The sequence below is a fragment of the Centruroides vittatus genome, unplaced genomic scaffold (genome assembly GCF_030686945.1).
Source record: "Centruroides vittatus isolate TY-2023 unplaced genomic scaffold, ASM3068694v2 contig_1776, whole genome shotgun sequence".
In the NCBI taxonomy this organism is placed as follows: domain Eukaryota; kingdom Metazoa; phylum Arthropoda; class Arachnida; order Scorpiones; family Buthidae; genus Centruroides; species Centruroides vittatus.
Window position 1 is genome coordinate 1826123 of NW_027121087.1, and position 72089 is coordinate 1898211.

Consider the following 72089-nt stretch of genomic DNA (forward strand, 5'->3'; position numbering starts at 1 on the left):
GCTCCTGTCAGTGGCCGTTGTTCAGAAGTTTGACCGTACGTTGAAAAGAAATCTTTATACTATATAAATCTCTCAAAATATCTGTATTTAGTATCTTCAACTGTTATTTTGTTTAACAAGTGATGTCTTTAGTGATGTATATTCTTCCAGACTAAGTCATTAATTAACTCGAACAATAAAGAAAATAAACATATTAATAATTATTATTAGAATTTTCGATATATTGACATTTTAAATAAACTCTACCGAGAGGATATTAATTATTTTAATTAATATTTCGGAGAAATTTTTAACAATTTTTCACCATTGTTTAAGTATTTATTTAGTGGATACGCAAAGGTTATAGTTGAGTTGATACGATGCAGACCTTCTTCGACGTTTCGCATCTCTGCTTTTACTAAAATTAAATTTAACGGAGATACAAACTAACGTTTTTTTCGGGTTTAATACATTTCTTTCGAGACATTTCGTAGATTTCACCAATATTTTATCAGTTAAGATCGTTGTTTCGAGAACAAATTCGAACTCAATTTTTTTAATTTAATCTTTATAAATTTAAATGTTTTGTTCTTTATTTAAAAACGAATTAAAAATATTATTAATTTAAATTTTATTTTTTTTGTAACGAAAAATATTTATAAATAAATAGTTTAAATCCAGTACAAACAGAATTTTATCGCATTAGTTTCTAGGTTGTCGGCTTCTCCGTCGAACACGGAGTTATTCGCGAAAAACGACTTTACAGGGTAAATTCAATTTTTAATTAATATAATTAGTGCAATTCGGGATTGCATTGAAAAATTCTATAATTTTACATAGAAAATACTTTGGACATTTCGTAGGATTTAAAAGCTGCAGGGTATTTAACAATTACATTTATAAATTTCGTTTCTCTTCCATTAGAATTTCAATAGGATGAAAATTAATGTGAAGAAAGAATAAAGCTAGTTATATTTAAACGGTAGTAAACTTAATTTATTTAAAAATATTCCCGGAAAAGCTAAAAAGTATTGCTTAACGTTTCTTCCTCGAACATAGAAAAAGAATTTAAAATCTAGCGCATAAATCCGAGCGAAGAAACCAAAACTAGCATAAAAATTAGCCTGGTTTAAGTTAGAAGCAAGTTTAATTTTCGTCAATGATTTGCATGTTAGAAAACGGATCAATGCTGTTTTCATTTGTGAACGGCAAACATTTTTCTTTTTTGTAAAAGATTTGGTAGAATAAATTACCCTGACAACACAGAAAGGTATTTCATAAACACAGAATACAAAACTTACAAACAACTAATATTTCACAAACCCTCCGAGGAATAACCATCGATTGTCATTATTACTTTTCTGATAGAAGAGTTCAAATATTTTGTTTATAAGATTAGTTTTTCTTATTCTTTTTGGGGGAAATTATCATCATCTTATGGCTGGTCATCGTTATTTGTTTATCGATAGGTTCGGTTGAAGTTAAAGCAGCCTTTTCGGCCTTCCTTGGTCGTTACCTCTCTTTTTTTCCATTACCGTATTGTTATGAGTTCCATAAACATATTGAATCTATATACATTTCATAAATTACACATCTTTTATCAATATCTATCAAATGTAAATGTATTTTTCCATTTCTTTGTGGTTTACAGATGAAATTGATCATCGATTATTTTAAATAAATTTTCATTGATAAGCAAGGAATTCAAAAGAAACTAGAATTTATACGTTTACAATTTTTTCAAATTGCAGCCCAACGAGATAAGGAGAGTAATGACGTGTAAGCGGTAAATAATAAACTAATCAAACGACAAAGAAAACGTATTAGTGATGTATAAGAAAGTTTATAAATAAATTAAAATTATTTTATTTCCCAATTTTAAATATGAACCTCAGGCTCGACGTCCTTGTGCAAGTTTTCTTACACTCGATTTCAATTGGGCAGTAACAGTGGAAGATCTCTTGTGACGTCCAGACGTTCAACCGTGTGGAACAGAAAAGTAACGAGACATATTTCATCTATTTCCTGCAATTTAGGAAATCTCTTAGGAATTTTTGGGTAAAGTCCGATTTACGTTAAGCAAAATTTGCTTGTGCCACTGCGTTTGTTTCGTACCTTGCTCTCCTTCGGTTCTTTTGTAATCTGAAGATAGAATTAACTCATCTGTACCGTTATTTTTCTACCGGTTCACGTCGATAACTAAAACAATTTAATTTACTTTTCATAACAACTCCATACTCAAATTTTCCATCGGATACTTTCTGAGATTTCCGGAGATTGGTCATTGTGTGAAAGAAAACATTCCCTCAACGGGTCTAGATCGTGGTACAGACATGTTCTACTCTGTAAATACAGTTTTTATTAACGGATAGCGCCGTAATAGACTCATGCCTCGACTTTCCTCGGCAAAAAAATTTGAGATTACAATTTGTTCCTATTTTATTTGGACGATTTTTTGACGATTTATACCAGAATCTGAGTTGAAATCAAAAAATTCATCTTTTGTTTTAAAACTCGCTTACAGAAAATAATATAGCATATTATTATATAATAAGCAATTATTTACTGTGAATCGTCACAATGCCGGGCTGCAATTTTTCGTCACAATACTGTCGATTTTAATAATATCTTAGCCTCGTACATCGTGTTCGGTGTACGAGCACGGCACGTACTCGTACACGCACGGTGCTCGATGACGGCACGACTATTGTTAACGGGAAAATCCCGTTAACAATAGTCGTGCCGTCATCTATCTAATTCCGTTCTGGAGAAAATTTTTGAATTGAAAACACGTGACTTCCGTTCTATATCGGAAGTTCGTATACAGTTAATCGGAGCTTTCGGTCCGTAATCTTTTCATATCTGGTCTCGACTTTCCTCTATCTAACTCCGTTATCGAGATTAAGGAAGGGCGGACAGACGAACGTCCATGGGAATTTATAGGGCTGCAATTTGAAAATTGAAGCCCAATACGCATTATGTAGCCTAAAATTCAAGAGTTGTAGAACCTTAAGCACAATCGAAACCATTAAGAAATTCTTGGAAGTTTTGAAAATTTTCTTTCGAATTTTAAAAATTTCAATAAGAATAAAATATTTCAAAAAATATATTTGGAATAAAAAGAATTTCATTGTTAAAAAGCTAAAATTCTTAGCCTCTCGAATATGTTTAATATTCTGAAAAGTTGGAAAATCAATTTTTTATTTGCATTGTTAATCATTCCTATTCAGAAAAATATAATATAGCCTTATACTGTAGGTTGAATGTAAACCGAGATTCCTCGAAGTTTCCAAAATAAACAGAGGATAGACTTTTGTTGGATAAGGTATCTCCCCGGACATTCGAGAGCCGACTTTCTTTTCAAAAGGTCAAAATGACTATAACAGCTGTTGAATAGAATAATTCTATTCGCATCTAACAGGACAATATAATTTATCAGATTGATGGGAGAAAAAACCATTTATTCGTAGTTTCGTTTTTAAAAAGAAAACAAAAAACACGAATAAGTTGTTTATCCTATTCATTATGGTAATTATTTCTGTGATGATCCGAACGTACTACGATTTAAAATAAGTAAATATGACGACAAATCGCTCGCCGAATATTTATGTATTTTACACACAGTAAATCACGGGACTCAATTAATGTTCGTACTCATGCAGTAGACTCTCAACTCGTCATAGGCGACCAAACAATTTCCAAAGTAAAGATGTACACTGTTATGTGTACATCTTACCTTTCCATACTGCGGTGTGTACATTTTTAATTATACTTTTTAAATTAAATTTGCATTTAAAATGGTAAAAAAGCACTATGCGTCAACCGCCGCCGTGGCAGCTCGTCGGCCAATCGAAAACAAAACAAACTTTAAAGCAATACTTTTAAAATTAATTGTAATTATAATTGTCAAAAATAAACATCTTTTATACATAGAGTAGGCATATACGTTTTACAGTCTTATTTAAATATCCGGATCACGCTCGCCCACATTACTTCGTATATGGGAGAGTCTACTGTACTATATAAACATAAACACTACAAATAATATTTTTTTAGTCTGTGTCCGTTTACAACGTATGTTAAAAATCTTCCATATAATTTACATTCTTAACAATGTATAATAATATCTTATTACTTTTTTTTAACATTTATAATTATACTTGTTTTTCTGTATAAGGTAGGATATTAATATCTTTAATTTTTGTTTTATTGTGTAAAAATAGATACAAAAGAAATTGTATCTTTTTAATGTACAAAACTGAAAATACATAATATAAAATCAAAAATATAAAGTATCGTTTAAGTTTATTTCATCTTGTTAGGCTGCAATTTGAAAAAATTGTAGACCTATAAGTTTCCACTGTTGTCTGTCTGTCTGTCTTTCCTTAATCTCGTGAACGGAGTTAGGTAGATTAAAGATTAGGGGTATGAGGTCCCGATTAACTATATACGAACATCCGATCTAGAATGGAAGTCACGTGTTTTCAATTCAAAAATTCTCTCCCGTTAGATAGACGACCGGCACGACTCTATTGTTAAAGGAAAAGTATGATGTACAGGGGCAAGTCACTACTAATTTGAGGTGGAGAGCATATATTTTAAGTTAAATAAATGAAAATTATGATTGAAAATCGCAACCCGGCATTGTGAGCATGTTACAATATATAATTGCTTTTTATAAGTTTATTTTTTAAAATAAAAAAACATTTAGTGTTTTGTAATGGAAGGAAGTAAAATATCAATTATGTAAAATTCGAGAATATTGGCACAATAATTAAAATATTCTACAATTATTTAACCTTAATGATCGCAAAAAGAAACAGTTTTATTTTTAAATCTTGTTCCTAGGAGAATAAAAATTTAAAATAGCTTTAAGATCGTGTGATGTTACATGATTTATATAAGAGTGTTTTTATTTCCCGGCTGTTATATATAACAGAGGAAAAGTATGGCGATGAGTCAAAAATAACTCCCAAGATTTTTACATTTTTGGGACCGAGGGATCTTGAAACGTCGAGAAATGCATACAGAAAAAACCCCTAATTCTTTTTTTTTTGTGTGTGTGGATGTTAGTATCTGTGTGGGGGGCACGATTTTGTTCATCCTCTTTCAAACTTAATAACGCTGTGCTTTTAGTCGAAAATTTCTGAAATTTTTCAGGGAGGTTTGTGTATTAGGGGCATTGATACTATTAAGTTTTGATGGTTAAAGGTCGAGGGGTGGAGAGATAGTGGTAGTCACGTTATTATTAGCATTTACAGTTTTTTTAAAAAATAAAACTCACGTCTACCCTTAAAAATAAATTTTGTCATTTTATAATAACCAATAATATAGAAAACTTTTTAAACAAAACATCGTAACAGATAGCGCCACACGCAATTTTAAATGTTGAGGGGAAGTTACACAACCGGTTGCTGGATTTTTTTATTTTCTTCTCGATAGCAAGTGGACAAAGAAATTTCTATTCGAGACGTGGAACAATTCATAATCGCCAGTAAAAAGTCAAACTGTGTTGTTTAGAATGTAATATTATAATGAAATAAAGCTATATTAAAGAGAAAAATTTAGATGAGAAATTAAAGAAGACGTCTTGCGACAAGGAGATTAAAATCACTTTGAATGTATTTTATAATGTTATTCGATCAATGAGTGAAACGATAGTGTTTGTACAAGTATAATAAAGGCGAAGGAAGAAAAATCAAACGAGTTCGTGTCTTAGAGTGCATAAGAGTGTGATATATAATTCATGCCAAAAATACGAGATTGGATTACATTTGATAAAACTTACTTTTCGTGTGATAACGCATAACAATTCGTCAAGAGATTTAACGTGTCATTGTACGAAAAGCTAACGTTTGTCACATCTTATCGTATGTTTTCCATCTATATTCAGGTTAAGACTGTGCAATATAATTTACACGAAAAATGTTTTTCGTATATATTTATTTTAAAATAAATTTATTTAATTATAAATTTATAAAAATATAGACTTTGTAAATCGTAAGAAGAAAAGATTGAAGTTAATGAACTTGGTTAATGTTCTAGTTGAAGATATATAATACACAACAAGCAAATATTTATGCAATTTTTAACCAAATGATTAATTAGATTCTAATTGTTGGACTGCAATTTGAAAAAAAAACTGTAGACCTGTAAATTTCCACTGTCTTTCCTTAATCTCGAGACGGAGTTAGATAGAAGAAAGACAAGACCAGATATGGAAATATTAGGGGTATGGGGTCTCTATTAACTGTATACGAACTTCCGATACAAACCAGAAGTCACGTTATTTCAATTCAAAAATTTTCTCCTCTGATAGATGACTGCATGACTCTGTTGCTAACAGGAAAAGTATGAGGTACAGGTACAAGGGCAACATACTACTAATTTGAGGTGGAGAGCATATATTTTATATTAAATAAATTAAAAATATGATTAACAATTGCAGCCCGGCATTGTGACGATGTCACAATAAACAGTTGCTCGTTCGTATTTTTCTTTTCCTGATTAACTTTTTTTTCCTTCTTACCACGTTTTGGCCACTTTTATCGGCTGTTCTAAGACTTCTGCTAAAAGTTCTAACATGTTTTCATGTCCAAATATCACACATTCACCTTTCGAGAATTTTTGTTTATTTGAATACTCTTTAGGAACTTGCATATACTTGCATTGTGCATGTAAATATAACACATACTTTCCAAAAGTCTGTGTTATATTTAGTTGGAGAGACATAATTATCACGATCGTAGTTAGGATGAAGAAACTTAAACTTGGAAAAATGAGCGCTTCTTATTTGCTGAGACAAACTCATTGAGTCACTCCATCAAACACAATTTATCATACAGGTTTTGATGGACACGAAGTATATCTTAGTCAGTTCAGACCACTTCGGCCATTGTCGCCTCAGAAATTGCAGTTACTTGAATTGGATCAATGGATTTGAACATTCTTTAAACATCTGAAGAGAAATGATTCCACCCGTGAGTATACTTCGTAATTAGTTTGCCGAAACCGAAATGTTATACATTCAACAGCCAGGTCAATTATTTCAAAATAGCATCGCCTGAAGTGTTTTTTCGGATAGTAATTGAATCATAATCGTTGCTATTAGCAACGTGATAGAGTTTCTTTGAAATTTTTCTATGCCTTTTTATCATAGACTTCGTCCTTCATTTGTGACAGAAAGGTCCAGAATGCAGTAAACGCAGTATCTGTTTTGATCTTCCTAAACATTTCTACAGTGAACTTACCATTTTTTGTCCCTCCGCTGCAGAAGTTGATCCTGCTTGTATTGTATTGTGCTAAAGTTGTCAGAAATCCGTAAATTCCTTCAGCTAAAACCAGCCGAACGGGAATGTGAATGTGTTTTCGTGATAGGTTTGATGTTGATACGAGCACGTATTCCCGATCCTTCAATTGTCTAGATCATTATGCCATAGCATTTGCAAAATGCTGTAATTGGTTATGATTCTTATTAACGATTCTATCCAACTTGACGAGTACAATACTCTGGTTCCTGTATTACCGGAAACTAATGAGGTTTCCAGTGTTTCAAACTGTGACTCCCGCGTTGGAGAGTATAAGCTTAATTACCTCAGCTGTGGAATCGAGTGCATTACTCATGATTTTGGAATTTGTGATGACGTCATGAATGATTGGATTCACGAATAGCCATAACGATATGCGGAAAGAGCTGGCGGCTCTAATTGCTTTTGTGTTGCAACACCTATTTGACTTCTTTTCATAATTGAATCCCGTTCTCAACACCGTTTAATAACCAGATTTAAACGTAGCAGAACATCTTGAATAGCGCTAGTACCGTAGTGAGCGCACTACGGTCGTCGCATGCAAGTACTTCTCGGCATGCAAACCAAATACTTCATGAATTTGAAAATTTGAAACCATCTAACGAAAACAAAGAATTTCTGTTTCGAAGAATTTCTGTTTCATCTACCATTTTTGTCTTTTCTATGCTGTTACCTATTTCACGCAAAATGGCCCGAGACATGATTATCATATGTTCATTCTATATATCTGGACATGAATATTTGTAATAGCACATGCCGTTCACGTTACCAGATTCGTCTTGCAAAACTTTCAGTATCTGTACGAAATTGCTGTTTTAAATGAATTTTTGTTTTATCATCCCGTGTCCTCTTAGGAAAATAACTTGTCTGTCTAGACTCAGTATAACGCGTGCAACTCGCAAATCACGTTTTCGATTTTCTTGTAATTTATTGCATGGACAGATAACAGCATCTCCCCAACGTCAGGTACAATCTTTGGAAGTGTTACAGTAATTATCACAGCATATATTAATACATTATTATCTAAATGGGTTTAAAATAGGCTAATACAACCAAACCTCTGAATAATGGCCACTGAAGAGAATATAAAAATGGCCGTTACTGGAAGATGGTCGTTATTGGAAGTCCTATTATATATCGGATTCTGCGTCACGCTAAGTAAGTAAAATTAAAAATAATTGTATTATTTAATAATATGAATTGCTAAATTGATTTATTTGGAATCAAAGAAGGAAGAAAATCAAAACAAATGTATAGAAAAAATAAAATTTAAAATTAAAATACGCAAAAAAAAAATTATTCTGCAATATTAAACTTTATGGAATTTTATAACTATTTTTCCTAGAAATACGTAAAATTTGTTGTTAGATTAGATAATTCAGTAAGAAAATACGTGTAAGTGCTTTCTTACTGAAAGCCATTACAGGGTTAAATAACATTAGAAACTTAATATCAGAATTTTATTCTTAGTTTATAAGAGATGACAGAGAATTAAAAAAATAGTAACTTATTTTCTATTTTTTTTATTTTTTCCAGTATTAGAACTAAAAGAAAAACTTAAACTTCAACAAGTTCACTGTTATAAAATGGAGAAAATTTCACTGTAAACTTCTAGATATGGCATAGATGTTAGTTTTATATATAATGTATGACAAAGATATTAGTTAATAATGAAAATTTGAACATCTTGGACGCTCGAGAGTTAGACTATTTTTTTATTTAGAATGTTAAAGTTATCATATATGATAGATAGGAAAATCTATTGAAAAATTAAGGATACACGAATCAACATTAATCTATTTGGTCTCATTAAATAAAAGGAAAGATTGACCGAAATATGGTTATGTAATTAAATATATAATACAAGATGCAAATACAATATAAATAATAATAAGAATAATACACATTTTTCAATGTGCAAAGTAAACATCAAGAAGCTATCGATGGAAACTTGCAAAAATTTACTACTAAAGATAGAAAAGGGAACAGTTGAAATGCAATAAAATGAAGTTGTAATAAGTAGAAAAGAACCCAAAAATTATTAGTCGTGTCCTTTTCTTCTGCTTTCTAACAGGAATATAAAACAGCTACTAAAAGTGTTCAAGAACTATTTGTATATAAAAGGATTTGTTAGTTTTCAGGATTTCATTTCTTGATTTCCTTGTCAAAACCGCAGAATATAAGGTATTGTACGTGTAATTATTTTTTCTTTCTATAACGATTATAGAAATTATAATTATAAAATATTTAAGTATATTTTTGTAGTAAACGTCCAGCATTCAAAAATAAATAAATAAATATGTATGGAATGTTTCAAATTACATAAGGTGGACATTTTTCAAGATTATTTAAAACTAGTTATAAAGAACGTATTAAATAATCTCCAGAAATGTGTGTATTTCAAGAAAAAAGAGTTGATTTTCTATAATAATATTTAATATCGTCAGAAGAAAGAAAGAAATGTAAAAGAAGCCAACAGTTTATAGTGTAGAATATGGCAAAAAAGATGGAGAGGAGATGACAGGAATTAAATCTGAATTAGTAGAGCAGTTAATTGAAAGAGGTGATGTAAAAGACAATAGAAGCGATCATCCGACGCGAGATACCCAGTGGAATTTACTGAGAATCTTTGTTTTTCGTGTTTAAGATTAATTCGTAAACAATAATTTAATATATAAATTCTGTGAACCCAGCCAAGAATATTTAATAAATTTCTTGTAATTACTGGTCGATTCTACATTGTTGTAAATGTATTAACAAATATTCCGTGACGTTTTGTCACTTATCATTAAACGTAAATTAAGTTGGTTTCCACACTATCAGTTTGAATCTGACATAAAATTGTAAACATTATTTGTTATCTTAGAATAAAATTCATAAAAGATTCTTATACAAAACGAGGAATTACTTATTTGACATCGTCACAATGCCGGACTGCAATTTCACTTTCCCAACTGTTATGTATACGTAACAAGGCAAAGTATTGGAATTGGGTCATATTTTGGCCCACCGAGTTTTTTTGCAAATTTTCACTCGTTTTGAGACCCCGAACCCAAAAAATTAAAATAAAAATTAAAAAATTTCGTGGATTTGTGTGTGTGTATGCGGGTGTTTATTTCGCTTAATATCTTAGGATGGGGTAAAGACTAAGAAAGGAAATTTGGCACGGTGACTTGTGTACAAGTGACATTAACGCTATTAAATATCGGTGGTTAAAGGACAAGAGGGTGGGGAGATAAAGTGGATCATGTGTTATGTCTCGAGACTGATCGGACTTAATGAAAACTCGTTATTAACATTTACAAGTTTTTATAAAACTCATCACTACCCTCAAAACTAAGCTCTGTGCCATTTTATAGTAATTAATATTATTAAAATCTTTTTATAACAAAATCTCGAAACAGATGGCGCAACACAATTTTATTTATTGTGATTAATAATATAAAAGTTATTTTTTAAATAAAATCTCATAACCGGGAAAGTTACATAACTCGTTGCTGGATTTTTTAATCATATTTTAATTTAAATGTAAGCTTTTTCTATCTGGTCTCGATTTTCATCTAACTAACTCTGTTCTCGAAATTAAGGACGGACAACGGTGGGAATCTATAGGTTTGCTATTTGAAAATTGCAGCGGAATAAAAAGGATTATAGAATTATATTCATAAATTTCCGCTTATATACACATATAAGAAGATTCTTGCAAATTTTATATGAATCCATTTTTATTAATTTGTAATTTAATAGGTAAATTTATTGATTTTTATACTATTTAAGAATGTATAATAATAGCATAATGGATTTCATGCCTTAAGTAAGGATCACTTGATCAAATAGAATATTTATTAATTAATTAGATATTAATTTATCTTCTGTTTCATAATCTATAACAACACAGATGCTACCTTTAATAATAATAGACAGTGTCAAATTAACAGAGATTTTACATGTAAGTATGCATGTAGTAATAGAAAAATCTGAAATGCTAATGGAAGGATTAAAGGATAAAATTTAAAATACAGTATTTTTCATAGTAATCAGCTTTTATATTCGACAAATTTCATCTAAAAAATTAAATTTTAAAATAAAATTACAAGTCATCTGTACTAAAAAATGGATGCACGTTTAAGTTGTCATCATTCTGACTAGAAAACGACGATGAGACGTCATACATCAATGTCATTAAACGTCACACAATATGGCTACTTTCAATACTATCCAGGGTTTTAGGATTCAAGTCATAACAGGCCTATAAAATTGATACCAATAGAAGAGTTTGTAACAAATGATTTTATTTTAAACTGACTTATCGCGAATTTATTACTGAAAACCATTGGTCTAAGTACAGTTTCGCATTCTTTAAATTTTTCTACGCTCATTAATTATCATTTATTTGTTAAAAGTTATTTTTAATGTATGTTGCTAATGAATATTGTTAAAATGATTAAACATAAAATCTTTCGTCATGCATGAAGCTATGAAGGGAAATCAATTTATTACATTACTTACGATCGCTAAATTCGTTAATTTTTGAAGGACCTTGAGCAAAAATTAACAAAATGTCGATTTTTTAAAATATTTAAGAATTTATCAAATATTTATTTTCTATAAATAGTTTTTAAAAATTAAAAAAAATGATGCAAAAAGTAAGATATTCTCATATTTTATAATCATTTTATACAGAGTTTAGATTTTACTTTGTGAAACGACTGTTATACAGTAAAACCTGTTAAAACGGAAACCTGCCTGGGAAGAATTCTTCGAAATTCAGTGATTTTCTGTGTTAAAAACCTATTTAAAACGAAAACTTGCCAAATCAGAAAAAATATGCGATATCGTGCGAGCCGGTTTACACAGGTTTTACTGTATTTCAGTTGTCAAGATTCTTCTTTTAATCTATCATTATTTTATTTTCGAGCTTTCTGAGGATGTTTCCTCTGTTTCTATATCTCGTTATGATGTAACAGGAATTGATATGATCTAAAGACATGCTTACACGAATGCACGCACCGTATCACGTATATCGATTTGCATTACAATTTATTATAATAAGACTAATATATATTAATTATAACACTACAAATGTAATAATACCTTTACGTATTCTTTCACGTGTCACCCTGCTCGCTTTCAACCGCGTTATAAATATGGAAACCGCAAATCGTCGTCGTTGTTTTACTGCTAGACCAACGAATCAACATTAAAATGATCGATTTGGTCGTAACGTATGATAAAAATTGATGTTTACAACCTGATCCAAAAAGAGAATAAGTGTTGAATGGAGATCATCAGACACACTGTAAAATCTGAATGATGACGATAACGTTTTTTGACAATAAAGAATCTGTTCCGTCGAGTCAGGTAGTGAATAATGAATACTCTAAATAAGCTTAGGGTTGTTTCGGTTTTGCATGTTTTTTATGTCATTTTCTACCGCGTGATTATATTCTAAAACAAGAACAAAGCTTTTGACAAAGCAAGAATTATAAACTGAATCATATACCATAAACAATGATGGGATGGACTCTTGTATAAGTAATATATCTTATCCGTAATTCGTGGACTGTGTTTTTTTCCTAATGGAATACAATAGATTTCCATTTCAGTTGATCTGATCAATAATGGTTTCAACCATCATACGTAGACGAGAAACAATATCCTTATTTTATTCCGAATAATTTGTGAAGTATGAAAAAAAACAAATTGAATTCCAATTTGATCCGGATCCTCATAAAAAAAGATTGATATCAACTTTGGCCATCCGGTTGATTTCTTATCCCAAAATTCGATTGTTACAAAGATGATGATGATGTGGTAATATAGATGTTATCAAACTTAATATAATGACGGAATTAATGATAAATGTAAATGAAGTTAAGAATTTTTTCAAGAGCGAGTACAAAAGTATGTATTGCAGGCTCTCGGTGAAATTACAGTGAAACTTGCATAAGGTGATCACCTGTGTAAGACGACCACTTTGAGACTGTCTCTTCAGTGGTCACATTAGCAAGTTTCACCGTACTTTTCAATCGATTACAAGCTTTCCATTTAAATTCACATGGTCGTAAAACATAATTGCCAAATCATACATTTATAAAGGCAACAGTAATGGCTATACAACTTTTACTGTTGCCGTAATACGAAGATCCGAACTTGGATATCAGGTAAGATTCTAAACATTCTATGTAAAAGAATATAGACTCTAATTAGTGTGTTATAATATTTGTATAAGTATATCCAGAAAATGGGATTTAAGTACTTAAGTCTTTTTAAATACTATTCATGAAAAAGGTTAAGCAAAACCTTTTTCATGAATAGTATTTATATTCTTTTATTCTAGTATATTCTTATTAGTCTATATTCTTTTACATAGAATGTTTAGAATCTTACCTGATATCCAAGTTCGGATCTTCGTATTATGGCAACAGTAAAAGTTGTATAGCCATTACTGTTGCCTTTATAAATATATGATTTGGTAATTATGTTTTACGACCATGTGAATTTAAATGCTCACGTTAAAAACTGCTTAAAATACGATAAAGTGAAATAAAAATAGGTATTACTATTGTAAAAATAATTGCCAAGCACCTGAGTATTACCAAGAATGACAAATTTAAGTAGTACAGTAGTTGGAACAAATAGAAGTAAACACGATACAGAAAACATATAACAAAAGATAAGTGGTCCAATTATAATGCATTCAGATCTGATTTCACGAAAGGATAAATTCTAAAATCTTTAAAAATAAAGGGTTATTTGGAAAAAAATGCATTACAGACTGTTTATATAAAAGTTATATTTGTAAAAAATCCCGTAGAAGTCAAAAGACTTCTAGGTAATGCCTGGTAAAATTTCACGATTTTCTTAAATTGTTACGTGTTAAAACGTTGTAAAGTTGACATTAGAACTTTAAATAAAATTGATTTAATGTAATAAAGTTAAAAAATTTGTAATTTATGATGATTTTACATAACTTTCTTAGTTTTTCTCTCTTTCCGCCAAGTGGGCATTCTAAGAGAACTTTTTTCTAATCACGCCAACGGTGGGTTCGGCCGAGTATTCAGGGACGGGGCCAGACATGTCCAGGATAAAACCCCCAAAAATTCCTGTGGTTCCCAAAGCGGTAAGCTGACACCTTAACCGTCTCGGTCATCCCGCTTACTTCGAATTTTCGTATATTTCTTCATTCAAAAGGTTAATATGAACTTAAGGATCTTTCAGAAACTGTTGTCAAGACAGAAATGCCAAAATTTTATTCAAATTTTTTTATCAAATTAATAAAATCTCATTAGCATTGATTCAGAATTTGGAATGCATTAACATGAACTTCTTAAATAAAATTTAGTAATATTATTTGAATATTTTAAAATAAATTTTCTTTTTTCATTCCTTAATTTCATTATTTAATCATTTCGGTGACAATACATTCTTTATGAATACATTTAACTTATTATTATTATTTATTTATTTTTTTTAAATTAAATTTAAATTTATTCATAAAGGACGTATAGTCATTGTAATTTTAAATTTATGTAGGGTTATATACATATATTATATTATTTTTGTCCGCGGGTGTTCGCAATTTTTAGTAAACATTAGCAAACTGTAGGCCTAGTAATTATAGTTTTATACATTAAAAGCGATAAAATGAAGATAAACATTGAATAAATTATTTCATTTATAACAACTTCTGTGCCCATTTTAACTTTATTTGGTACTTTTATCTAACAATTAAACAAGAGTATAAATTCGGGCGCTTGACAGTTTACCGAACTTGATAATCTTGAGAAACGAAGCAAGGTAAGATCATCAAAACGTTATGCAAAGTTTTAAAAGATTAGAAAATAATGATTTTAGATATTTATAGATCGTATTAAATCAACGGCCTTTAAATCACGTGGGTAGTATAGTCCTAGCAACGACGACATGTTTACATATAATCGATTTCTATTGGTTATCCGTCGACCAATAAACGATCGAAAATATAAATTCAAATCATATTGATTATTTTCCAGTGTTTTGCACTAGAAGAAAGTCGTGTTGTAATGAAATTGGAAGAAGGTATGTTAGAAAATATTACATTTTTGTTTTTTTTTTTAACGAAAATGTTATACACGACAAACTTTTAAATTAAACAATTCAAAACATTTCATATATATATTTTTTAACAATATATTTTTAAATTTAAGAACAAAAACTGTAAAAAAATCTCCTCTCTTTGCTAATCAGAAACTATACCATTATAATAAGTCCTATTAATAAACAAGATTCCAGTAGACAATATATACACGGAAATACAAAAATTTATTGTACCCTGTATTTGATTATCTACTCTAAAACGATTACGGTTTATGTTACATATATTAAGGCAAAAACCTTAAAAATATTTAGTAATAATTTATTTATAAGGTAATATTGTCGGAGACTCATCGGTGGCCAAGTTAATAAAGTTTGCGCCTAGCCAACCGGATGGGCCACGTGGAGTTTTCCAAGTTTTCTTCACGTTATTAACACAAAAATAGGAACCAGTTTCTCATAAAAGACCTCCCGCGAGGTATGCCCGCTCGGCAGATCGCGTTGCCGTATACGAATAAAATCAAACCAATTGGATTGTTAAATTACTTGTGAATAAAACTTACCGCCTTCTGGCTGGAGAGTCCTGATTCGAATCTGGCTCGGAAATCTTACAAATTATTCGGGAGCGGTTCGCTCCTAATATGTCGAGCATTCAACCGCTCCGAACTTCGTGATGGATATGACTAAAAAAAAGGCCCTGTATGATGCTTACGCTTTAAAGGCTCTTTTTTGCCGTTGTAAGATATTTTACAGCAGCAAATAGAGGTTAGAATTGTTGTTAAGTCAAACAGGGTCACAGAAAGAATGAGCAGTAATGCTCACAATACGTGACTTTTTACACGTGAGCTGCAAGTGTACAGTTGACAAGATCATTATTTTAGTTAGGAAAATGGTAGAAGCTGTTCGGATTACAAGGGATCGGACGACCAAGGATTCGGATTAGAGCGACCCCATTATATTTTTAAAATCAGGATTTGACAACACAGTTTAGAAATTAGAACTTTAATTACGTATAAAAAATTTTTTTAATTATAGTATGGTTCCCTTCTTTTCTTATATTTTTTTTAGCTGTATTCAATAGGGTGTGGCAACATTTTCTCTGTACATTTACTTATTAATTAATAACTTTTTATTGATTTCTTAACGGAGTCAATACACAAATGGTATCCTATTAATGCATAAAGTGATTAAAAATGATTAACTCCCCGTTGTCATAATCTCTTTAAATGCATTTCCTCGGGGTCTTTCATTTAACCGTTAGCAATTTTAACTAACACTAATGAAAATATTTATTTTAATTATTTAGATTTTTATTGAAAGTTTTCATATTTTTCCTCCAAATAACAATGATAATGCTGACGGGCTTTCTTTAATACACACTTTTAATAGATAATATAATGCATCAAAGTAATTTTCTGATGCCAGAAATTGTCTTAAAGCTTCCATTAACTTTAATTTTAGAAAAGTATCCGCGTTAAAAAAGTAGAAAGACTTCAAATGTTTCTTAGACCTTGATGGCTACTGACACGTAATGTTTTACATCAGTAAATGGAAGGTAGATAACTTAAGTACATGGATATAATGGATAAATATAAAAAAAATAAAATTTCTGTTTATATTTTTATTAAATGAGCCTGCCAAACAATATTGTATGGAAATATCTCGGTCCTGTATAAAACAAGACCGAGGATATTAAGCAATTTACAAAATGACCCCATGCTATCGCTAGTTTATAATATAGGTTACGTTTACAAATTGAATGATTTATCTAATAATAAAAATTAAGTATATACTGTACATTACATAATTTTACATCTGGAACAGCTACATAATTATATTTTATGCCCAAATTTTCCAGTTTTTAGCAGAATGGTTACGGCGAATACCATTAATTTGCACAATATAATATGCACCATTACGTTGTTACGCACTTTATATTTAGAGCACGTATAATGTTACGCGTTCATTTATCTTTCATTTGCACAATTTTTGCACATTTGCATATGAATGAATCATGTGCATAAAATTATTTAAATTCTGAATAACTCATATCATTACATTATACACATATATAATTTTTTAATTATGCTTTTAAATGAAGGCAAAGCATTATTAACTTTAATTAATAAATTGATAAAAATAAAATATTAATGCTTTTGAAAAATGCAGTAATTTTCTAGAAATTAAAACTCTTAATTAGTATAAAAATTTGTGTTTTTTTTTAAATTAAATTTTAGTTTGTTTTATATAGTTTTTAATGCGGGTATTATTGTCAAAATGGGAGATGGAAATCAATTGTCTACGGACATTTCCTTAATTGTACAATAAACAAATAAGTAAAAATGCATTTAAGTAAGCTGTAAAGTATAATTACGCATTAATAAAAGTTTAGAATATTTATTTTTATTCATTATTTGAAAGGAGAAAAACACGATGATGATCATACTTATAAATTAATCTCTTGAATATCTTTTAAATAAAATGAAAAATATATTATTAAGTTTATATAATAATAATAATAATTACAGTGAAAAATAAGAGAAAAATTAAATAAAAAAATTTAATTAATCCAACATGTTGGACTAAATCTCCACGAAATAAAAGAAGCAAGTTAATTCAGTATTTACGAAGATTTAAATAATGTTTGTTAGATATTAATTAAAATCGAATTCAAAACATAATAATGAGTTCATTAATTTTGCTTTTACAAAATTAATAATAATATATTTTTATTATCGTAATTTTATATATTAAAGAGACAAACTTAAGACGAAAACATAATTTTATTGTACCTTTTTTTTTCAAATTATAATTTCATTTTGATGACAAACAGAACAGAAAAAATATTTAAAAGAAATTGAATAAATCTCTCTTATCGATTAAACTCTAATTAAATTTACTACTACATTTTTTAATCACGTTATTTTGAATTATTTTAATCGATTAATAAATAAATTCCGCAATAAAATTCCATATATTATATATAGGCACGCGTTTAAGTATATATAGCCTAACGTTTTCTCTCGTTATTATTTTAGAAAATTATTTAGCGATATTTTAAATTAATTTTTATTTTTAATATTAAGGAAGATAATTTCTTATTTTTAAATATATTTCTTTTCAAAATATATATTATATGTATATATATATTAATTTCTAACTACAGTACTTTTTAAACGTGAAGAGAATTAAAAGGCGATTTGTGCATCGATTCAACCTTAGTTTTTTGTTATTTTGTTACACCTTTTTTTTAGATTTTCCCTTAGAATAATATATATAATTTTATTTATTCAAAGAAAAAATCTACATTTTTATTTATAGGCTATATATCTTTATTACTTTTGCTTAAAAATGCCATTTTATAAATTATATCATTTAAATATAATAATATATATATATAATTTTTTCCCACTTGTGCGAGCTGATGATGAACTTTATTCAATATTAATTTTTTGAAAATTCAGATATTTTTCTTAACTTTACATATCAGTGCTTAACTATAATAAAATTATATATATTTCTTTAAAATGTTTATAATATTCATATTAATCTAAACAGCAATAATTTAGTATTTTAACAGTTTCTATCCAATTAAAAATAAATGCTACAACAAAATTAACATGCTAAATATATATATATTTTTTTCCCAACAACAATTTTTTAAATATACATATAATATATATATAATATTTATAATCTAAATATAATAAATAAACAAATTATAAAAGTTAAAATTCCCACGTATGATATTTTTTGATCATTAATGGGAATTTTTTTCTTTTTCAAACGATAGATTCTCACAGATTATACATTTTAATAAATTATATTTATTACGTAAATAAAAGGAAATTAAATAAATAAATAAATTTGGGCCTAATGGCTGTTTTCCCTTTTGTAATCCGCGAGGTTTGGTTTCTTTTTATGTTACTTTTGAGTAACCTCTTACAATTACTGGATTACAATCCGCGGATAAACCCATAAAAAAAAGGAACAAAATATCTCATTTTCGAAAGGTTTACGAAGAAACATTTCGTAAAAATTTCGAAATTCCGATTCTGATATCTGTTCTCTTTTATTGTATGTATGTATATATATATTTATATAATATCTTCCCCCCTGAAAGAAAAGAAATAAATAATAAATCTCTAACAAGATGACCACCGATGAGAAGAGACATTAGGCTGAACGCCTCGCTGCCTCGTGAGCCTTTTTAACAATGGCTAACTTAGAGTTTTCGTCTTTAACGGGTAAGTCGTGATAGGGTGGATCACGTGTCCCGTGGATCATCAAAGCCCATTCTTTTAAATAACCAGACTGTTGAAGTTGGCTATCGAACTTTACTTCCAGGCTCCAAACCCCAACGGGATTTTCGCCCCACGTGTGTGTCGTCATAAAGGGCCATTTTGTAAATCCATCGTATTTATCGTCGTCGTTTGGTCTTCTACTCAATATCATCGATCTGAAATATTGATCATCGATTAATTAGTATCTTTCGTCTTTTATCTTTTATTATTTTCTTTTAAAACTTTATTACCTTGTTCCCATTGGCGAAATAAGAAAAATTGTCACATCTCCCCTTCTTGTAGCATTTAAGGTAATTACGGCCTGAACGTGTTCAATGTAATTAATTTCCGTGTCCGTGTTTCTACACGCATTTGTTTCGATGCGAAGAATCAGGCTGTGGTTGCTTGGTATAGAGCTATAAATGTATATATATATCATTAAATTTCTATATCAGAAGTTTTATTTACTAAAAAAGTTTCTTATCTAGGTATAAAATAGCGACTAAATTCGTTTACAGGGAGGAAAACCTTTAAAAGTTTCGGGTTTAGAGAACATTTACGATAACGTCTGGAGTCATTCCTGTCTGATGTTTCAATTTACAGATTGAAGGATTTAGAACTTTCGAAACGTTTGAGTGCATGCACCTTTGAAGTTTTCTGTACGTTATAAAAACAGAAATCTCTTAATGGACGTGATTAATATTGTTTTGACAGTCGTCCACAGAACACTTTTAATCAGCAATAATAAATTGACACATTTACATAAAAAGTAGACAAATATAAACGAGAAATGGAAGTTGTTAAAATTATTTTTCTCATTTTAATGGAAGTAATTAGCCATCATTTTTCTTAAAATAGATAAATTATAAACATTATCAATTCGTACAAAAATTTCCATGAAAGTTAATTAGACTTATTTTAATAGACGTCATCTATGACGTCAAGGTAAGAGTAGAAAGGGGATGCTGAATGCAAATTATATTTTTAGCAATTGATTTAAATATAATTAATATTACATATAGCTATAATTTTACGCTTTTTCGTACTTTAAAACTAAAAGTTATTAAATATAAACATTAATTTAAAAAAAATCTATTACGAATTGAATGTATTTAATATTAAAATCACCTTGAATGCATTTTATAATGATGGATCGACTCATTTTACTAGAGGAGAGGGAGCATAACAAGGAGAAGTATTTATCGAATGAAGAACGACGTCAATTCAGAAAAAAATAAAACGTATAAAAGTCATTAAGATCTACGTACTTGCAGCATTATTTATACCATACTTTATAAACGTATCAAATACTTACTGGAGATTGCTGATGGTACCCGCTTCGCAATGGTATCGAGCTGGTACGGTTTTCCAAATACTAGCCAAAGCTACGATGGCTCCACCATCTAACACCCCAAATCCGAAAAGATGATTGAACTCTAATCCAACACCATTCATATTCCAGTGAAATCTTCCTTTACTATCGTATAAAGAATTCCTCTTTGACGTCAGAACTGTCAAATGTTGTATGTCTCTCCACGTCAAACTCGGGCTAGTGAACGTTTTTTTTAAAAATACATATATATAAATTCAATACGAATGTAAATTTATAAGGCAGAGTAGCGGAATAAGGAAAAATAATTAGATTTACTTCGCCTCTAGAGCTAATGCAAATATTCCAGCAGCTTCTGGTGCAGCAGCCGATGTTCCCGAATGTGTTCGGGTACATTTTCCATAAGGTCGGTAGTAGCCTGGAACGATGCATAATTTAAAATATTAAAATCTAGATCTTTAGACCCCCCCGATCTTTCCAGAAAATTGTCACTCACCACACCGGTATGAGGATCTTTGGCTCCATTACTAAAAGTCGAAGCTAAGGGTGGAAGAACACGACTCGTCGTAATGAGCATTTTCTCCATTGTTGATCGCCGAATTAATCGATATGGTCCACATACTAGCGGCGTAACCGTCGCAATTGCAATCGTCGTCTTCTCCGCCATCACCCGATGCCCACACGTAAATGTTACCCAAACCTTTCCTACCCTGTAACCAAGCGAGGTTATCTATATTATCGGGTGACGTTAATTAATAATATTAATTAATTACTTAACGCGTAACTACCTCGTTCACTCCACGAACTATGGCTCTCATTGTAGCATTCCTGGGACCGTCTACGGTTTTTCCATCGTCTGTAGGTCCCCAACTAGCGCTGTATATGTCTATCAAATTTGGTTCGTGTCCCATAGAATTTGCTTCAATTAAATCTGTCATGTAAGGTTGATCTAGCATTCTTATACCTGAAACATTGTAGAAATCAAAGCAAGATCAATTTCTCTGATAATGCACTTCAAAATAGGCCAGATGTTAGATCGTACCGGCAACTTTAGAATCGTAAGCAACCCCAACTCCGCAAACGTCGTTATTTTTTCGAGCTGCCACTTCACCCGCACATCTGGTACCGTGACTATTAAATAAATAAGTACAATCTAACTCCAGTATTTTAATATATATTAAAGAAATTATAGACTTGAATATTTCAAATGGTTTCCACTGACCTATTAAACCAATCGTCGGTATATCTGGGATATGGAAAAGGATCATTGCTACTAAAATCGTAACTAGCTTTGGCATTCTGCAATGTTAAAAAATGCATTATTTATCTCATGTTATGGATGATAAATCATATTTTAAGATTAATTCATCGTAGGCCTACACAGTTTAATGATGATAATTTAGCCTTATAGTTATTTATAGAGTTAACGATTTATAAACCAGTTAAAGCTTAAACCGGTTTATAAATCGTTAGAGAACCCGATTTTAATAATTTTAACACGAAATTAAAACATTTAAATGATTAATTAAACAGTAAATAAATAAATTAGATTAGTAGACCTTTATATATTCCTAACGAAGGATGAGTTACAGAATGTAAATTGATAAATTCTCATTCCCAAAGGTTTCTGAGGTTATGCAAACAAGCTTAATCCGAATAAATTATTATGGATGTTATACACATAATTATATTTACTTAAATTTTATCAATAAATCGTTTAATTTATTATGTATAGAACTATATAAAACATATTCTACGTATAGAGATTGTTAAAATAAATTATTATAGAGACTTTCCCTCTTCTAAATTAGCTCGACATAAGTATTTTCTTGGTGACATGTCGGAGGTTGTTCGTCTTTTTTTTGGAACACGATCGCTATTTATTATTTCTAATGTTCCTTTAGATTCTAACGTCATTTTTAGTGCAGCAATCTCCTTTCTTCATCATTACGCCTACACGTTTATGGTAGAATCAGACCAATTTGGTTTGATTATCAAGTTCCTTGCTGGGGAAATTTATCACAGTATATATATATATATATATATAAACTTTCATAATATATGTAATTATTTTCTCGTGTATAAAATCGAGAAAATAATTATTAGCGTAGGTTTGTTAATTTTTTCTTTTTTATTGCGAATAATTTTCTTTTTAATAAAGAAAAAAAATGAGCGTAGAAGTAATTTATTTATTTATAAATTCATATTTGAACGAAATAAATGATTTAAAATTCCATTTCTGGCAACATCTGTAAGTAACAACGAACGATGCTAGGACGAAAACAGGAAATTAACGATATTTGATACGTAAATTGTATTGATAAAATTCGATATAATTAATTATAACATTAATAAACACCAGAGAGAGAAAGTTTATAAATTAATTTCCAGATTCATTTTCGTATACTTAAATAGTACACCAAATGAATTTTCAATCGAATAATTCCGAAAATTTTCAGAATTAGTTAAATTTTAATCAGTAAAGCGACTCAAACTTAATTGGGTTTTGTAAAATATTCGAGTTGTTAAGAAAATGCATTATTCATAAACGAAACAATACCAGAAAATACAGGAAAGTAACTAAAAACAGATAAGAAAAGTAAAGTTGTTCAATCAAACTGCATCCAAGAAAAAAATTCTAAAGACACCGAAAAGTAGAAAAAGAAAGAAAAGAAAAGGAACAGGAAAAAAAAACAAAGTCATTATATGAATTTGAATTAGTCAATATCGAATTTCAGGCTATCTAAGTTAAGTCTTTCACAAACGGTGTTTTCTATCAGTTGATTTTTTCCTGTTTTTCTTTTTTCTTTCCTAAGTTAACGACCAGACAACAGTTGTAATTTCTGGAAGCATTTACCAGAAAATTAGAACTCTGTCTGTTGGAGATTAGTTATCGAAAGACGAACGAGTTGGTATGAACCAGAGGAAATGAGATTAACGTCCTCGGCTTGACGTCTGAGCAGAAACAAGATTAGTGATAAATCCTCTGCACAACCTTATTTGAATACCAATAGCACGAAAACATTGCTGCGCCAGTTTCTTTTGTATAACTTATCGAAAGCCGATATAAAGAACAGTTTGCCTATATATAAATAAGTATATTTATATAGGTGTAAAACCAACGAATTTTATTTATTTTCCACGTCACTCGGTTTGGAAAAAATTCTCTGAAGATTACGGGAGACTCCTGAAAAATCTATATGTCTTGTCAATGGAACTTAATGAAGGAAAGAGCCTCTGGTAATCTTGTGGATAATCTCATCACTTGTTGTCATTTAGTGCAATCAATTTGAAGCCTGGGTCAATAAAAATGCCACATACAAGAAAAAGGTAGAAATAACTTATAATTTGATTAGAAAGGTCACCTTCTGGTCGTTTTTTCTTCTCGAATTAAACAAATATTTACCAATAGAAAAGGCGTTGCCATCGTACAATTAAACGAAAATATCGATTTCCACTCTTATGTGTCCTTATTGCCGACACATTGCCATTTTCTCATAAGACTATTTGTTATTTCGCGACTCTCCGGATTATGTTTTATTGTTTGGCTTTGATATGATAGTGGCATGTTCTCACATTCGTCTAAGTGCTAAACTTAGCTAATTTGTACAATTTTTATAATAATAATAATAATAATAATAAATATAACCAAAACTTACGTAATTTTCTCTTAAATCGGGATGCATATAATCGACACCTAAATAAATATAAAATTATTTTTTTAATAAAAAACAACCTCCAGATTCAATCTGCATTTTAATGATGATAAAAATATACTTTGGTGGTAAATAATTTAATCTAAATTAGTCATTTTTTTTAATAATGCGTACCGTCATCCATAATAGCTGTTGTGACATTCTTCCCTGTGTATCCTTGAGCCCAAGCAGCTTCCACATTCAGATCTAATTTAGGTTTACCTCCATTTTGTCCGACATTTTTCTAATAAAATCGAAGGGAAAGCAAGAAATAATCTAGATTTATAACAAGGAAACAATATAAAATTCGAAAAAAAATTGTATTTATGTATTGAAATTTACATCAGATCACAGTAACATATTTCTTCTATTCATGAAAAAAAACGATGAATTTATTTATCCTTCTTCGCAAAAATGCATTATTTATAACTATATGCAATCTGGACGTTTGATATATTATTTGATATATTATATTGCAATTCACTTACCGTTATACTAGAGGATAATATTATTATAATATATTTGAAGTTTAAAGTGTTATAATCGTTTGTATCTGGAGTTCTTTAAATACTTTAAAGCGTGATTAACAACAAACAAACTGAAGAAAGTTAAATATTTTTATGAAAGATTCATTTTTTTTTCCTTCTTTCTTTCCCTTTCAAAGCGGATACTCCTCAATTTACTTACTCGGGACATTTACTGAAAAGTCGCTAGGAAAGCACTTTTAGTCAATATTCCAACCTCGGTTGTCATGACAACGGTGACCTGTCCCTCACTGGTGGCACAGTATATTGTAAAAGATCGATGAAACGAAGCAATAAAGCTTTAGATATGTTCAAACACCATCAGAAAATCGAAATAATATTCCATTATAGAATAATACGGAATTGTTTCTAGCTTAGAATATTGAAGACGTACAATAATATAATGCGTATAAGTTATACATTAATCGAAGGAGGATGGAGAGCAATAACTGAAGTAATAAATTATAACAGGTTACTAAGAAATTCTATAAGAAGAATTGTCTTCCTTTGATATATATATTTTTTTTAATTAAATTTTTATAAATCAGCTTTGCCAGAATAAATTAAATATTCTCTCCAATTTGTAATACTGTATTACGTGTTGAATTAGTACAGAAATTAGATTAGGATTTATTCTTTCAGTTTTTCGGATGAAAATTAGATTTTCCTTGTTGCAAATGGATTTTCATGATTTTGACTGTCTTCTAATCAAAATAGCTTATTATATTAAGGTATAATAATTACTATTTTTTAATACTTATTATTTTCTTGTCACTTATTCGAATATTTCATTTAAATTTAATAAAAAAATTCATATTTTATTTTAAAAAAACACTTTTTTAAAATTTTATTAACAGTTATAAAATGGCAAAATCTTAAGGTTAGAGACGAGTTTTATAAAAAATTGTAAATGATGATAACGAGTAAAAATCTTCATTAAGTCCGACCCCACTCGAGATACGACAAGCGACCTCCCTCTATCCCCCTCCCTATTCACCTTTAACCACGAAAATTTCGTAGCATCCATTACCCTAATATCCATAAATTTCCCTGAAAAATTTCAGAAATTTTCGACAAAAGGCGCACGAGTTATTAAGCTTGAAGTGGGTGAACAAAAATCGTACTCCAGACAAACGAATATCCCTACATACAGAAAAAAATCCCCAAATTTTTTTTTTGTTTTTGAATTTTCCGACGTTTCAATGTCTCCGAATCCGAAAATGTAAAAACCTTGGGGAGGGGGGTGGTCATTTTTTGAGCGATCGCCATACTTCCCCTCTGTTATACATTACAGAAATAGCGAATTTCTGGATGAATTTGACTTAAAAAATGATAAATTTTGAAATGTTCATTTTCCCTAAACTCAATATTTACTTTTAATAATCTCACTCGGAATTTATTTTTGCAAGTTGATTAAAAACTAAAATTAATTTCCATATAAATTTAATTTGTTTTAATTAATCAAATACATTTTTTTAAGCTAGAGAATAATTTTAAACTATTAATAATAGTTAATTATTTAAAGTATTTATAAATATATAACTATAAAAGCGTGCTTTATATGTAAAAAAATTCAATATATTTATAAATTAATTTAAATAGTAAATATTTAATTGACATACAAAATTACTTTATTCTTTAATTTAAAAATAAATCTGTTTATTATACATATATTTTAATTAAATCGGTAAAAAATGAGATTTATATAAACGTAATTAAATTGTTTTTATACATAAAATTTTATTAAAATCGTTAAATGAATTAATTTTATACTTAAAAGTTTATTTAATTAATTTCTATATGCACGAATTTTAATTATTCTCAGAAGAATGATTTTTATAAGGTAAAACTTTTATCATAATTTATTTATTTGATAATTAATTATAACGATAAACTTTATATTTAATTATAGGACTTATCGTTTTATATTTTAATAGAATTATAATAATATATTGTTATCTGTTAAAGACGATATTACTGTTATGGCAACGGTTTAAAGTATTTTTCTCTCGTTTTAAGCGCAGTAAATTCAGTTTATAAACTATATAATCGATTCTTTTAGATCAGAAAACTTATTTTAAAATTATTTCTAAAATTTATTTTGTAAATAAAATGCTTAAAAACAATTTAAAACACTTTAAAAACCATTAGGGACTTCGACGAGAGACTATCAATTTTAATAATTAGTAATTATAAAATAGAATTTTTATTAAATATTTAAAAAATAGTTTTTTAAAATATTATTTTGATATTTAAAAATATACAATTTTTCCCACCTATTTTAATAATTACAATATTGTATTTTTTAAGTGACATATATATTATAATAAAATATAAAATTATGGATATTAAATTAGATTTATTAAAGATTTAACATTATTTTAATATCCAAGATTTGATAAAATTGACTTTAACGAGAAAAATTTTAATGTCCTGCTGTGATACGATTGTAATATAACAGAAAAGCTAGCAACGAGTTGCTTAACTTTCCCGGCAACATTTAGTTGCGTCATCTGTTATGATATTTTATTTTAAAAACTTTTTATATTTTTAAAAATTATAAAATGGGAAAAGGATTAATTTTGAGACAGGGATGGGTTTTATAAACAATTGTAAATGTTAATAACAAGTAAAATCGTCATTAAGTTCGACCCTACTGGAGATACACACGACCCTATTTATTTACCCACCCCCTCGACCTTTAACCACCAAAATTTAATAGCATCAATTCCCCTAATACACAAACCTTCCTGCCAAATTTCAGAAATTTTCGACAAAAAGCACAGGAGTTACCTATTAAACTTCAAAGAGGGTGAACAAAATCGTGTCCCTCCAACACACTAACATCCATACGTACAGAAATTACCGCCGTTTTTTTTTTTTTTTTTTTTTTTTGCATTTCTTCTCGACGTTTCAAGCTGTCCTGAGTCCAAAAATGTTAAAATCTTGGCTGCCATTTTTTTGACCCATTGTCATGTTATATATAACAGCCGGGAAAGTAATAATATGACAATATTTAAAGTATCTAACACATGCTATTAATACTCAATATAATAATTTCGTTATTTAATTTATAAAACCCATTTATTAGAGACAAGTCGAAGCATAAACGAGATAGGGCCACATTATGGTTCAATAAGTTTGGACTGTAATGAGGGGGCGTGATGGGCCCACCTACCTTACATTTAAATTATAAGACGTGTATAAAGCTCCAGAATCAATGTATAGATAAATATAATTGTAAGAGATTAGAATTATGGTGTTTTTTAGATAAAGGACAAGCGCTGAAGAATGTCGACAAGATAATTTTGGAGGACAACTCTATTCTGCGATTACACAACTGAAAGAACTTTGCTATAAAACTGTTGTGTGTGTATATATATATCTAGGAAGCAATAATATTCTTTCAGCCATACTAAGTATCATTTCGAGAGAAGAGATAAGGAAAACCGTGAAGCTTCCATTTCTCCATAAGAAAATGGTGAAAAAAAAACATTAGTTGTAAGCTTCTCGAGCTAAGTGGAGAGAGATCTGATGCTTCTAGAAAGAATTCTCTGAAGCCACTTGCAAACTATCGATTGAAATAAACCTGAACAATTTAAAAAAAAAATTCTTTTCAGAGTTGCTAAAAGTTTGTTTTAGTGTTTAATTAAATTCATTAAAATTCTCCCTAATTCACTAATTCACAAATGAAGTTTTGTTTTTATTTTGTAATTAGTATATTTTATACTTTAAATTTTTTTTTGTATTACAGACTGCTTAAAAATATTATTTTCAAATTAAAAAAAAGTAATTAACTGATTTAAGAATTAAATTTATTCTTTTAACTAAGTAAAAACCTGTCCAGAACGGAAAATTCTTCGAAACGAAGCGAATTTCTACGTTAAAAAAAAAAACACTTATTCAAAACGGAAACCTGCCAAACCGGAAAAATATTGGGTACCGTGCGATTCCGGTTTATGCAGGTTTTACCGTGTTTTAAATTAACGCGAAAAGAAATGTTTTTCTTCTACAGTCGAACCTCCAATAACGGCCATCTGTAAATGGAGACCGTTTTCTCGAGTAACGTGTAAAATAACCTGCAAACGGCGGCCACCGACGGGAACGTAATAAGTGACCGTTGTTCAGAAGTTTGAATGTAGTTATATTTTTTTAAAAATGCTGTAATGCAGCTATATTTAAGCACAATTTCGAAAGCGAATGATACGAAAAAATTAAATGCGCAACAATAAAATCCAAAAAGTATTATATAATAACTAAAGATTATAAAATCATTATTTAATAAAGTAAATGTTTCTGACAGTTAAACATTAAAGGATAAATCTTTCGTTTACTTTGAATTATTATCATTCTCCATAACAAAATTTGTTTTTCTTTTCAAGCTTGCTTCCATTATGTATTGTACTGTACATAATTGAAATCTGCTAAATGCATTTTTATTATTTATAAATGAAATATTACAAAATTCACACACATTAAAAAATGGTGGAAAGGTTAAAAGAGTTTTTAAAATCTCAATAATTAAGTTTTATAAAACGTACAAAACGCCGAAAATATTCAAATTAAGGAAGAAGACGAATGCACTTTTGCCTTGTAATGCAGGAAAATAAAAGGTTCACTATTAAAAAAAAGAAAAAAAAAGATTAAATTATAATTTTAAAAAGTTTTAAATATAAAAATATTATACAAATAATTACAAATAAACCTTGGTTTAATATATAAAGATTGCAGGAGCAGATATTTGCATTTTTTAAAAATAAATTTTCTATAAAAAAGAATTCAGCAACGAGTTGAGTAACTTTCCCGGCAAAAACATTTAAAATTGCCTGTAGCGTCATCCGTTATGATATTTTATTTTAAAACTTTTTATATTATTAATTATTATAAAATGGCAAAAAGCTCGATTTTAAGGGCAGAGACGAGTTTTATATAAAAAAAAAGTTGTAAATGCTAATAATAGTAAAATATCCATTAAATCCGATTTTATCCGCGATACGACGACACGTTACCACCTCTATCTTCTTACCTCTCGACCTTTAATCACCGAAATTTTATAGGATCGATGACCCTACTGCCTAAATTTCCCTGCAAAATTTCACAAATTTTCGACAAAAAACACGAGTTATTGATTAAGCTTGAAAGTGAGTGAACAAAATCGTGCACCCCCCCCCAATACACATCCAGAAATACAGGGAAAACACCTAATTTTTTGCATTTCTCGACATTTTAGGGTCAAAAAAGTCAAAGTCAAAAAAGTCAAAGAGTCAAAAAAAAACTTAGGGGAGGGGGGTCATTTTTGACCGATCGCTATATACAAGTTTCCTGTGTTATCCCTGTGCTATATACAACATGAGGGAAAACTTTTACTGTTTTAACAAATTATATATTCACGCATACTTAGATTAATATATAATTCATCAGCATTTTTACAGAATTATGAATTTTGTCAACCATTTTTACATAAATTCATATCAAAATATAAAAACAAAGGTTAATAATATATATTGTATACATATGTAAATGAATAAATAATGCTTTAAAGTATAAATTATTATGAATTTTTGACTAGTTTGTTGGAGGAATTTTATCAAGATAAATTCCAATTATTTTGATAAAAGTTTGTATAAATTCGAAGAATATTTAAGATTATCCTTCAAGAAAACGAAAAGTTATTTTTAAAAAGCACGTAAACAGCGAAACAATTGAAGAAAAAACTAAATAAAAATTCCGAATAATTGGATAAATGTAAACGTATTTAAAAGCCAACTTGGCTCTTATTATCTTTAAATAATTAGTTTAGCTTAAAATTGGTTCGAAAGATAATTTGATATTTTAAAACTAAATTAAGTTTTATTGTCTAGTAAGCATGTAAAGCACTAATATAAATCAATGATAAGGGCATTAGCATAATTAAAATTTTATTTAATTTAGTTTAAAATTCTAGAATTTTATCAATTAACTACATTATAAAATGAGAAAATTTCATTTAAATATGTTATTCGAAATTATTTTTGCAGATTTGCGCTCATATCTAACACGTAATATCGATCTCTTAAATGTAATTCTGTGTTCATTTTATTTTAACTAAATGATTTTTAGATTTATTCTATAAAAAATAGAATAAAAATTCAAATATTTTACTTAAATTAAAAAGTGTAGATTTATGTTAAAAATTCTTTTGAACAGAATTAACTTAATTATAATTAGTTAAAATTTGACATAAAATAAATATTTTTGTTGTTTTCTTTGTGTTTTAGATATGTCATGAACATTTAAAACTTGTTTATTTTATTTCACATTATTCATTAAATTAAATAATTAAATAAATACAGTAAAACTTGTCTGAAACGGAACCTTAATAAAAGGAAAACCTGCCTGAACGGGTAAAATTCTTCGGAACGGAGCGATTTTCCGTGTTAAAAAAAACCTATTCAAAATAGAAACCTGCCAAACCGGATAAAATATTCGATATCGTGCCAGTCCGGTTTACACAGATTTCACTGTACATTATAACCTGTGTAAACCGGACTGGCACGGTATCGAATATTTTATCCGGTTTAGCAGGTTTCTTTTTTAAAAAAAAAAAAAAAAAAAAAATCGCTGTGTTCCGAAGAATTAAACCCGTTAAGGCAGATTTCCGTTTTATTAAGGTTTAGTTTTGGACAGGTTTTACTGTATATAAATTTTAGAAAAAGAATCCTTGATATTTTAAAGTTCAATCACTGTAATGATCCTACTATTTTACCTTTTCTTTATTTCTTATAAACAAGTAGGACTATAATATTCATTCGTATATATAAATTAATAAAATAATATTGTCCTTCTTAACAGTTTCACGAATTTAATGAATCGATTTATCACTAATCTAGACTTAATTACATTTATTATTATTATTATTATTACTTTTTTTCATTTGCTACTTTAAAGCTAAAAAGAAAAATGTTCAAAGAAGCAACTAATAAATTAAGATAATTATTTTTAAATTCCGTTTTATAATTTTATTCACGAAATTTAATTAAAGATTTTAAGGATAATTAAAAATTTTAAAGTTTAAAAGTAAGGCGATTTATATATATATTTTTTTTAATTAAAAAAATACTACTATCTTAGGAATCGATTCACAATCTGAGGTTAACAGAAAAAGGTTAATTGGATAATTTGAATAAAAAAATCGTAAAATGAGACTGGGGATTATTCAAAAAATCATTATAAAATTAGATGTTTAATTTATATAGAATCTTCGGTTGTATTAATGTTAGAATTTTGAAAAACATGTTTTTGAGTTTCAATACATACACACACACACACACACACAACACTCGCGAGTGTATTGTATGCTGTATATTTTACATTGTATGCTGTATATTTTACATTGTGTATTGTAAGTTCTGTATTGTATATGGTAAGGCGATTGCATAATCATATGTCCTTTATTAGGCTGCATTTTGATAAAGATTGTAAACCTATAAATTCCCGCTTTTCTGTAATCTCGAGAACGAAGTTATATAAATGAAAATTGAGACTAGATATGGAAAGCTTAGGGGCAGGAGGCCTCGATTAACTAACTATACATAAACTTCCGGTTTAATTCAAAATTTTACCCCGAAAGGAGTTAGTTAGACGACCGGCACGACTCCGCTGCTAACAGGAAAAGTATGATGTACAGGGGCAAGCCACTACTAATTTGAGGTGGAGAGCATATATTTTAAATTAAATAAATGAAAAATATGTTTAAAAATTGCTGCCCGGCATTGTGACATTAAGTTTGTAAAAATTTATTTAGCTCCTTTCCGAAAATTTATACAGATTTAAGATTTAATAGATAAAATATAGAAATAAGAACTAAAGGAAATAAACTGAAACACAGTCAAACTTCTGAATAACGGCTACTGACTGGAACATAAAAGATGTCCGCCGTTTACAGGTGGCCGTTATTGAAGGTATGACGGTATACTAGTCAATACTTTCGTGCAGATCTATGGTTTATTTGTATTTCTTCAGCCGTGCAGAAGCTGATCAACAGTGTCATATTAAAGCATCAACATCTGAATTGAAATGTCGATTGGCTACTATAATTTAAATTGCTGTTATAGCAGCTACTGGAAACCCGTCGTAAAGCGAGCCGTACTAGTACTATTAAACTTAAGTGTTATTAATTGAGATTATATTTCTGGAAATAGCCATTTCTATTTGGTATTATGTAGTTAAAACTAACAAAAACTACTGTACTTAAATACGGAACTTCGTACAGTCGTAACTTAAAATTCATAAAAATAATGTAAACGAGCGTTGTAAAGAGTGTGGTCATAAAGCAAGATCTAGTAGTACATTTTTCTTTCTTAATGAGCAAAAATTAACGGACTGCAATTTTTAATAATAATATTTTTAATTTATTTAATTTAAAATATATGCTCTCCACCTCAAATTAGTGGCTTGCTTCTGTATATCATGCTTTTCCTCCTAGCAAGAGAGTCTTGCCGGTCATTATCTAACTCCTTTTGGGGTAAAATTTTTTGAATTGAATTCACGTGATTTCCGGTTTTCATCGGAAGTTCACATATAGTTAATTAGGGTCTACTTCCGCTAAGATTTTCATATTTGGTCTCATCCTTTTATCTATCTAACTTCGTTCTCGAGATTAAGGAAAGACAGACGGTCAGAGTCAGACAGACAGAGACGACAGTGGGAATTTATAGGTCTACAATATTTTAAAATTGCAGTCCAATAAATACTAGAAAAAATATGAAGCTGGCTTCAATTATATGATTTTATAAGTTAAAAAAGAAAATCAAAAAGTTAGAGAGATTTCAGATAAATCTTTCTTTGTTTAACTCAAATAAAACATCAATTGAACATATAAAAGCTACTATATGAGCTATTAAAAACTATAAAAAAGACTATTTTTAGCTTTATTTTCTATAATAATTGTATAGAATTCTACAGGCTTACATCTCGGTAATTTGCGAAGGTAGACAAATCTTTCTTAAAGGATTTTTTTCAACTTTTTATCAAGTAATAATTTTAAAAGGTTTATAAATAAGTATATCATTAATATTTTAATATATAAAGTATAAAATTTCTTACAATGTTTTTACTATATTAAACATTTTTTTAAACAATTTTATCAAAAAATCTTAAACTGGATTCAAATACACTCGAACCTTCAATAACGGCCACCTGTAAATGGCGGTCATTATTTTTCAGTAAGTTTTCTTTTTTTTAGATAAAAATGTGTACAAAATAACCTCCAAACAACGGCCATGTTTAAACGTTGTTCAGAGATTTCACAGCATTGAATTTCTTGTGGAAAGTATAAATATTTCAGGAAAATTCTGTGATTTTAAGTATCACGAAGATAGAAAAACATATTTATATATGTTTACAGTTTTTTTATGTATATATTAAAAATTGTTTTCTGAAACTGAATGTATTTTTAGTATAAAAATGGAACGAGAAAAACTATTTATTTATTTTATATTTTTTTGGCATTGTTTTCTCTGTACTAAAACCTTGACCCTTATAAGTTTATACCCAAACAATGTCTCGACATCATTAAATCTGCTTTAGAACTACATAAATATTACTTATAAACGAAGAGAATTTAAATGAAGATGTAAAATATCAATAAATATTAATTTAAAATAAATATTTAATATAATTTTTGGTTAATGTTACCTATGGTTCCAAAATGGCGGCTCGTCTCTGATTCCAGCAAATAGAAGAAAGGAAACAGTGGGGACGCACGTTCTAACCTAACCTATTCTAATAATTTTGTTGGTAATAATTATGGTAATTTATTAGAATAGGTTAGGTTAGAACGTGCGTCCCCACTGTTTCCTTTCTTCTATTTGCTGGAATCAGAGACGAGCCGCCATTTTGGAACCATAGGTAACATTAATCATTTTTAAAAATCTATTTTTAAATTACCCACGAGCTCCATCACATTAGCAATATTCGTTTTACTTTTCTGGTGTTATAACACAAGGGAAAGTATTGTAATCGTGTCGAATTTGATTATACAGGTGTTTTGCAAATCTCCACGTTTTGAGATTCCCCTGAACTCAAAAAATTAAAAAAAAGGGGTGAAACCCTCTGGATAATCTGTTTCGTTTAATATCTGAGGGCAGAGTAAAGATTAAGGAACGAAATTTGACACGGTAACTTGTACATAAGAGGCTATGATGCTGTTAAATTTTGGAATACGGGACTCAAGAAGGTGGGGAGATAGAAGGGGTCATGTGCAGTATCTCGTGTGGGATCGGACTTAATGAAAATTTTATAAATTATTGGTATTTAGAATATATTTTTAGAAAACCGTTAATTAAATATTTAATTATCTATTCGATTTCTTTTCAAATTTTAAATAAATAAATTTTATATTAAAATGTCTTTCGAGTATTTATCGGCTTTTAATAGTTTTAATCAAATAAATATAAATTTAAACGTTATTTTACACGTTCTAACAGCGTAAATATAAGAAGTAAATAAAATTAATATATTTATTTAAGTCTAAAACAGTTTTTTTTCGTTTTCTTGGGTATAATATAGGGTTGATGACCGAATTGTAAAGGTTGCTTCATGATAATAAAACACGATGTGGGCTGTGACAGATGTCAGCATATCACTTATAACACAATACACTTAACCACCCACAACACACTCCTGAATAAATCAACTAAGCGATTTAAAAGAGATATAACTTTTCATATTCTGAACACGAAAGTCTCTTTATTGATAAAAGCATGAAAATATTAATGCATTATTGTGGCTTTGAGAAGAGAAGAAACCACGACGTTACGCGACTCTTTCTTTAAAAAAAAATAAGTTATAGTTTTATATAAAATTCTTTTAAAATCTTCATTTTTAAATTATCTTTGGCAAAAATAAATAGAAAAAGATGTGACAAGTAAACAATTCTGCTTCAGTTTCCTTTATTCTGTTGAAATGCTTCCTTAAGCAAGAACATAACATTCACAAACACTTGTAAATATTACAAATAAATTAATTATAAATATTTCATTTTAAAATATTTTAAAAAAACAATACCTCAATGGATAAATCAACAACAGAGCTCTAACCTTTAACCTTTAGCTAATTATCATTATGTTGTTTTCATCATTAAGAAACTATAATCTACCTACCATAATAATTAATAAATATTTTAGGCAGTAATTAAATATACTCTATAAAATATTACTTCATTAGAGATTAGGAGATTATACGCCATTAATTATTTTTACATAAAATTTTATTTTCTTAGATATTTTTAAATGTATACTCACCAAATACCATTGATAAGGAAAATAAGGATCTGTAGGTTCCTGTGACAATTTCCTGTTCTCGACACCTAATCTTAACTGCTTATATCCTCTTTTAACTCTTTTAAAACCTCTTTGTTGAAGTGCTAGTTCCACCTGAAAGAAAAATCAAAATAACAAAACACATGGTTTTTTTCCCCACTATGAAATACTGAAGCTTTCTAACAGTACATTAATATTTCATGATTGAAGAGTACATTTCCTTTCAAATGTAAATAATAATATGTGAATTGTTTGTCAGGTCGATTTGACACACATTTACAATTTCAAATTTTAAAATAACTTACTCTTTAAATGAATTTCCTTTGTATGATTTTTGACATTTGAAACTGGCACTTACCTGTATACAGTTTTTTTCATTTATTCAAAATCAATATACGATTTTATTTAAAATTCATTTTATATGAAATAAATCAGAAAGAAATTAAATTTACTCTAAAACAACCTTTCATATACAAAAGTTTTTTTTTATTTAAGTTTAAATGAAATAAATTAAATTTCATGGATAAATTAATTTATTTGTAATTTTAAAATCTTTTTAAGCATTTTAAATTATCGTAAAAGGTAAAAATAACTTTTTGTCAACTTTTTTGTACTTTTAATCACTTTCAATCTTTTAAGTAATTTGATTTAATTGAAATCTTATAAAATTATTCAATTATCATTAATTGATGCGGATAGAAGTTTATTTATTTATTAGCAAATTATCTTTAAAAGCCATTTTTCCAGTTTTATTACTAATCATTTGGATGTAGTACAAGCAATTATTTACTAATTAGTTAAATTCCATGCTTAAATTATACTTTAAAAAATTTTAATTTTTTAATCGGAGGCAATTTATTTACTTCTAACTGAAAATTTATTTCACTATAAATTTTTATGATTAAAAAAACAGGGAAAAACATATATTTTTAAATAATTTTTATGACTTAAATGTTTACATTTTTCTCATTAGATAAATTTAATTTTGAATTTAAATTTTAATATGATTTTAATCAAACAATAAATCCGCGAAGAAATGACATATATTTATTTTAATCTAATTTTAAAAAAATAAATTAGGGAAATAAAACAAATGAATAAAAATGGGATAAAGAAAACATCATAAAAATTTTTATGGAATAACAAGATAAAAATTTGACTAGGATATTATCAAGTTAATGTAAGAAAACATTAAAGGTTTTAAAAAGTGAAGTAAACTGCATTACAAATATAATAATATTCTAAAATTAGACATTCTACATTGAAAACAATTTACTTTTTATTTTTTATTTGCTCTCTATTAACACAAATAATGACTTTTCTCTTTACTTGAAAGCTTTAACGTATATAAATTAGAAACTTCATTTGTTACATAACAGAATTTTGTTATAATGGATATACAGGATTTAAAAACTAATAAATAATACCATTAAATTAAACTGTACATAAAATTTTTTTAGTGAAACCAAAATGCTGTGACTAAACAAGCAACTCAATATATTTTATTATATCAACATAGTGCTTATTACTGTATAAACACCATAAAAAAAGAACATACTGTGTTTCAATTCATTGTGTTCACAAATAAAACTAGGGAGAAGACCATTCCATCATCTAAAACCAAATTCTAGTCCCCTTTGAATTCTTTTATTAGATTCAATTCCACTTCTTGTCCTATTATTCCAATAATGCCTTGGGAGATGTGTTTTTAGTTCATTTTGATTTCTGAAGTGCAGTCTGTTGATATTGGACAAGATCTTCAATATGTTCTCTTTCATAATGGAATATTTCCATTTTGTGTGTAAGAATTTAAAATTCAATATTTGTACTTTAAGAGCCTCACTTTCTTTTCACACATCTATTTATTATAATATTGATTATAGAATTAAAACAAAAATAAAGTAATAATTTATATGAAACCATGCATAAAATTATAAAATTGAATTTTACAAAATATATTTTTAATAATTTTTTAAAACTAATTTAACCTGATATATATTTAATTTATTTTTTTACTGTAAGCAAAACAAAATAGATTTGTAAATTAATTAAAATAAAAAAGATTTAATTAATTTAAAATCTGGAAACATTTTATTAGTTTTTTATATTAATGTCTTGTCTTCTAATGTTATAAGATAAACTGTAATTAATTTACAGTTGCTGTAAGAATAATATATATATATTTTTTTCTTTTGGAGTTTCAATTATCCAGGCTCCTTACACCCTGTAAATCCCTCTTCTCCTCCCAACACCTCGATTCAAGAGGGAAAAACACCAAACTTATTTTAACATCCGGCTTATTTTAAAGGCTTACTCCATTCCATTAGAAACAAAAACACTCCATTAAAAGATCAACAACTTATTAATACCATTCCTTAAGAAAATAGAAATTTATACCTAAAATCTTATTAAAAGTTGAAGAATTTTTAATTAGAAGAACTAAAGATTTCTTTTATTTTGATATAAAAACAATTTCCAATTTGTTTCCAAGTACATATAAAAAATACAGTAATTCATTTGAATAAATAATATACCTTACTAAATTCGTGTGTAACATAAGAGAAAAAATCAAGTCGATTTAACGTAAACAAGTTACAGTAAAATGTACAATTGTAAAAAAATAAAATATTCGAAATATCGCCGATTTTATTAGAAAATTGGAAAAAGATTTCACGTTTCTTGTACATTTAAAAAATTTCCCTTTTCGCATTTATTCTTGTAACGTTCTAATCTAACAGACGTAGTAACAGTAATTCATTTTGAATAATGGATATTTTATCAAACATGGATAAAACACGCTAGATTCAAAGGTCGAAAGCTCAACGGAGAGAAAGATAAGATTTATTTTTAGTACTGGTTTATCTTTTATTAAATCAAATTTATAATTACCCTTGTCTTAACCAAGATAAAAGATGAATTTTTTTATAATTAAAATAAATAAACGGTACTTTAAATTCCATATATTAACTTTACGCTAGTTTTACTTTGTGGAGAAGTAACAATCTATTACTATTATTCCTGTAAAAAGTTTTTACGTGAATATTTAAAGAATATTTCTGATTATTTTTAAACTTAAAGGAGAAATAAAATAACAAAAAAATCATAAATTGATATATATATATTGTGACAGGAATAACGATCGATACTTTAGGAAAGGTTGACGTTTCTCAAATTGACTAGTACATATATAAAATGCGATTATCTTCCATATTTTATCTCCGAGTGCTTAAAATACGATAACATGTTGTAAAATTCGGATATAACGTTTTAATTATCGTTTTACTGGGGGTTCTATTTTGTTAGGTGAAATCATCAAAGATAAAATAATTAATAATTAAAACGAATTTTTATTAAATTAAGAACTGTATACGTAGAGAGAAATATCAAAAATTTACTGTTATTTTACATTTAAATCAATAATTTTTGCAGATGTTAATGTATAAACATCAAAGAAACTCACGCGATAACATCAACAGTTATATAAAGTCTTTAATTTTTCATGCGTAAATTTTAAAGTAAATGTATTTAATTTTATATCAAATAACATTTTATTGTATCAAAAATAATTTTTCTTGCGTAATTTCTTATTTTAATTGAAATTATATAATTTTTTATTGTCTTGTTGCCTTTAGGCAGAGGCTTTAACTAATGAAAGATAATGAGAATTAATTTCTAGGTAAGTTTTACTTTTATATTTTAGTTAATAACTAGACTCGAGGTGATTTTATTTATACCATAATTACGTAGATAAGTTATAAAACAAATATATTACTCCTTTTATTATAAATAATGATTACTAATACCTGCAAAAATATGAATATTTGATGGAATAATTCTCTAAAGCATCTATCATATCGATTATTCATGTAATTTATCTTATTAAATTCAAATATTTAGAATATTTTTAATTGTTAAAAATTTATTTTCTTAAATGAAATCCTTTTAAAAAAAGATTTTACAGTGGAATAGCTTTAAAAATATTTCACTTCAGAAGAATATTTTGTATGAGATTTTTACTTCACCGAGTAAATATTTTAAATTTATTAATCTCTCTCTTATGTTATAAAATTTAATATAATGTATATTTATTAAATTTTTATCACAATATTTATTTTTTTTTATTATATAATAATAATTCATGAAGTAATAATGCCACGAAGAAAGTAAAGTGTTGTTGTTCGTGTCAACGATAATGAATGAAACAATGAAATAATTTTTGGAATAACCACAAAAAATAAATGAGAAAATGCGATAAATTTTTATAGCGATAAAATGCGACTAACATTTCTTAAAATTACAATAATTCCAGGCGGAAATAATGCAAATATTTACATCAAAATGCTTACATGCATGGAATTTATTTCTGTTAATTAAAGTATTTGCATTATGAAATGTTTACTAAGATCGAAATCATTGTTATATTTGTAATACAAATGAGACATTATTTAAATAATAATAATTGTTACACTACAAATAAAATGTACAGTAGATATTTAAATACATTTATAACTGAATAAAGCGATATAATGATTCATCTATATCCTCTCAAAATGTGACTTTTCTAGCTTCTTTCCTGTTTTTAACTTCAGTACAATAATATTTAAAAATTACGATTTATGATTTTCCTCGGTTTCAGGTCAGCATCCTCCAACTAGTAGATCGCGAACGACCTGATAGTCGGAAGATGTTGCACGAGATTGCCTGCAATCATCTTTAATCGTTAATTGAGAATTTATAACGTAAATATAGCGTATATAATTGTGAATTTTAGTTTAATATTGATATTAAAATGAATAAAACCCAATTAGAAACTAATTTTTTTCATATCAGATATGAAAAGTGCGGTTTTTCAGATGTTTAGTATTACATTTGAAGGCATATAACTAGCCTAAAGGTTTAAAGTATATAAGAAACTTGGAAGATTGAATCAGAAATCGGATAAATTACAGTAACTATTGAATCATTGGGGAATTTGCAAATTAGAATAACAAACAATTCTTAAAGGGTACGACTAATCTATGTAAATGACTTCATCTCGTGTATAGCATATAAGCCTATATGCATAATGAATCATTTAAATAAAATTTCATTACATAATGGAAGAATAAAATTAATTTTGTGAAGATTTTTCTAAACCTTTTCTCCTCTTATCTGAAACTTATATAACGGAAAATTGCTCCTTAATTACCAATAATTAATTTTAAATTAAATTCTAAAACGTTTTGCATTAATTTAAATTAATTAAACTTCATCGAACTATGTATTATATATATATTAATTTAATAAGATTCTCCTATTACTTTTTAACTGATGATCTAATAAATTTACATTTTCATTATTTCTAAAATCTTTATAAAAATAAGTTAAGGTTGTTTAATATTAAACATTTAATTATATAAAAGTTTTATATTCTGTTTATTTGTGTGTAGTTCAAGTAAGGATTGTATTTTACTTGTCACATTTATAAAAAAAATATCCAGTAACTAGTTACGTAACTTTCCCGGCAAAACAGTTAAAATTGTTTGCGGCGCCATCTTTACAAGATTTTATTAAAAACACTTTTTATATATTATTAATTATTATAAAATGGCAAAATCTTAAGGTTAGAGACGAATTTTATAAAAAATTGTAGATGATGATAACGAGTAAAATCTTCATTAAGTCCGACCCTTTTCGAGATACGACACGCGACCCTCTCTATCTCTTTACCCTCTCGACCTTTAACCACCAAAATTTCACAGCATCAATGACTCTAATATCCAAATCTCTCTGCAAAATTTCAGAAATTTTCGACAAAAGACAGAGGAGTTATTAAGGTGCAAAGTGGGTAAACAAAATCGTGCCTCCCACACAACACACTAGCATGCATTCATACAGGAAAAACAATCCAACAATTTTTTTGCATTTCTGAATGTTTCAAGATGTCCCGAGTCCAAAAATGTAAACATCTTGTGGGTCATTTTTCGACCGATTGCCATACTTTCCCTCTGTTATTTATAACAGCCGGGGAAAGTAAATGGTAAAATATTAATACGAAGAAAGAAACTTTAATAATTTTTATTTTTTAAATTTAATTTGTTAGATATTTTATTTAAAAAATATCAAAACGAAAAAGATTTGCAGAAAAACCGAGTTGGAAAAAAATCAAAGATAAAAATAGCATTTGAAACCCTTTATTAAACTCGGTGGAGAGAGATTTATCAAAACTTTATTTTACAGTTTTAATTTAATTAAAATTTAAATCTTTTTAAATAGGATTAAAGTATTTAAAATTAGAAACATTGTTTTCTTTAAATTAAATGCCAACCACTTCTAACAGTTGTAATAATATATTCTATTAGGTGTCAAATTATTATATTCTCGTATATTTTCCCTTTAAAATAAAAAGAAAATATTAGGGCGAATATTTCTTCTAATATATATTTTTAAGCTGATGCTAGATTAAATGGAATTTTTCCTATTTCTTTACTCTAAAAATAACCCGAATACTTCAACTATACCTTACAGAAGAGAATCTCTTCTGATATAACTCCATGTTTACGAAATATCTTTTAAAAAATACACTAAACAAAGTCGAACAATAACTACAGAAGTAGCCTATAGGTTAATTAATCTTCGATATAATACAGTTTCTGTTACAAAAATAAAAATTTAGATGTCTGTTATAATCAAAGATCAGACGTTCGGCCTCACTCTTTGATCTTTAAATAGATATGCAACAAATAAGATAACTTAATTGAGGAAAAAAATCGACTATGGAGAATCTTTTTGTGATAGAAAACAAGATCAAGACGAGAGATATTTGATTATTTATTATTTTGTTTTTTATAAAAAAACAAAATAATAAATAAATTGAAGTAGACGACAGATTTCGTCTAACAGATACAGTGAAATGACAGCAAAGTGTTATTGATTTATACTGCTTGTAGCAAACTAGTTAACATCCCTCACTCGAATAACATTTGCTTTTATCATCCCCAGGGACATACTTCGAGAAAAGAATGTCATTAAAATAAACAAACGTCTTATATTAAATAATTCCTTTAAAGTTTACTTAAGACACTAAGATTTACATCTGCAGTATATCCTCGCCCTAAAAAACAAAAACTAAAACTTGCAAACATTAAATGCAATTTTCATGTTTTTTTAAACATTAAAAACTGTCATTTTCTCGGATATAAAAATAGAATCGAATATAAAAACAATTAATAAATTTAAAATTTGGAATCAGAGAAGTTCGACAAATAATTAAATTTTAAAACTTAGTTTATACAACGTATAATTTGCAATTAGAGAACGATATAATTAAGTTTTGAACATGGCAGATATTAAATTCCATTAAAGGAATTAATTGAGAAAGACGTAAATATTTTGTTAAGAAAAAATTATTTTTAAATAATTTTAATGGGGAAAATGTTTTACTGAAATTCTTGTATGATATTTGCGAAATTTTTCACATATGAAGATTAAAGAGTAACTATCAATCGCCATTTCAAGTAGACACGTCTTGATGCCATTTGCCGGAAGAGCTTTGATTATTACAAATGCAATTTGCCTTCTAATGCCATGATCTTTATTTATTTTGTAAGAAATAAAATAAAATATTGCCAAATTTAATTTTCGAGAAATTAAAGTTTAATTTTATTGGGTTGCAATTTTTATAAAACCACCAAACACTGGTAGTAGGTCGTGGGTTCGCGCTTGGACAACGGGCTGTCCACGTGGAGTTTTCCGTGTTTTTTTCACGTTAGTAACACCTAAATAGGGGCCAATTTCCCATAAAAATCCTCCCGGGAGGCATTCCTCCTGGGCAGATCGCCCACGTGTCGCGTTACTGTATACCAATAAAACCAATTGGGACTACTTGGATAGAATATTGAAGCTCCTCTACATAATTTTACATCACAAACTAATTACATCTAACTGTAGAATTATTTATAAATTACACAATTGCAACGGTAAAGTCGCTTTATTTCTTCCAATTTTGAGGTCCCTGGAGTACAGTACCTAGTAGGCAATTGATTCTATGAAGGATATCGTAATTCATATTATAGGCCTTTTATTCTAAGAAACGAATCATTTAACGTTATGTTATGAAAATTTATAATATATTTTCAAAGAAAGAAGACAATTATTGTCTAAATAACAGAAATAAAATGCTACTTTTTTACTTGCAATACTTCTTGTAGTATGTCATTTAATTTAAAAATTAAATAAAAATATTATATTTTTATTGGTTTTATAGGAATTTATAGGCAAGAACAATTTATAATCAATCCGACAAATTATTTATTGTGACACGGTCACAATGCCGGGCTGCAATTCTTAATCATATTTTTAATTTATTTAATTTAAAATATATGCTCTCCACCTCAAATTAGTAGTGGCTTGCTCCTGTACATCATACTTTTCCTGTTAGCAACGGAGTCGTGCCGGTCATCTAACTAACTCTTTTCGGGGTAAAATTTTGATTTGAAATTACGTGACTTTCGATATAAACCAGAAGTTTATGTATAATTAATCGAGGCCTCCTGCCCCTAAGGTTTCTATATCTAGTCTCAATTTTAATTTATATAACTTTGTTCTCGAGATTACGGAAGGGCAAGCAGACAGTGGAATTTATGTTTACAGTTTTTTAAAATTTCAGCCCATTAATATTAATAACTTTTCACCGTTTAGCTCACAAATATCAATAAATAATATAATGTACAGTACAGTCTATATAAATAAATACAGTATAATCACGAATAAATGGTTTTATGTTTAATTTTTAATTATAATTAATTATAAGAATAAATATAAAGCATTTATATATGTAATTAATTCAAGTATATGCATTTAATTTTAAATACAATTTAATGTAATTGCATTTAACATCATATAGTGTGAACTGGAAGATTGCTCAAAATAATGATGGATGGGGGATGTAAGGAAGACACTTAAAACTTTTGATAATGTCGTAAAAGAAGACATAAACCATGTTATTGATGGAAATTTTTCTTTGCGTGTCAATTCTTTATGGCCATTAAGGTTATTTTTACTAGAATCATCACATAAACCAAAACTTCTAACACAATTAAGTGTATTAATTCGAACATGAGCATGTGTTTGCTCTTCATATTATAGTATAATATAACCAGTCTATCAATTATTATATTTTATTTCTCTTCAGCAAGATATTTAATTCTAAAATAACTTAGGAACCTTTATAGAATGAGCATTCGTGCTGCTAATTGGAAGTGAAAAGTAACTACAGCTGTAATTGGTGTTTTGTGATTGTTTCAATTTTCTGGAACCAATATTTGAGCCCTATCTTCGACGATTATGCTTACATATTCCCGTTTTTCAATTGTATTAGTCAATTATCTTTCCTATAAAGGGTCCTAAATTGTTTTAGAATATCAACAGAACATTTATCAATTAAAATTCTGTTAGTTATAATGAAAATCACAATAAAAATGTTTCATTAAAAACTTAATTATCTTACATTTAATTATGTTTAAAATGTAAAATTCTCTTTTAATATCTGAGTAATTTATTCGATTTTTTTCTTAATTAAAAAACAAATTAAATAGACCCTTAGCAAAGGCTTTAATTCTATAACTAATAATAAGTTATTTATCATTAAATGTCAAACAAATTTGTTTTAATCTTATTAAATGGAATTAAAATGGATAATTACTCACCAAAGGATCCGATTTTAACTTTCTAGTGTGGGCCGTGCTACGCTTTCTACGAGCATGTGGAACAGCTTTGTGAACAAAGTAAAACTCTTTATCCGAATCTAAAATCTGAAAACATATAAAAATTTAAATATATATATATAATAATTATTTAAAAAACAACTACAGAAAGTGAATAAAATCTTACGAGAATGTAGCATATGTTTTATAAAGTGCCCTGCTTTCATATGTAACGGAGGAGAAAGTATGGCGATCGGTCAAGAGATCACTCCCAAAAAGTTATGTCTTTGGACTCAGGGACTTCAAAATGTCGAGAAATGCAAAAAAAAAAAAAAAATATTCGGGTGTTTTTCTGTATGTATGGATGTTGCGTAACTTTATTGCCGGGAAAGTTACGCAACTCATTGCTATATTTTCTAATCGCGTGAGGGAGTTTCCGGAAATTACAATAGAATAGAATTTCTCATCCTCATTTTCTGTAGGATTTTAAAAGTTTAGAAACAACACAATAATCCTTGAACTTATTTTCTTTATGAATCTTCGTATAATAAAAAAAAAAGTATCCTACGTCTACTCTAAACGAAAGAATAATCCATAAAAAATTTATAAAAGTCTTTCAATTTCCTGAGTATAAATAATTTAATTTTAACTCAATAAATAAGAAATAAACCGTATCTGTAATTATGATATTTAGCTATATAAAAGGGCGTATATATTTTTAATAAAGTTGATTTAATAGAAAAAATGAGGCGCATTTTACAAATGGAAATTTGTGTATTATTTTACATTACTTTGAATTTTTTTTTCTGATAAAAATTGGTCAAACGAATCATTAGTACGTCTAGGGACATCTGTTTCATTGACTACAGAGTCCCGTTTCTAAGTTATCGATCTAACTACGTCAGCATCGTCTGAGATGACGTCATTGGCGATCCAATGTTGCAGTTGCCAAGGTGATGGATGAGGGGGATTGATGCTTGTTCGAAAAGATTCAAATTACGAAAGAGGGTAATATTTTCCATCAAAACTTTATATATAAAAAGTAACTATAAAAAAATTACTTAATATTTAAATTAAATTAAAAACAACTGATATAAAATTTTATTTATTTATTTATTTTTTAAATTAAGAAATGGGATGAAGAAGAGGAAAAGTTTTGTTTGTATAAATTGTTTAGATGAGTGATTTCTCCTTACTCTTTAATTTGATTTATGATGCGATATTTATACTTTATGTAATTAAATATATAAAAATTTTGTTAATTTTCATTTAGAATAATTTATGCTTTGATATTATAATTTTAATAACTTAAAAGTATTAAAAAGGATCAAGATCAACAATTAAAGATAAGTGTAAATGGCTACTTTTCTAATATTGGTTAGCCAAGTAGGAGTTATCTTAAGAAAATCCACAGGGAAATATTCAATTCTATCAATTTATCAAGGATTTCTGAAGAAGAAATTATAATATAATTAAAATATAAATTAATAATTCATGTGTATATGTTAAATTTTAAAGAATTTTTCTATTAGAGGATATTTGAATTTAATTAATATTAAGCATAAAGTTTTTTAATTAATTTTTTTTGTTTAAACTTTATAAAAATTTAATGAAGTTTCCAGGAAAGGAATTTTAATAAAAATATTTTTCTTTCTTTATTCGAATTTCTTTTGTTTTTTCCTTCGTTAGCAAAAGCAAAATTTAATATAAAATTCAGTAATTGTAGAATGTTTGCATAATTAAAGCAAACCATTCTTCGAATGAATTATTCAACAATTAAATATTATTTTTGTATTTTTAATTATTATTACTTTTTAAAATAAATAATAAATTTTAATAATTTGTTATACTTATAAAGTAATGTATTTTTACAAAAATAAGGCGTATTTATAAACGCGTATTTAACATTCCTTGTTTTAAGTTTAAGGAAAAAAATAGACTGAAAAGGTTTAAAAATAGAGTTTAAAAAAGGCGATTTCACGTTTCATTTGTTGATTAAAAATTGAAAATTCGCTTGGAAATAGCCTGATAATGAAGAAAGTAGGCACTCAAACTACATTCGATAATGGCAAAAGACGTGAAACTTTGATCATGATTAGAGTGGAGCGACTAAAATCCTCCGGAATGGAAGAAAATTTAGAAGTTTCCTCATAAAAAAAACCCACTTTTTATCACTTAGTAAAACTAAATTAAAGTTTTTACAACCGATAGAAGATTTGTCGGACATCGTCATTTCTATGTCATCCATCTAAATCACGTAAAGCCTATACAATATAGTGAAAAACGTCATTTTGTCAATATACCATCCAAGACATATGGTTAACTCAGCAGGAATCAGCAGACTCTTAGTAAGGAAGGGGGAGGAGTGTTTGTGTACTTCCTTTCTTAGCCTGAACTTTTATTTGAAAGGGAGTGACGTCAAAATAAAATAATTACTACTTCCCAGTCACAAAGACTTAAAAAAAAAAATAGTTTATAATAATTTCAAATTGAACGGAATGTAAAAGTATATTGTACGCTGGCTTTTTTCTTTAGTAAACGGTAAAAATTTTATTAATAAAGGAGATTAATTTTTATGATTTGTAAAGGAAAAGAAAAAACTTAGCTCTAGGATCTGTTTAATAGCAATAACCTCAAGTTTCAACCATTAATTCTATAAGCCAATTTATCTGGATAATGTAATCCTTTCGACAGAGATTTGTAAACTTTTATAATACCCTTTTTTTGTTATTACTGTTTAAAGTTTTACTAAACTCATTTTTAAATTTATCATATAATTTCGTAATATTTTAAACTAATCGATTTTATGAAAACATCAAAATTTATTTTCTTTTATTTTCCTTTCTAATAGGATTTTTTCAGAAAATATGCTTAAAATAATATATATACATATATACAGGAAACCCTGTTTAAAACGAAAAGAATTCTTCGGAAGGCAGCGATTCTCTGTGTTAAAAAAACCTGTTCAAAACGGAAACCTGTGCCAAACTGGGTCCGGTTTACACAAGTTTTACTGTATTATTTCTAGCAGATAGTTGTTGCAAGCAACATTTATAAAAGCACTTTATTGGCATACATTATGTATATATATTATATATAAAGTTTAACGATAATGCTTGCCAATGTGTGTGCCTTGTAAAAATGTTGCCTGCAACAACTGTCTGCTAGAAAGTCGATTTTATTATTATTATTTTTTGTCGCCGTCTAAGATTGATGATAAATAAAATTCCACAAGGAAAATATGAAATCTTTTAGATTTAGATAGGAAGTTCGTTTCTATGAAATATTTTTCTAGAAACGAACTTTTAAACCATGAATTTGGCTTTATTTTATTTTGTGTAAGAAGCTTTTTTAACACGCACACACACACACGAGATCTTAAATTATTTACTTGTTATAAAATGAAATATTCACAATTAAAATTGATTTTAGCTGATCTTTTTAATTATCTAGATAAGAATAATGCATAAAAGTATAGTAATTCCGCGTGTATATTGTTTATGCAGTGAAAGATGAAGCTATCAGAGCATCAAGAGAAAAAGAATATCACTGACATATCAAAGGCTACATCTCGAGAGAAAGAGGTGATGACCTTAAGATGCTTTATCTCTTGAACTTATCACTCCGAGGTGACAATTTGGTTCCGGAATCATCCATAACGAAGAATTATTACTACATAAATGAATCAATTGCCTTATGGCATAACTAGAAAATTATTATTTTAGATAATGTGAATGTTTGTTTTTTATAAACTATATCTATAAAAATCTTTCTAAAGTTTTTAATATTAATTATATAGAAAAAAATTAGCTCAAGGATAATTATTAAAATTTAGAATATTTCAAGGATTTTTAAATATAAAGTTTTTAAAAATCATTGATTTATCGACATTCTAAACGATCTTCGAATCGATATACATATATATATATATTTCCCTCGGTATCGTTTACCTCATTTTTCACTTTGAACGACCATAAATTACATTTAAAGGCGAGTTAGAAGTATAAATCATAAAATTTAAATTGCAATTTAATAAGATTCCACTGTTTTAAATTCGAAAATCTGTTTGGTATGCGCCAATGGAAAGATGATAAAGCAGGGAATGCAATTATTCACATCGTAAAGATCACTAGGTAAATAGGAAAATGTAAAATATTTAAACAATATAAAGTTACGATTGCCCTTCTAACACAATAACCATTCTTATAATACTCCTGGACACGATCCAACGCCAATGGCCTTGAATGGGGTTTAAAAGTGTGACCATGGAGAAATTGCCTCAGTTGCTAGAAAGGGGAGGAGTAGAATTCTGTCAATAACTTATAGAAAAATAGAGGTCCTAAAATAGCTTTCTTTTATACGTAAGCCTATATATATGTATGTGTGAATTTACTATATATATATATACACATATATATATTAGACGATAGAAGACGTATTTCTAGATGACATTCTTACTTACTTTAAAGTCAGTTGCCGTTTTTCTACGTAAACAAAATTTATAAACTGAAAAATTTGATATGAAGGAACATATATTTATATTATCCTATCAAGTAAAATTTACTTTTCTAAAAATAGATGTGAAATTTTCTAAGTTAAAACCAAACTTGTTTTTTTTTTCCCTTTTAAACTGTATCAACAAGAATAGTCATTAAGAAAAAAGTAATAAAGAACGGTAAGGACAAGCAATTTTTATCTTTATTAGGATGCAAAATGTGCATTTTTAATCAATTACGTTTTATTTTCTATAGATTATAATCATCATTAATCTTTTATTTAGCGATTTAAATGTAGATGATAAGGATGATATTCACTCAGTTTTATTTTAAACGCCAGCCTTAAATAAAGCCAAAAGAAATATTCTTTTATTGTCATTGATTAAATTCTCTTAATATTAAAATAAATTATAAACAAGCGCAATTGAAAACACATTAAGATAACTCGGAATATAACTTAAATTATCACTCGTAAAATTTACAATTTCAAAAGTTTTAATCCCCAAATTTGAAATTTTATTAAAGAATATTTTTAAAAAAATTAAAATTAATCTTTCAATTTTTTTCCCTTTAATATCGAGGAATTAAAAATCGAAAATTCTTAAGGTTTCGTGATGAAAGGACTTGGAAATTTATATTAGACTTATGATAAATTAAAACTGTATAGAATATCAATAGTTCGGATATTTTCAGGGTTTCTAGATAATAAAAGATATTGAACGGCTTCTTTCCCTTATAATTACTTAGTTATATATATATGATTTGTGCAATTTATAAGCTGAAAAATTCGAAAAAATTTGATAATTTCTTACAAATGTGTATAGATAACTGTTAATTTAAAAAAAAATTATTAAATATTTAGGTATGTAAATGCTACCAAATTATAATACGCCCCCTCGACCGTTCTACTTAATCGAAGGGTGAGTGTTTACCGCGAATTATAGATCTAGAAACCATGTTAAATGCCACGTACGTAATACTAAACCACTATAAAATGACGTAAAGAAAGAGAATCTTACCGGTCCTAAATTGGCAAAACCATTTCTCCTTGCCACCCGATCGGCCACGTTGTTGTCTACCGAACGTTTCAAACGTACCAAAAAGCTGTTGGTATACACATCAGCAGAAGAGCTGACTGGAGCTGCTACAATGAAGAGCAACAGAAATGACAGACTCCATCTTCCCCAAGCAGCGAGAGCAACACCGTACATCGGGCAAGATGGCCAAAGGTGTTGGTTTAAGTCGACCGATTAATTGCGCTTTTGTTACAAACAAGACGAAATGCGTCCGTACGACGTCGTGGCTGACGTCTGAAGAGGTATATCTACCCTCTTTCGTTACGTCTCTATGTACCAGTGACGTAGTTGACGGGCGCGGCGCATGCTCGACCCCGGGAAACTTTATCGATTATTATGTACTGATGGTGTTCCGTCCTTATGGGACTCGATTGTTTACAAAAGTTGGAAAAAATATAGAAAATACTTGATGGAGAAATTGATTAAGAACCATTATCCGTAAGGATTATATGTATATTTATGAAAGTAGAACTTGCTAAGGTTCACGAACATGTGGAATGGATGGCAAAACACTCGATGAGAGTCATTGAATTGTGATGAAAATAATACTTTTTAAGTATTTATCTTAATGTAAATCGATCTACGTTTACTCTATGTGCCACTTTATATTATTTCTGGGGTGGAAACGAAAAGAGAGTATCTAATCAAAGGTATTCGGTTCTAAACTCTCGTCACACTAGTAACTTGGGTATGAAATAAATGACGTAAAAGGACCGCAATTTGAAAAAATTGTAGACCTATAAATTTCCACTGTCGTCTGTCTGCCTGTCCGTCCTTCCTTAATCTTGGCAACGGTGTTAGATAGATTAAAGTCGAGGCTACCAGATGTGGAAAGCTTAAGGGCAGGAGACCTGATTAACTATATACCAGGTGTGGCCAAACTTTTATCCCTTAGGGGCTACTTTTTAGGTAAAATATAGTCTGCGGACGACTATGAATATGGGCAAACAATTTTAGGATTTTTCAAATTTTTCATAGATATTTTAATAAATAATTAATAATGATAAGTTTTTATTTTTTTCGACCTTTACTTGGTTTATTCATTCTAAAATAATAGGGTTAAATATTAATAACATTTAAAACAATAATTAATAAACTAACATACCTGCTTCTGTTCGCTGTATGAAAAAAAAAAACTAAAATTGAAAGTAAATACAAGTGCACAAAGAAGGAGTAACAAGTGGATTGAAGCCAGGGGCTGTCACGTTACTGTCTGACACATGATTTTGCGCCATTTTATGCGATTGCCATTTATATGCGCATGCGTTGCGACTACAATGAATTTGAAAGTTAACATTCATTTGCATTGTTCATCGGGATAAATACAAACAGTATGGGTACGTTGCACAGACAGTCTATTACTGTAAGAATAAATTATCGAATTAAGATTTTTAAACATTAATTTAAGTGAAAGCAAATTGTTCAACTTTAGCTTCGCGGGCTACTTTCTAAATCTTTGCGGCCGACCGGTCGACCGCGGTCTATGTGTTGGCCATCCCTTCTATATACGAACTTCCGATAAAAGACTTAAGTCAATTCAAAAATTTTCCTCCGAATAGAGTTACATATGACCGCATGACTCTATTATCATCAGGAGAAGTATGATGTACAGGGGCAAGACACTAGAAATTTAAGATGGAGGACACGTGTTTTAAATTGAATGAATTAAGAATATAATCAAAAATTGTAGCCCGGCATTGCGACGATATCGCAATAAATAACTGTTCGTTTAAAAGCAATTATTTGAAATTAATTATGCAAAATTTCTATTCAAAGCAGGGAAGATGATATTGGACAATTGCGAGGTTGCATGTTCTCGAAACATAATTCAAATAATGGGCATTTTTCCTAGACTTTTCTATTGATTTTTTCATGAGAAAAATATGTTTATTTTCAATACGTTTAATAGAACTTTTACTTATTTTAATATCATAATGTTACAAAGGAATAAACATACATATTTTAATGCGGCTGGAAATGAATTTCAAATCTTACCGGATATGAAGCCGAATAAATTTTTACACCTAGCGAAAATAAAATATATTGCATTAAATCGAAACACGTAAACAGCAAATCAAAGAAAATATTGAATCAGTTCGTCTGGAAGAAGAAGGAATGTTTAATATAACTAAAACTGTAAAGTATCAAACGCAGACTGAATGAAGATATTAGTTTAAATCAGGAAAATTCAAATAAAATACCTTCAATACTGGAATGGAATAAAGAAAAATAATAAATATTTTCATTGTTACTTTCCCTGGCTGTTATATGTAACAGAGGAAAAGTATGGCCACCGAACAAAAATGACCCCCAAGATTTTTATATTTTTGGATTCGGGTAACCTCGAAACGTCGAGAAATGAAAAAAAAAAATTCGGGGTTTTTTCTGTATGTATGGATGTTAGTGTGTGTGTTATAAGGGGCACGATTTTGTTCACCCAATTTGAAGTTTAATAACTCCTGTTCCTTTCGTCGAAAATTTCTGAAATTTTTCAGGGAGATTTGAGTATTTGAGGGAAATGTTTCCACAAATTTCCATGAAAATCGGGCCATTGGTTCGGGAAAAATTAAGAGGGTGGAGCCATATCTGATAGAGCTTCCGAGTTATGAAATTCTTTTACGCGTACAAATTTTTAGTTTAACAAAAAAAAAAAAATTGTATTGTAATTAATAATACTGTTATAAAAGTTATTTTTAAAATAAAATTTCATAACAGATGGCGCCACAAACAATTTTAAACTTGGCTAACGTGTTTCTTAAACATAAACATTTTTCGCCGGGAAAGTTACGCAACTCGTTGCTGGATATTTTTCAAATATGAACTGGTTGTAATATGAAGAAGCAAAATATCTTTATATTAAATAAATAATTAAGAAGCAAGGAATTGATATTGAATATAAATTCTGATTAAGCAAAATAAATATGCAAATTACCTGTTATAATAACGAAATATGTAAATTGCGATATCATTTTTGTTTGTATATTTTTAATGATATAAAGTTACGTATTGCAAGCAATGGATCGTGATTCAACGAGATTCCACGCTAAAAGAAGATGCTGGAAATCGATCTACTTAAAGTTTTTATTTATAAATAAATATAAAAGCAAACAAACATTACGACGATAAAATACTGAGGATTATATCAATAAATATCGAGGGATGTTTACGACGAGTTTATAATTTACTAAATTAGAAGATAAACTTTTAACTCCAATTTAATTTGATAACAAGAAGTGGGCACAGCATGCGCACACACAGAACGGCTACTAAATTCAGAAAAAAAACTGAAAAGATTTCGTCACAGAACAATCTAGTTTTTCACTTGAAACAGAAAATTACAAATGGTTTGATATTGATCGTGCGCTGTCTTTATCAAAGGAAATTATTAAAGTTGAAAAATATCAAACACAGCGAAAAACCAAAGATTAATCTACCTTTCTTCTCCTGCTGTTACTTTAATTTAATCTGATTTAAAAACCTAAAGCAATCGTCGTAACCATGCTCATTTTTTTTACGTATACAAAATGCCGATCCATTAGACAATATTGATATCTTCTTTACATCTCTCGATCTTTTTTATTGTCGGAGGAGTTGATAGTAAAGTACACGAACATTTTTCGGCTCAGAGAATACTAAAAGATTATTTATTCCTTTAACGTAACCCCTTATCTAGATGATCTTATCGTAAACAATTAATCTACATACGGTACAATTAATTTAAAAATAATCCATTTTTGCAAGTAGAATGAAATAAAACTAAGACACGCACTTATCATTAATAAAATTTGCTTCCAATTCGAGTAATCTTCGTTGCTTTATCGTACTTAAGTGTTACAAATTCCCAATGTTGTCTGTCTGTCTGTCTGTCCGTCTGTCCGTCTGTCTGTCCTTAATCTCGGGAACGGTGTTAGATAGATGACCGGCACGGCTCTATTGCTAACGGGAAAAGTGTGATGTACGGGGTAAGACACTACTAAGATCGAGAGCGTATATTTTAAATGAAATAAATTAAAAATACGATTAAAAATCTAAGCCCTGAATTGTGACCATGACACAATAATTTTTTTCTGGTTATTGTTTCTATTTCTCATAATAAAATCGGCTTTAATAACTGCTTTACCAGAGCTGTCATTCAAGCTTTTACTATTTCACACGAACATAATTACTTTGGAATTTTTTTAGAATTATCATTATCTTATTATGTGTAGCGACTAATTTACAGATGGACGTGCTATCCAATTTTGTATAAAGACATACAGCATAAAAATAAATTATATACCAGACGGTCGATTTGCAATTTCCAGGATTTTATTATAACCTTTCGACATTTCGGGTGGTGTTGAAAATTTCGATATTTCTCTAAGGATCTCGGCAGAAGATTAGAAATTACTGCCATTTAAAATATCGAAAAAACAAACTGAAGAAAACCAAAGACTTTTCCACTAGGAAACACGAATAAATGATTGCTAATATAATTAAGACGAATAATTTTCCAGACGAGTGTAATGCGATAACTCGATGATTAATTATTTTAATTAATCAATATTAAATCAACTATAAATTTATTCGAAAATTACTTAACCAGATCATACTTTATCGATTTCTTGACTCATAATTGTTTTATTTATGACCCCGAATATAATAATAATGTATTTAAAACCTTAATGGATTCATTCAGTGATCATCTGTCCATCTTACAGGTTTAGTAGAAAGTCATAAATGATAATAGAAGGTATCGCTCTTTCAATTATAAATATTTTAATGTGTAACTATATACTCGGATATAAAGTATAAAATATACATTGAAATACATATATATTATGAATTAAAAGTTATGATTTTGATAGAAGATCGTATGTAGACATAATCTCGTGAATGAAATTTATATTGTTGTGACATGGTCAAAATACCGGACTGCTATTTGGACCGTAAATTTCAAAAATTGCAGACCTGTAAATTCCCATTGGCGTCCGTTAGTCCGCCGGTCTGTCTGTCTGGCTGTCTGTGCCTATCCTTCTTTAATCCCCAGAACGGAGATAATGACAAGCATGACTCTACTGCTAACAGGAAAAGTATGATGTACGGGGGGGAAAACACTAGTAAAATCGAGAGCGCCGACATTATAATTGCAGCCCGGCATTATAACGATGTCACCATAAATAATTTTAATCATATTTTAATTTAAAATTCACGTGACTTTCGGTTCAGATCAATGTTCGTATATAGATAATCGGGGCTTTCTATCCCTAACCTTTCCACATCTGATCTCGACTTTCACCTGTCTAACTCCGCTTTCGAGATTAAGGAAGGACAGACGGATAGACAGAAAGACGGACGACACTGGAAATTTATAAGTCTGCAGTCCAATAATGAATTGACTCGATGGGCACGGTTCAGTAAATGTTATTAAATTCTTTCTTTAATAAAAATTAATTATATTTATTTTAAAAACATTTCTTACAGACTTTCTGATTCGTTAGCACTTAAAAAAATGGTTGTTATCCTGTAATTGTTTGCTTTTTAAATAATGAAGGAACACGTTGATTTTTTTTTAGTCTCATAAGAGAATTTGCTAATGAAATTCTTCAATAAGATAAAAGTTAGTGACCTTTATAGATAAGAAAATAAAAGAATAAAGGTTGAAAATTATTTCCGAATATTTTTCTTCATCGATAAAAGATGACATTATTATTTTTATATTAATTATTACGTCAGAAAAATACGTTTAAATAAAAATAAAATTAATTAAAGTCATAATTATTTTTTGCTTTGAAACATTCAGAAATGCAAAGAAATTCGGGGGTAATTTCTGTATGTATAGATGTGTATATATGTGTGTAATGTGCCTCCTGGGATGCACGATTTTGTTCATCCTCTTTGAAGCTTAATAACTCCTGTCCGCTTTGTCGAAAATTTCTGAAATTTTGCAGGGAGGTTTCTTTATTAGGGAAATTAATGCTGTTAAATTTTGGTGGTTAAAAGTCGAGGGAGGTGGGAGATAATGGGGTCGCGTGTATCTCTAGTAGGGTCGGACTTAATGACGATTTTACTCGTTATTAGCATTTACAATGCTTTATAAAACTCACTCCTACCCTAAAAATTAAGCTTCTTGCTGTTTTATAATAGTTAAAAATATAAAAACTTTTAAAATAAAATTATGATAAGAGATGGCGCCACCAAATGTTGTCGAGAAAGTTAAGCAACTGGTTGCTGTATTTTTTAAATTCGTAATTACATTTATCTTGCAGCTTAGATCTTGGATGTGTTTCCTTCTGATTAAGAACTTGTAGAACTGAAACCAGAAGTTAAAGACAGATTTATTATTATTATTATTGTTATTATTTTAATTTTAATTAAAGAATTCTTCATTTTAATTTACTTTTAAATATTTAAAATATTTCGTATGACTGGAATTGACTTGCATGTTAAAATTGAAATGCTAGAAAATATTCAAAGAATTTCAAGTCGTTCGGATTTTATCGCCGATATATTTAATATTTGTGGCATAAAAAAAGGGTCTTTAGTAATTTAATTTATTTAAAAATATGTATAAAAATTAAATTATTGGAATATCAGATTAGGAAAAATGTAATGTATCAAATAAAACAATTGTGCTCTATTTAAAATTAAAGTATTTAAAATTAAAGTACAGTAATAGCATTTATAATAATTAATACTGTATGTATACAGTAAAACCTGTATAAGCCGGAATTGCACGGTAGCCAATATTTTTTTCAGGTTTGACAAGTTTTTTTTCTAACATAGAAAATCGTTTAGTCCCAACAATTTTTCCATTTTATGCAGGTTTCCGCTGTATTCCGGTTCCGCTTTGGACCGGATTACACAGGTTTTACTGTACATATTGTTATATATAATATATTAATGTACTGTTTCATAGATTTAGATATACGTGTTAAAAAACATTCTGTTTGATATACAGGGTGATAACAATTAAAGAGGTGTTCGGAACTCTACGTAAAAGAAAGTATTGGGCAAATCTCAACCAAATTTCATACACGTATTTCCCAAGAATGCGATTTTGATTTTCTGAAAAATTCAGTCACTACGGCAAATTTTGGCGCTGCCGTTTTCTTAATGAGCGTGTTTCGTACGTTTTCTCACGAATTTCGGATAAAGGAAGGAGTGGCAAAAGGTGATTGAGTAAAGTTCGTTACTTGTTAAACTCTTCTATCAAAGAAACGGCATTGCCATCTCGGCCATTAAGGAATTTCGGCACTTAAAAGACCATATTGATATTCTATATAAATACTTCTTATCCTCTTTAGTGATGTATTTTTTTTAAAAAAAACTTTAACAATAGAGTCGTGCCGGTCATCTATTAACTGCTTTCGGGGCAAAAGTTTTCAACTGAAATAAAGTGAATTCCGGTTTGCATCGGACGTTCGTATATCGGGGCCTCCTGCCTGTAACGTTTCCATATCTAATCTCGGATTTCATCTAATTCCGTTCTCGAGATTAAGGAAAGACGGACAGACGGACGACAGTGGGCATTTTTACGTCTACATTTTTTTTCAAATTGCAGCTCAATAAGCTCAAAAATGATTTAAAAACGTATTTAAGACAAAATTTCAAAAATAATATTCGTAAAAATCTGAATTTGGTTTTTTTCGTATTTATTTTCTGTGTAATTAGAAATTATTATGTTAAATCTTATTGAGTTTACGAACATCATTTGGCATAATTCGAACAGATTTTAAGCGCCATTGAAACTTTTTATATTATTAATTATTACAAAATGGCAAAAAGTTTAATTTTAAAGGTAGGGATGAATTTTATTTTTAAAAAATTATAAGTGCTAATAACCAGTATAATCTTCATTAAGTTTGACCCGTTCGAGATGCGACATACGACCCTCTTTATCTGCCCACCCCGTCGACCCTTAACTACCGAAATTTTATATCATCATTTCTCCTAATACACGAATCTCCCTGCAAAATTTCATAAATTGTTGATAAAAAGCAAAGGAGTTAAGGTTCAAAGAGGGTGAACAAAATCGCGCTCTTCCCACACACACTAACATACATACAGACGGAAAAAACCTCGAATATTTTTAGAATTTCTCGACGTTTTGAGGTTGCCCGAGTTCAAGAATGTAAAAATATTCAGAAGGATCATTTTTTGACCGATTTTCACTCGGTTATATAACATTTTACGAATTTTTACGAAGATATTATCGATGATCCTGTGTCAGAATTAAAGGTACAACTATCAAGTGATTAATATTAAGAGCAGTAAACAAAACAAAAAATATTTTTTTTTGTTTATAAATTTTACGAAATGAAGAAAAGTGGTAGCAATTTCAAAATCTAACAGCAATAATTATACAGTGTACGTCTAGAAAATCTCAAATAGGACTTATATATTCATAAAGAATTATTATGTAGAGTAAAACCTGTGTAAACCGGACTCGTACGGTACTGAATATTTTTCCCGTTTAGGCAGGTTTTACTGTATGTCTGACGTGTATCGATCCGCATTTATTAATATGATATTTTCAACTGATTCCAAACTATAATAGACACAAATTTCAATTAGAGAAATTGAATACTAGTTTAATTTTCTATTTAATTACTAGAAACGCTTATCCTTTATTTACAGAATAATAATAATAGGATACAAACGATACCCTTCTTTTATATTGTCTTCACTAAATTAACATATAATTGAATTTACAAATGAAGATGCAAGAATCTATTTTAACAAAATCAAAGTTTTATAATTTCTAAAGTTGTTGATATTTCTAGGTATTTATATAAATAAAAGGTGTATATAAATACATAAATAAATATATATATATATTTAATTTGTTAATTGCGTTAGCAATATTATTAGTTTGTATTTAGAAACAAACACATATTGAAGCATCTGCTCTTTGTACAAAGCAAACATTGTGACGTGTTTAATATCCGTCGCCTCTACTTACAGGAGTTAAAGATAAAGATTTTAAATGAACATACTTCGATTAAGTAAATATATATTTTATAAAGAACATTTTTCATTGTAAAAGGATCAATATATACATCTCTATTTAAAGCATTTTCGTTAATATTCTTAGAAATTCGTCATGTTATCATTTATATTTACGTCTGATGCTTATAAATGGATTATAAGAATGATTTTTGTCTACATAAATCAATTATTGTTAAGTGTACTTGCTGTTTCGTAGACGTCATTCGAAAAAACATTATTTATCCATAGAAGAAAAGAGCAACTGCATAGGAAGATGGAGAGCAATAAACAACCACGTGTCGATAAGATGAATGACGTTTCTCCGATAAGAAACAAATAATAATAATATTCTAACCTGTATATTAATAATATTTTTAGTTCATATACATTCTTCTATGTCAAATATAAAATTATTCATGCATTTAATATTATTCTGTTAGTTTATTTTATCTACATCAAAGCTTAAATAAACCAGCTACGAGTTGCATAACTTTCCCGGAAATATTTAAAATTTTGATGGCGCCATCTGTTACCATATTTTATTAAAAACATTTTATATCTTAACTATTATAAAATGGCTTAATTTTCTGGATAGGGACGAATTTTATAAAAGAAATTGTAAATGGTAATAACGAGTAAAATCGTCATTAAGTCTGACCCTACTGGAGACACATACCACTCCCATTATCTCCCAACCCCCTCGACCTTTAACTACCAAAATTTAATAGCATCGATCTTCCTAATAAACAAACCTTCCTGCCAAATTTAAAAAATTTTCGACAAAAAGCATAGGAGTTAAGCTTCAAAGAGGGTGAACAAAATTGTTTCATACACACGCTAACATCCATACATAAAGAAATTACCTCCGATGTTTCTTTTTTTTTATTTTTACATTTCTCGACGTTTCGAAGTGTCCTGAGCCCAAAAATGCAATAGTCTTGTGGGGTGAATTTTCGACCGCTCGCCATACTTCTTTCCCTCTGTTATATACGAGTATAACAGCCGAGAAAGTAAAAATGAAAATCTTTCTTCCAAAGTAAACGTTAACAAGTGCAAGATAAATAAAGAATAACTGCAAGTCGAAAAATTCGGAAAGGATTAACTGGCAATACTTTAGTATTTTACCACTTAATCCGAATTAATGTCAGGATATTTTGATACGAGTGTTATTTCAATACAGAAGATTAGCAAATTAAGTTATTCACACTTTCTTGTAGGCTATTTAAACAAAGACACGTTCCTTAAAATCGCAGACAAAAGAATAATCAAAGTCGAGAAAAATTACTATATTTTAGTGTCGTAAGTTGTATTATATGATACAACTTACGACAGAGGTTGCGGCCGACGTTTTCAACGCGAAAACGTGTACGTCGGACGTCCAGCGCAGCCTTCCTGTAAGCCTAGAAGTTTGACAATCACGTTAGGAACGTCGAGCATGATTCCACTGACGTTCCAAACGCCATTCTCAAACTTCTAGGCTTACAGGAAGGCTGCGCTGAACGTACGACGTACACGTTTTCGCATTGAAAACGTCGGCCGCACCCTCGCTATTATTATCCCAAATGTAAAATTTTCTACACTAATATATAGTATTTTATGAGAATAATTTTACACAAGGGATTATTTTTAAAATAAAGTTAATGCATGATAATAAATAAATTTCATCCTCAACTTGCTATTTATAGTAATGGAATTTACAAATATTATTCTCATATTTATCTTTTTAATCTGTAAATAAAAATAATTTTCGTACTGTTCGTTCTTGCCGTTTTTTATAAATTTCAATCTTTACAAATTGAAAAATAGAGAAAAAAAAAGTTAAAAATTAATAAGATTAGTAGATCTTATAGTCAAATAATAGAACAATTTGTTATTTTGCATTCCTATAACTGTAGAAAATAATGCTGTTGTACTGCTTTTATGAAATATTCTGTATTCGTTTCTTTCTCTGTATATATTGAAATTCATAACATCAAAAATGCAGTTTAAAAATATTTTATTCGAGAATATTTTATATTTTTATTAAAATTTTTGTTTATCAAGATATACAACAGTGAAACTTCTTTATAACGGACACTCGAAAGACCAAAACAGTCCGTTATACGGAGATGTTGGCTCAAAAGAGGTTTTGCCAAAATTGTCTTCAAATGGAACATACGAAATTCCGATGAAAACCGAAAGTCACGAGAGTTCAATTCAAATATTTTCCCCCGAATGGTATTAGATAGATGACCGGCACGACTCTATTGTTAAAGGAAACGTATGCTGTATAAAGGGCAAACCCCTACTAATCTTTACTTTTTCTTTCTCGAACCTCAAAAGTGACCGAAGGACCTTTTTTTTTATTTTTGTTTTTGCACTGACAAAATCCCAACCGATCGTTTCGACGATATATATTTGTGATTTTGTGCTTTATAAGCATTTATTATCTGTACTTTGGAAATTTGAATTACTCCTTTATTCAACGGTGAAGTAATTTAACATTCGACGGTAGAACTATTATCTAGTTGGATATCTGGTGTGCTGCAGTATTGCAGGATAAGAAAAATACTTTCCTGGTTTGCAGAACATATTCCTATTCAGTTGTTCCAGTCGCAATCTGTCACAATTTCTTTCGTCGGCCAAATCTTTGTGTTTGATTTCATTCTGTATTATATAATACTGTATTTTTGAAACATATTAGTCCAGTAGTCTTTCTAATTAACAGAGGGTTGCACGCGTTTCCCACTCATACCTGCACCCAACAAAATTGTTTGTCGTTCCTTTGCTACTTTGGTACCGGAACATAATTCGTTCTCGAAGCGCAGTTCTGCCTGGAAAGTCCAAAAAAAAAAAAATAAATAAATAAAAACAATAAACAGTCATATTTTGCGTTCAAAATACACATTTTCCCAAAACATAAGAACGAACACAATTGCTCTGAGGTAGAATAGACTACTCTGTCTGAAGAACACCCGAATCACTCGGTAACCATCCTGCTACGACGTTGTGAGTGCTTCATCGCAGTTCGAGATGGGCATATTCCATACCGAAAAGTTTCTTTGCCTGGTGTTAGTAAGCACTTTCCATACACTCACCACATACTGACAACTACTGCACGTATCTTTTTCACCAAAGTCTTACTTTTATTGCTTTGATTTGTAAAATCCTACGAGTTGCTGCGTATTACTCTGTGTTAGATGTCGAGTAACACAGTTCTTGTCATATTTGTCTGCAATTCATCTACAGTTCTCTCTATTCACGTACAAATGTCCGTCCTTAACTGGATTTGTGTATTTTCTGAGAATAAACAGTAGTAATGGAAGGAAGGCTTATCTTTCCATCGTTCTACTGTATTATGATCAACTTTCAGACGATTCCTCACAAAGAACTGTGTTGACACCAACAATTTTAACTTCTTATATAGTACTTTCTATTGCAACAGAATGTTTTTAAATAGCCAATCGAGGATTGAGACAGTTGCATCGAATATGCCATAAGCGGCGTCCGTCTAATCTAGGAATTTTGGAATCAAATTACAAACAAGAAAGTCTACACTGTGTCCGTTAAGAAAGGTCGGGACATGGGGTAATGCGTTTCGTGTATGCCTATTCGTAAATAAGAGTGTCCGTTTGAAAGGTCAGTTGTAATGAAGTTACATATTTTTTTTTTTTTAAATACCGGCTGGCGAAAAATGTCCATTATGGAGGAGAGACCGCTTTAGAGAGGGGTCACTGTATATATACGAGGGGCTCTACTAAGGTCTAAGGTGCGTCTACCTTGTTTATATAGACAGTATAACGTTCCAAATAACAAAAAACTGTTGTTTGGTACGTTAACGTGAAAGCAGAAATAAAAGTAGGGAAACAACGCTGAACTCTCCGGGTAACATTATAATGTTAAAAGTAAAATTAAAGTTAAATTAAATTTCGACGTAGACGTACAAAGTGTAATTTACATTTTTCTTGGACAAAGATAGACATAATATTTATATCTATATAGTGTATGTAAACATATAAAACCTATTGTTTTAGAGTCTGTAAACTTATGTTATTTTACAGGAAAAAGAAATCAATAAATCGTCTATCAAACTCGCCTAAACTTTTACGTAAACATTCAAAAATCGTTTATAATTAAATTTGACAAGATTGAAAACAAGGAAAAAAAACTACAAAAGATTTCCCCTTCTCTCTCATTAAGCTGCAATTTGAAAAAGTTGTACACCTATAAATTCCCATTGTCGCTACCTGTCTGTCCTTCCTTAATATCGAGAATAGAGTTAGATAGAAGAAAGATGGAATCAGATGAAGAAATCGTAGGGGCAGGAGGTCCCTATTAACTATATACGAACTTTCGATATAAACTGGAAGTCGTTATTTCAATTTAAAAATTTTCCTTCGAAAGATATTAGACTCTATTCTAACAGGAAAAGTATGATCTACAGGAGACAAACCATTACTAATCTGAGGTGGAAAGCATATATTTTAAATGAAATAAATGAAAAATATGATTAAAAATAGGAGCCTGGCATTGTGACCACGTCACAATAAATAATTGTTGGTTTGCTTTACTTGGGCTTTTAGAAAATTTCTTACAAAAATATTAATCTAGTGTGCAAGCAAAATAAAAAATACAAAAGAAAATTCCTTTTCTGTTAAATTATAGAATATAGAGAGATATGCCCTTTAGCAACAGGTCGATAAAATAATTCTTTTTTCTTTTAATATTTCGAAGTTTTATTTATAGCAGGTGGTTTAGAACGATTAATTCATTAATTTGACATAAAAAAGATGACATTAACTGGTAAAAAATGATCAATATAAGCTTAAAACGAAGGGGGACAAGCTTATGGTATGATACGAATCGATCGATAATTGATCGATCATTCTCCGGGATGTATCGCGATCGATATTAGAGATTGTTATCGGAAGAAGAAGAAAAGAAAGCAAAATATGAGAAAAATCTATAACTTGTCATTTTATCAATTATAAATCTGGTAATTTTTTTGGTATGCGGGGTATTGATAATCGATTGGTCGAGAGCTCCCAAAGAGAAAATGATTAATAATTGTTGTAACGAATGATAAGAAACGATCCAATTAATTAGTTGAGTAAAAGTAATTAATTAACTTTTAATGATAATATATATTTCATCTTATAACGTTTAGGAATAATTTAAATAATAATTTAAATAATGATTCCGTATTAAAACTACCCATTGTTAATTTATCGGCGCGTTAGAATTTCTGTTTAATTTTTATCCCATTTATCTCGGGAATTTTACTCATATTTTTAAATCTGTTTATTGTTTAATTGAAAAGATTTTAACCAAAAAATAATAATAATAAATAAGTAAAATAATAATAATAATAATAATAATGAATTAATATGTACTGTATTATTCAGTATTAGAGTCTCTTTCTTGTGTGTCGTAGCTTAGGGTCACAACATGTTTATTTTGTGACACACAAGGAAGAGGCCCAAGTACTGAATAATACATCGATTCAAGAAGACGTAGTCTGTTCAAAAAATAATTTTTGGGTCCACCATTTATTTCTTAACTGTGTTCTAGAACACCCTTTGACGACCGGACCTTTCCTTTGAGGCTGCTAGGCCGCCGGGTTAAAATAGTTCCTTTAAAAAACACAATAAAACATCCAAATTAAAACAAAAGTAAAAATTCAGAAATTGGCGGATCTTACAGACATCTTCAATTTTAATCTATCCAGCGGCAGACTTCCAGACTTTTATATCCACTTGAGAAGCGCTGTTTAATGCAGATTTCTGGTGTCCCCCTGGTGACGAATTAACTTTAAAATTTTTGATTATTAAGTTTCGTCGTTAGATAATTTTTTAGTCGATTCAAGAAGACGTAGTCTGTTCAAAAAATAATTTTTGGGTCCACCATTTATTTCTTAACTGTGTTCTAGAACACCCTTTGACGACCGGACCTTTCCTTTGAGGCTGCTAGGCCGCCGGGTTAAAATAGTTCCTTTAAAAAACACAATAAAACATCCAAATTAAAACAAAAGTAAAAAATTCAGAAATTGGCGGATCTTACAGACATCTTCAATTTTAATCTATCCAGCGGCAGACTTCCAGACTTTTATATCCACTTGAGAAGCGCTGTTTAATGCAGATTTCTGGTGTCCCCCTGGTGACGAATTAACTTTAAAATTTTTGATTATTAAGTTTCGTCGTTAGATAATTTTTTAGTCGATTCAAGAAGACGTAGTCTGTTCAAAAAATAATTTTTGGGTCCACCATTTATTTCTTAACTGTGTTCTAGAACACCCTTTGACGACCGGACCTTTCCTTTGAGGCTGCTAGGCCGCCGGGTTAAAATAGTTCCTTTAAAAAACACAATAAAACATCCAAATTAAAACAAAAGTAAAAAATTCAGAAATTGGCGGATCTTACAGACATCTTCAATTTTAATCTATCCAGCGGCAGACTTCCAGACTTTTATATCCACTTGAGAAGCGCTGTTTAATGCAGATTTCTGGTGTCCCCCTGGTGACGAATTAACTTTAAAATTTTTGATTATTAAGTTTCGTCGTTAGATAATTTTTTAGTCGATTCAAGAAGACGTAGTCTGTTCAAAAAATAATTTTTGGGTCCACCATTTATTTCTTAACTGTGTTCTAGAACACCCTTTGACGACCGGACCTTTCCTTTGAGGCTGCTAGGCCGCCGGGTTAAAATAGTTCCTTTAAAAAACACAATAAAACATCCAAATTAAAACAAAAGTAAAAATTCAGAAATTGGCGGATCTTACAGACATCTTCAATTTTAATCTATCCAGCGGCAGACTTCCAGACTTTTATATCCACTTGAGAAGCGCTGTTTAATGCAGATTTCTGGTGTCCCCCTGGTGACGAATTAACTTTAAAATTTTTGATTATTAAGTTTCGTCGTTAGATAATTTTTTAGTCGATTCAAGAAGACGTAGTCTGTTCAAAAAATAATTTTTGGGTCCACCATTTATTTCTTAACTGTGTTCTAGAACACCCTTTGACGACCGGACCTTTCCTTTGAGGCTGCTAGGCCGCCGGGTTAAAATAGTTCCTTTAAAAAACACAATAAAACATCCAAATTAAAACAAAAGTAAAAATTCAGAAATTGGCGGATCTTACAGACATCTTCAATTTTAATCTATCCAGCGGCAGACTTCCAGACTTTTATATCCACTTGAGAAGCGCTGTTTAATGCAGATTTCTGGTGTCCCCCTGGTGACGAATTAACTTTAAAATTTTTGATTATTAAGTTTCGTCGTTAGATAATTTTTTAGTCGATTCAAGAAGACGTAGTCTGTTCAAAAAATAATTTTTGGGTCCACCATTTATTTCTTAACTGTGTTCTAGAACACCCTTTGACGACCGGACCTTTCCTTTGAGGCTGCTAGGCCGCCGGGTTAAAATAGTTCCTTTAAAAAAACACAATAAAACATCCAAATTAAAACAAAAGTAAAAATTCAGAAATTCGTCACCAGGGGGACACCAGAAATCTGCATTAACAGCGCTTCTCAAGTGGATATAAAAGTCTGGAAGTCTGCCGCTGGATAGATTAAAATTGAAGATGTCTGTAAGATCCGCCAATTTCTGAATTTTTACTTTTGTTTTAATTTGGATGTTTTATTGTGTTTTTTAAAGGAACTATTTTAACCCGGCGGCCTAGCAGCCTCAAAGGAAAGGTCCGGTCGTCAAAGGGTGTTCTAGAACACAGTTAAGAAATAAATGGTGGACCCAAAAATTATTTTTTGAACAGACTACGTCTTCTTGAATCGACTAAAAAATTATCTAACGACGAAACTTAATACTGAATAATACATATTTAATTTTTTTATTATTGGGCTGAAAAATTGTAGACATAAATTCTCACTGTCGTCTATTTCTCTGTCTGTCTGTTATTCCTTAATTTTGAGAACGGAGTGAGAGAGTTGAAAGTCAAGACCAGACAAGAAAGATTAGAGGAAGAAGGCCCCTATAAACTATAAACGAACTTCCGATGCCAACCGGAAGTCGTGTTATTTCAATTTAAAAATGTTCCCGAAAGGAGTTAGATAGATGACAGGCACAACTCGATTGCTAAAAGAGAAGTATGATGTACGAGGGCAAGACACTACAGTACTAATTTGAGGTGGAGAGCATATATTTTAAATTAAATAAATTAAAAATGTGATTAAAATTGCAGCCCCGACATTGTCACTAAGTCACAATAAATAATTGCTCGTTATTATTATTATTATTATTATTAATAATTTATTTTTTGAGGATAGGGCGAGGGCCTTCATAGTTTGAGGCCCTAACCTGCAGCTTTATTTAGTTCATTTGTAAATCCAGCCTTGATTTTAACAATGTTATTGTCGTTCAATTAGAACAAATTGTCTTAATTATTGTATTTCTTAGAATTGGATTAAACATTAAACCATAAATTTTGTACAATTTATAGATTTTTACAACATAAAACATTATACTTTTGGGATTACGTCCAGTCTTATTTAAGCCATATTTTCTCTAATTTATAATTAATCTCGAATTATAACAGTTATAAATCATCTTATAAATTTAAATTATTTTACATCAATGTAATGAACGATAATTAAAATTAACTAATTAATTTTAATAATCATTCATAAAGGATTAAAATATTTATAAAGAAGTCATCTCGTCATCTCAAATTTCTCTGTCACAGCATAAGTATGAATGGTAGACATGAGTGAATGTGATAATTTACATTTTGATTTATTTTTCTATTTATAGAATGGAAGTAACGCAAGAATATTAACCCCTATTTAGGTGTCTTATGGGAAATTGCCCTTCTGTTTAGGCGAAGAAAACCAAGAAATCTTCACGTGGTTAGCACGTTGATCACCCATGAAAACTGCTCGGTGGCATTCAGTGTTCACTTGGCCACTGAATGCACAGAGTTGTCCTTTATACATTGTTCTTGTTTACATTATAAGAAAACATAACTTGCTATTCTTAATTGTTTTAATTATTTAAAACTGTAGTCGAAAATTCTTTAAAAGGAATTTAACATATCACTTTCCGTTCCTGAAAGCCGAAGCATCAAACTGAATATAATGAAGGAAAGGGCTCATTCGTCATTAATTCTAAATGAACAACAAATCATCTTAAATATTATACAAGTTTGTTAAAAATAGTATAAAATGCAAAAGTATTAAATTTTTTAACAGATTTTTATGTTTATTTGTAGACCTTGAAATATCTATAATTTTCTACTTTAATATTATAGATAATCTAAAACGTAAAGTACTATAGTTGGAATTTTGATAAACTTTAGCATTAATATTGCAGTCCAGTCATGCAATATTGAATATAAATGACATTTTTCTATTAATTTGTTTTGTTTTCTATCTATATTTATTTTCTAAATTGAATATTTAAAGTATTTATCATATCAGCAGAAGGCATATTGTCTCATTTGGTATTCATATTTTCTGTATGAAATAAATATAATCTATATAAACATTAATATTTATAAAAACAATGTTTCCGAATTTCTGGACGAAGATCAATTTTATGAGAAACATCACCATCTTTTATTATGCTGAATACGAATAAATTAACTGTATTTTTTTCTTTTTTACTTATTTTTGAATTTTTTCCTTAATTTCAAATTGCAGTTTTTTTTAAATTTTTTATGTTTATAAAAAAATATTAATTAAATATTTAATTTTAATATTTTTTAAGAACGTTTTATAGGGATTTTTATGAGTGTTTACGGGATTTTTATAATATGTAAACTTAAATTTAAAGCGGTTGAATGCTTTGATATTTTCAAAATGGCACATAATTATACGAATTCGAATCTAATGCATTACACATATTTCTTATCAAGTAGCACACTATTTACTTGATCTATATTTACCAATACATTATCCAGATTATGCAGACGTTGCATCTTCTGCATCGCCCAGAGAAACAACCAAAGAAAATTCAAAGACAATAAACGTGAATTTTATGATTATATTATTTTAAATAATTATATTCTGTGTTTATTCTTATATTCATAATAATAATTTAATAAATTACTAAAAATATATTGTAAATTTTCGAAGCAGATTTTATTTTTATTTAGATAAATGCACACGTAAAAATGTAGATATTTACATGTCTTAGTGTATAATTAATTTGACATTTTAAGCTAATTTACATTATTTTTAATCTTATTTATTTTTATTAGTCTAGATTATTTGCCAATATCACATATTTTAATGATCGAAAGCCTTTAAGTAAGATAAAGAATATCGATATCTGGAAAAAAAATTAATAATTCTTTAACGTTTTATCCATTAGACAGCGAATGAAAATTATTAGAGATATTCTAATTTGTATACAATCTGGAAAATTTCTACGTCAGAAGAGCGATGGCATTTGGCACAAATCGAATTTTCGTTAACATTACTCTGTTCTACGAACTGCAGATGGTCTGCATCGTTACTTAAAATACTCCCTAACTATGACGGATATTAAATTCATCTTTTGATCATTTCAAATGGCGAATATGTATTACGCTCTCCACCACAAATTAGTAGTGTCTTGCCCCCCGTATCTCATACTTTTCCTTTAACAATAGAGTCGTACCGATAATCTATTAATTCCTTTCGGGGGAAAACTTTTGAATTGAAATAACGTGACTTCCGGTTTGCATCGGAAGTTCTTATATAGTTAATCGGGTCTCCTGCCCCCGAGCTTTTCATATCTGGTCTCGGATTTCGTCTATCTAACTTTGAAGAAAGACAGACAGACAACGGACGACAGTGTGACTTTATAAGTCTACAATTTTTTTTTTTCAAATTGCAGCCCATTTATTTTCTGATATTTTTTTCTTATTAACGTTCTGGAATTCTAAATCTAAAACTATTCAAAATAGGATTGATGGGATAACGCAATGCAGCTCACGAGCCATCTGAAAAGGGGAAGGACTTTCTACAGGAAACTGGTCCCTCTTTATATGTTAGACACGTAAAGGAAACCCGAAAAACTCCACGTGGACAGATTTTTGGTGAGGCGCGAACCCACGACTCGAATGAATAAAACCAGTGAACATTGATAGTTACATTTACGGACATAAATTATAATAGATTTTTCTTTTTGTAGACGTATAAATTCCCACTGCCGTCCGTCCGTTTGTCTGTCTTTTCAGATATGGAAAGCTTAGGGTTTTCCTCCTAAGCTTTTCATACGTGGTCTTGTCTTTTATCTATCTAACACTGTTCTCGACGTTAAGGAAGAACAGACAGACAAACAGACGGACAAAAGTGAGAATTTATAGGTGTATAATTTTTTTTTCAAATTGCAGCCCAAGAAATGAATATGTGATAATATATACGTGCTTGAATGTAAAAATCATAATTTATTTATAA

At 29.0% G+C, this 72089-nt stretch overlaps 1 protein-coding gene across 1 annotated transcript; it reads right to left on the minus strand.

The window, feature by feature from the left end:
• Nucleotides 1-18126: 18126 nt before the first annotated feature.
• On the minus strand, nt 18127-52018 carry LOC136969304 (neuroendocrine convertase 2-like). Its single transcript, XM_067263421.1, is given in 15 exon segments — nt 18127-19821; nt 19897-20061; nt 20961-21194; nt 21294-21381; nt 21384-21393; nt 21472-21519; nt 21521-21685; nt 21764-21939; nt 22018-22106; nt 22198-22274; nt 24635-24672; nt 24806-24914; nt 36477-36608; nt 46181-46285; nt 51693-52018. Coding segments are annotated over 15 exon segments (1911 nt in total). The 5' UTR covers nt 51885-52018; the 3' UTR covers nt 18127-19538.
• Nucleotides 52019-72089: the final 20071 nt, after the last annotated feature.